Genomic DNA, 72089 nt, shown 5'->3' on the forward strand with positions numbered 1-72089 from the left:
TCCACAGATTTAACATAAGAGCAAAAGAATTTTAATATGACAATCTCATGTCAGAAAACAAAAACAATATAAATTTAATAGAATAAAAATAAAATAGAAATTAATGGCATCAATATTGAATAAGAAATGGAAATAAAATACGTTGGAATTACACTGTTTAGCTATGGAGACTTGAAAAAAGTAGTGAGAGATCAAGTACAAAAAAAAATAGCCTGGCAGGAGGCCTTAGTAACACTATATGGCGAAACAGACACATTAACAGATGAAGTGAAGAATTTGTAAAGTCAGTGTAAGAACAATAATTATGTATGCCTACTGGAAACGGCGGAGATAAAAATTGAGAAGAATTAAAGCAAATACGCTGAAAAATCGAAAGAGAAGCGAAGACAGAAGAAAATGTAACGTACAGTGTATAAACGAATGGACACTAAATAGAAAAAAAGAATAGAATAACTACATAAGCTGAATGGGGAAGATCCGTGTGGTCAAAATAGCAAGAGATAAATTACCAATCGGCAGATGAAGTATTCGTCCACCGCGCAAAATATGGAGAGACCATCTTCCTTATAAATAAATGATGGAGCATTTTCACTTATTGTTAATTATTGTTTTTTTAGTGTTTGTTAGTCGGCCAATGGATAATTTGAATGGATAATCAAGAGTATACTAAGCGTATGTAGTGCAGAAATTGTATGTTAAAACTGTTTTAAAAATATATGACTCATAGGTTACAAACTTATAATTTTGTTGATAGTCTTTGACATTAAAACTATTAAAAGATAGAGTCAGACAGAAAACCACTGACACATGAAGGGGCTACATTAATAGAGTGAAAGAATAATGCGGTTTGCATGTTAAAAGGGCCTAATTAATCTTTTACCGTTAGCAAAACACCGACCACTCGTGCTCTTTTTGCGCCCCAACTGTTCAACTTAGCCGAGCTCATCTATTCCGAATTAATACTTCTCCGCAAGTAACTCCATATCAGATTAACTTCAATTAGAGTTTTAACCGAGTCGCTTCAGTCCGAAATGCAACGTTTTAATTAATGGCGTTAAATATTATACGAATGTTGCATTGTTGGTTTTCGAGCCTCTTCATATGTCGTCCGCGAAGAACGTTTATATAAAACGCGAGTTGCTGGCACTAACGGATATATTACCCATTTGGTGTGGAAGTTAATTGGATTGTTCACAGATATTTCCATCGAATAACTCACGAGCAGAAGATCAAAGCAACATTTTATATAGTGCGAAGTTCATTTTTTTACAGTTAAATTAATACTTTAACTGTTTTTTGGTGTTAGTTTATGAACAGTTAGTAAAATATTTGTTTTTTTATTTTTTATAATTTTACTCGAATCAACTGCTCATGGTTATTGTTTCATTAATTAATAATTAGTGGAAAAAAGGAATTTCTTTTAGATTATTTACAATAATATTTATTACAGTACAGTACAGGTGTTTTTGGTAGCCCTTTCTCATTTTTGACCCCTTGATATTAGTTTCTAATTTAGTTTTTTTTAAATCTTTCTTCTATATATTTCAATATATCTTTATTGTATTGTCTTTTCTCTGATCTTATGATTCTTTTGGTTCGTTTTCTTTGTTTGTTGTATTTTTTCTTTATCTCTGGTGTTTCTTCATGCATCATCTTGAGTCATAATTTATTTCGTTTATCTAGTTCTGTTTAACATTTCTCATCAATTTATATTTCTATTACTAGCTTGTGCTGCTTTGGTTGTACATAGTTTTATTTTCCTGCATTTTTGTCTAATATTTTCATTTTCTGCAATATTATCTAATTCTGTGTCTTATAGGTTCAGTTGCTTTATACTTTTTTTCGCTGGTTTTTAAGAACTTGCATAAACTACTCCATTTGTATTCCGAATATAAAATGAACTGTGTCTGCATCTGGTTCTCTATATGTTCTTTATACATTTTTCCATGCCTTCGTCAATGAGCACCTGATCTATTTGGTTTACAGTTTTCCCATCTGGCGATCTCAACGTTCCATGATTATTTTTTTGTGTTGGAAGTACGATCGTATTTCTTTCTTAATATTATATATATATATATATATATATATATATATATATATATATATATATATATATCTTCTTCTTCTTCTTTTTCTATCTTCTGCCATTCTAGCACATTCTGACAATGGAGCGCCAATGGTAGCAACAATATGGTCCGTGTATCGTGTGGGAGATCTACCTCTATTTCTTTTGCCTTCTACTTTCCCCTGGATGGTAAGTTTTTCAAGACCATTTCTTTAAAGCACATGTCCAGAATAGATATATATATATATATATATATATATATATATATATATATATATATATATATATATATATATATATATATGTTCGGAAAGATTTCCGCGGTTAGTACAATTAAACTTAGAGCTAAGATTAATATTATTATAAAAAATTAATTTAATATTTAATATTAATTTTTATAATAATATTAATCTTAGCTCTAAGTTTAATATATATATATATATATATATATATATATATATATATTATATATATATATATATATATATATATATATATATATATATATATATATATATATATATATGCCGCAAGAGATGTAGATAAAAGTGTACGAATAGAATCAGCGGTAGTGCAAAAGAATATAGGAAAGACCTGTTTTTGTGAAAGTGATATGATAAGTTCTGATAAACAAAAGTTGGTAGTAAATCCTGACCAAACCAGTTTGGTAAGCATTTTTCATATAAATACACAAAGTTTATTAAATAAAATTGATCAACTTAACATTTTTTTAAAAGATAAAACTTACAATATTTTGTGCTTTTCTGAACATTGGCTTAGAGAATCTGAATTAACAACAGTTATAATTGACAGATACTTTTTATCAACTTGTTACTGTAGAAAAATTAGAGAACATGGGGGTGTTGCTATTTTCTGCGATGGCAAAATATCTACACGTCCAGTTTCTTTAAATGATATATCTTGTGAATATGAAGGTGAATTTTGTGCTTTGGAAATTATAGATATAAAAACTATTCTAGTATCAGTGTATAGAACAGGTAACGCAGATTTCCAAATTTTCTTAGGCCTATTTGAAAAATTATTAATATTCTGTTCTAATAATTATGTTCAAACAATTATAATTGGGGATTTCAATATTGATTTCAAAGGCACTTCAAATGAATTAAAATATTTTTCCGATCTAATTTCTTCTTTTGGTTTAACTATGAGGATTGATGAATTTACAAGAATCACTGCTACATCAGCAAGTTGTTTAGATAATATTTTAACAAATATAGATAATGAAATAGTTGGGTGTGGTGTTGTAGACCCATGCCTTGCTGATCATTGTGCTCAATTCCTGAATTTAAAAATAAAATCTGATCAAATTGACAATGATAGGATATTCAGAAGACACATAACATGTAAAGGCACCCAAATGTTAAAACAATCACTAAAATCTGTGGATTGGTCGTTAATAAACAATTCAATAACAGCAACGGAATTAGCTGAGTTCATAATTGACACATATGTAAAATTAACTGAAGTTTGCTTTCCAGTAAAAAAGTCAAGAATTCATTTTGAGGCACCTGTTTCTTGGTTTGACGATGAACTAAGGAAAATGCGAGTAAACATTTCGAAGATAAAAATTACTGCTAACCTTACTAGTGATTACACTCTGTATAATCAATTCAAAAAACACTATCAATTAACAATATCAATAAAGAAAAAACTGGCATATAAGCAGTTTTTCTTAAAATCTGATAATATATCTCGAGATTCTTGGAAAGTCATCAATTATCATAGGAATAAAACTCAAAATAAAAAAGTAACTTCATGTAATATTTCATCAAACGAGTTTAATAATTACTTTACTTCGGTAGCGGGAAATATATTGAACTCGTTAGATGAGACAGATGAAAATGATGCCATGAATTTTTTGGAGGGAATATACTCCCCTTGCCACTCGTTGTTTTTAACACCTGTTAGTGATACTGAAGTTAGGAATACATTATACAGCTTGAAAAACTCAAAATGCACTGATTTTTACTTCTTAAACAAACAATTAGTGATAGAAACTCTGGATATTATTATTGATAAACTGGTCATACTTTATAATCTTTGCCTTAGCGAAGGAATCTTTCCCGATGTATTAAAAGTAACAAAAGTGTTACCGCTACTCAAAAAAGGATCTCCAGAAGAAATTGAAAATTATCGCCCTATTTCTATTATTCCCATTCTTGGTAAAATTTTTGAAAGTATTTTGAATAACCGCTTAATAGAGTACATAGAAAAGTACAAAATACTTCATTGTAATCAATATGGTTTCAGAAAAAAATGCAGCACTACTCAAGCAATTCAGGAAATTGTAAGGGAAGTAGTTGATGGCCTAGAGAGAGGTCACTTCGTGTCTTTAACATTGTGTGACTTATCTAAGGCTTTTGATTGTGTCTCACACACTTTACTTTTAAACAAAATGCACAAATATGGCATAAGGGGAAATGCTCTAAATTTATTTCGATCGTATTTAATAAACAGAAAACAGGCCGTTTTTTTAAATAATAACTACTCCAATTTTCACAATGTTGAACATGGAGTTCCCCAAGGGTCTATATTAGGACCTACATTTTTTCTTCTATATCTCAACGATATATTTCATTATACCCACCCCTTAAGGTGTATATGTTTTGCAGATGATACAACCGTTATTAGTACCGACCAGAATCAATATAATTTAAATAACAAAATAGGAAACGATGTGCTTAAAATTAAAAACTGGTTTACACATAATAAACTAAAACTAAACGAGGATAAAAATCAAAATATAGTTAATATATTTGTGTCTATATAAATATAGACACATTTTTGGATATAGCATCAAATTGTTAGGGATTTTTATGGATGACAACTTAGATTGGGGCATCCATATAGACAACTTAAGTTCTAAACTCGCCAGTACAATATTTGTAATGCGTAACCTGGTTTATTTGGTACCTAAAAGTACCCTTAAAATGTGTTACTTTTCATTGTTTCATAGTCATATACAATATGGAATAGCTGTTTGGGGCAACTCTGGTCATGCCGACAGAATATTTAAATTACAAAAGAAGGTGGTGAGGATACTTGCTGGAGCGGATTTAAGGGATCATTGTAAACCATTATTTTTGAACATGGGTATTATGCCTCTACCTTCGCTTTATATGTATGCAACACTGTTGGAAATTCACGATAATAAAAATAAGTTTACTATAAACTCCCAATTACATGATCATCTAACAAGATCGAGGGATTTAATTAGGTCACAACGATTCAGACTATCAAAGAGCACAAAGAATTCAATTGATATTCACTTGTATAACTATCTGCCTAACGAAATAAAAATTCTGTCTCCACCACTGTTTAAAAATAGGATCAGAAAGCATTTTTTAACATATTGTTTTTACTCAAAGACAGAATACCTCAATACACCTTTATAACGTGTACCCAGTTTGGTCAGAATACTGTCGATTTACTATCTACATATCACATTGTATTATTGCTATTAAAATGTACTAAGTTTTATGTATTAGTTTATTTAGTCATCGATTCGGGAATATTCTTAATTATTTGCACATTTTTGTTACTTCCATATTTCAAAGATTTTTCATGTGACAGTTTAGGTTTGTTTTTTTTTTTGGTTAGAGATTTTTTTATCTTAAATTTTTAATATTAATTCTTCTGCTAATACTTACATATGTATATTACTTTAGCCAATATGGTTAAGTTAATTTTAAGTTTACATTATTATATTTTATTGTATTTTTTATACGGACTTCAAACTTTATGTAAAGTGGTCAATAAACGTTCTATTTATCTATCTATATATATATATATATATATATATATATATATATATATATATATATATATATATATATATATATATATATATATATATGTAGATCATCTGAATAAAAAAAAATGTGTATATAAGTGGGAGTTGTAACCAAATTACGCTTCGTTTATGCAAGTAAAAACAGAGTCTTCATTAGGTAAAATTACAAATTTTTCCCTCACGATCAATATATATTTTGTTTTATAGGTCACGGCAAAAATGTATTTGATAGTAGTGCTTTCAAATTCTCTGCGAAATTTAATAATTAATCTAACCGGTAACCTAAATTTTGTAATAAAATTAATTTATTAAGAGATAAGAGATGTAGGAGAATACTTTAGTTTCAGAAAGACAGAGGGAAATTACTATGAAAAGGTGTTATATTATATACTACTATCATACTATACCTAATAATTGTACGATATTTTTGTCGTGATTTGCGTTTCCAAAAGAAAAATGAAAACACAACTTTTAATCGAGCTATGTTTTTATATTACCAAATTTATTTCCTTTCTTGTTCGTTGTTCTCCGAATGAGTCGCAACTGATAGAAATATGATCGTTTTGCGTGACGCAGTAAATCACTTACATCAACTTTTCCTTAAGTGACAAGAAAAAATGGATAGCTATTGTTTTTTCCAACATTACCATATTCGAAGTTATGCAAATGGCTGTAATCACCGAGAAATTTAATGATTTGTTACGCTTTGTTTTATCGTGAGATACATGCGCCTAATGAACGGGGGCCTTAGTTTATTATTCCCCAAGTAGTATTATACTTAATGACCAACAGTTTTCTTTCTACTTAAATGAAATGAAAAAATCATAATTTCCACTAACGACTACATCAATAACTTTTGACAATTAATATTGTTTGCAAATAGAACAATGTTTTATAAAAAATGTCTAAATTTGCTTCTCGTCAGCCAGTGGTAGCTAAAAAATAGACAGACTAAAAGATTTTTAACCCAATTTAAGGTTTTAGTCTCGCTAAGTACCCCATCTACATATATTGCATAACACAACATGGAAATTACTATCAACCTTGGATAATATCTGTACACATTTAAGTCATATTAGAATTTTTTAAAATGAGCTGTTTAGTGGAATTTAGTTAAGCTAAATAGGTAATAGATTTAGTATAATATCTATTACCTACGCTGCGCTGCGATCGGGAGCTTTTCGCTATTCCTACTCCATTACTAAAGCAACCTTCCAGTGCACAAATAACCTGTCAAGGGATAGTACGTTGTTGAGAATTTTACATTTGTATTTCAGATATTTGTATTCTCCAGCTGATTCTCCAAGGGAAAGTAAATGGTAAGAGAGGACCGGGAAGAAGACGCATTTCCTGGCTTCAAAATTTACGAAAGTGGTATAACACGACTACCACTGAACTGTTCCGCGCTGCAATAAATAAAGTAAAGATAGCCGTGATGATCGCCAACATCCGGAACGGATAGGCACTTTAAGAAGAAGATTTCAGATATACGCGCGACTTTTTAGGTAAGTTTTTATAGCATCTGTTTTTTTTTGTTATAGTTACAATATTCTTATTGTAATATTGATAACATATTACTATTTCATTCATTTTTTGTGTTGAAAACGTTCTACGTTGATATAAGAGGTCTGTATCTCTCATATACACGCGACCATTTTTGGGAATTAGTTCCATTTTGTTTATTTTATTTTAGAAATGGCGGATAAGAAGAAGATTTTCAATCTCAATGATCCCACTGATACAGAAGCTGTTACAAATTTGATGTTTGCTTAGTCGGATGACGATATACGTATGGATGATAGCGATACAGACGAAGAGGAACATGTTTCGGAACGTGATGACGATTCTGAGTCCGAATTGAGTGATGGAAGTAATGCCAAAGACGAAGCTGACAGTTCCAACGAGGCTTATATAGCTCATCTAAAGAAAAATGGAAAACTTTTCAACTCATGGATTTGGCAAAAAAATCCAAACAAAAAAAAGTAAGCGACCACCTCGCAATGTATTATTCCGTCTTCCTGGGGTCATTGGACCAGCTAAGAATCTCACAGACATCGTTGATATTTGGAAGTGCCTCATAACTGATCCTATGATTGAGAGCATCGTGAACTTCACAAATAAGTACATAAGTTCTGTAAGATCTAATTATTGTCGTCCAAGAGATGCCAGGGATACAGACAAACTAGAAATAACAGCCCTTTTGGGCTTGCTTTATTTGGCGGGCATTTACCATGGTAATTGAGTTAACCTTAAAGAACTATGAAGAATGGATAATTTTAAAACAGTGATGAGTTAAAGAAGATTTCTATTTTTAATGAGAGCATTACGTTTTGATGACATAGCTACGAGAGTAGAACGTAAAAGAATGGATCGCTTTTTAATGGAACGTAAAAGAAAGGAATAGTTTCGAGGAGTTTTTGTCTAATGGCCAAAAATGCTACTCGCTTGGGAAAAATGTTACAATTGACGAGAAACTAGAGGCATTTCGTGGAAGATGCTCCTTTCTTCAATACATCCCCAAAAAACCCAATAAATATGGGATCAAAATTTATGCCACGGTTGACGCTCGCATCTTTTACACTTATAACATGGAAATTTATGCAGGGACTCAACTAGATGGCCCATTCTCTATAAGTAACAAACCACGAGACGTGGTAAAAAGGTTGGCAACCATGGGCAACACCTATATTTAATACGGGGAGAACACTGACCACTGACAACTGGTTTTCTGATTTTGATTTGATAAAAGATCTTGATGAGAAAAAAATTGCCTTTGTAGGAACGATGAAAAAAAGTCCCAAATTTCCAATGAATTTAAAGTTACAAAAAAGCGTGAGCCCAATACCAGTATTTTTGGGTTTCGGAAGGGCTTATTTTTAAGTTTTACGAAATCACCTAGGCTATAAAAGAATTATTTACTTGGACTAACGATAATAAGTTTCTTAATTTGGAATCATGCCAGTTCGCTCAAGCATAAAGCCCAGTATAAAATATATGTTATCTCTTAGATTACGCTTTTACCAGAAGCGGAGAAAATGTGACAAATAAACTCTTTTGCTAAAATTTATTCAGTGGGAGATATCTTCGGTTTTAGTTTGAATAATCGAATTTATGTCATAATAGTAAAATGGTGTAGAAAGAAGATTGAGAATAAAAGAGGGAAACTTCCGTGTGATAATGAATATACAGTTTGTTCGCTGTATCTTTGCACATGTATGAAATTATTCACGAACTATGTTTATATTTTATCTCATTTCTACTCACAGAATATAAAATGTTGAAATTAAGCCGCTTGTCCAACATTTAATAATACATCAGACAAAGACCGTAATATAACAATATCCTGTGATAAATTCTCATCATTGCACCTGCTTATTGTCAACTTCACAGCGTTGTGGTGTTTAGAAAAATTAAATTCATATTGTTTAATTTTCCATTACATTTTCGTGCCTTGAGTTTATAAATTTTCTCAAAAAGAGTTGTTATAACGACTAACTATTCACTTAGTGTTGGATTCCTTGATGTAAGTATAAATTTTGCACTTAAATTTTCTTACCTTTAATTTGACGTATCATTTTTGAATCTGGCTAAAACTCTGTCTAACGGATCGATATAAAACATTATTTGTTGTCATAAATATCAAACAAATATTAAACAGAATATTTTTTCAACGTTTTTATTTTTAAAATATGCCTGGAAATACATTAAATTCTCAATCTCAGCAACTCGTGCTGAATTTGTATGAATATTTTGAGTTGGAAAAAAGGAACGGAGGACCCTTATTGGCACATTTGGCTTGTGTTCAAGAGGTATTGTAATGAATTTTATGTTGTTTAATAACTTTCCGATCATGAAATTGTTTTTAATTTAAGAGGCTAGCTGCTGCCTTAAAAATATTACGGCGTACAGTATGTACAATTAAAAAACGAAAAGAAAGCAAACCTGTTCTTTCAAGTTCAGGCAAAAGTAGACGTCGTCGTAAAAACAAGACAACTGATCTGCCTAAAGGAACTAAAATGGCAATACGAAACACTGTGTACAATATGTACCTACAAAGTAAGTATAAGTTGATATTGTACAAAATAAAAACGATCTGGTTTATACCCCAGCCAATAGATGTTTCACATCAAAATTAACACTTCTAAAATAAAGTTTCACTATTATTACTAGTTTTTATTTATTTTTTTTTTTTAGAAAAGCATGTTAGTCTACAAAGTATGATGAAATGTGAATTAGAGGAAGAATGGGAAAAATATCCTTGAGCATTGTAATGAGAGATATAGGATTTAAATATAAAAAGGATGACAATCGAAGATCATTATTCGAACGAACCAATATTGCAGCTTTAAGAGCAAAAATCTTTCGTAAGTACTTTGAAAACCTGGAAAGTGTGCATTCAAGAGAACTTGTTTTTTTGGATGAAACATGAATTTATTCATATTCAACGTTATTATGATTATTGGAAGAAATGCTCTATTTGAAATACTGTAGTCGAGAAAGATGGACCAAAGATAAAACAGCTTAAATTCTTATATTTATTTATTTAGTTATACATCAAAGCATCCAAAAGCAGAAGCCAGTTACTGGAAATAAAACAACTTCCTGGCAAGACACTAGTAGCAAAAGTGTACGTAAACCAGAAGGTTTTGATGGTAAACGTTTCATAATTGTTCACGCTGGTTCTTCTAAAGGATTTGTTTCTAAAGCAAGTTTATTGTTTTGTTTTAAGTCTAAGCATATTGATTACCATGGAGAAATGAACAATGACATTTTTACTAAGTGGATAAGGATACAAGTAATTCCGAATTTAGAAGAACCATCGTTGATTGTAATGGATAATGCTCCAGTTCATAGTGTTCTTTTAGAAAAGCAACCTCCCACTGCTTCAAAGAAAGATGAAATTGTTACCTGGCTGACAACAAATAACATCCAATTTGACCCAAAATTTACAAAACCTGAATTATTACAAGTTGCAAAAATATGTATGTTGATGAGTTACTAAAGAGCATGGTCATGAAGTGTTGAGACTACCTCCTTATCACTGCGAATTTAACGCTATTGAAATAATTTGGGCAAATTGCAAGTCATATTACAATAAGCATATTGGTAGCGACGGCTATTTTGATAGTGCTGTTATAAATATCTGGAAAGAGGCGCTTAATCAATGTAATGGAGACATTTGGGAAGAATGTGTAAGACATACTCATGAAATTATTCAAAAGTGGTGTGTCCGAGAGCAAAATATAGTTGGTCTTGATATTCAACCCATCATAATAAATCCTGGAGATAGCTCAGATTCTGAAAGTGAAGGAAATATATAATTTTGATATTTTGTTTTTTTTTCAATTTATTTTGATAATTTAGTGATTTAGTCATATTTGTGGAAATAGGTTGTAACAAAGTAATTGATCCATTCTTTAGGCTAAAACAATGAAACCTTTTACACATAACTTTCCACACTTTATTTTGGAAACTAGAGAGAATTTCGATACACAAGCAAAAAAAATTGATAAAAACCAGCTAGTATAAAAAATAAATACTAGGTCTCTAGGTATGCGACATAAGGAAAGTCGTAATATTTTAGCCTAGCAGATTGAGCACTAATTTGTAACACCCTTTAAGTTTTCTACAAATTAATGTATTTTCGAAATTTTTCTTTTTCCATTATTTTTATTGTTTTGTTTTGTAAAGTTTGATTTAATTTTTTCTTGTATTAGTAACTTAGTTCGAAAAGCATGCACAAGGGTTTTTTATCTTTTAGGGCATTTTCTTAAGCTTAAGCTCAAAAATTGAATGTTATATGTATACGATGTAAATGTTTAATATTGTATTAGGATGAAAACTTTTTTCTCATCCAGTAACTGGCTTCGGCTGTTGCATCGGCATCTACTATGCTACAAATCAATTCAAAAACTAGAAAACATCGAACTCACTCTAGATCTCTACAAATATTGAGATGAACACCTAGCCAACCAAATCTAAAAGTAAAAACATTAGAATTTTATATTATATATTGTAAAGTAACCAATATCTATTGCTATATAAATTGCTATTCTCGAACCCTATTGCTAAGAATGATGGAAAACGCGATGTTAATCAACTTAATGTTTCTATGAGATATGGCAAACTATTTTTTGTCCAAAATCTCTCTAAATCACTCATTGGTCTGTTCGGCGAATTTAATATAAAAATAGCCACATATAACCACAAAAAACTCTTAACTTGTTTTACACCAGATTAAAAACCCTACAACGTTTACACGTAATTTATTATGACATCCCATGTGAATGTGGCTTAATATATATTGGTCAAACTAGCCAAAGATTAAACGAAAGGTTGGCCCTTCACAAAAGTGATTGGAAATTTAAACCATAATCAACAAGCCTCAGCATTCATGTTAATAGTAAATACCATAGAGTCCTGTGTAATGATTCATTTATCTTAGACCAATCCAATACAGAATTTCAGCTCAAAATCCTTGAGATATGTTATATCTACAATGCCGAAAATTCCATTCTTGGCAAAAAGGATGTTGACAAAATAAGCTCAATTTACACGTTTCTTTTAAAACACAATATTTCGAGAATCAAAAATTGCCGCCCATGTATGTGAGTAATATAGTTTAGATTTTTTAACTACTTTAATATCAAACTATAAAAAATTTAAAAAATATTATTTTATCAATACTATTTTTATAAAATCATTTATTTATTGAACGTATCTGTTATTGTTATCTGTTATTATTGAAGACCAAAGAGATAACACCTTTGAGCTAGAAGAACAGGTAAATGATGGACCAAGAATATTACAGTTAAAGGATGGCAAAGCGGCAGGTTCTGATAACATACAAGCAGAACTACTCAAACTATGGAAAACGAATCAATAGCAATAATTTATTGCCTTCCGAAAAAACCAGGAGCTAAAACATGCGAAGATTACCGTACTATAAGCCTCATGAGTCATCTTCTAAAATTGTTCCTAAAGATAATTCATAAGAGAATCTACAAGCTGTGTGAAAGTCAAATTTCCCCCAACCAGTTCGGGTTCACAAATTATGTTGGTACTAGAAAGGCTTTTTTCTTAGTACAAATCTTATTCCAGAGACACTGATACGTCAACTGCGACGTATACGCATGTCTGGTTGATTACGAGAAAGCGTTTGATCAATTACAGCATGTCTAGATGATGCAAATAGTAAAAGAAGCAAGAACTAACAACCACGATCTGAAAATAATTAGAAATCTTAACTGGAATCAGATAGCAATTCTCAGAGTTGAAGGTGAATACACTGACTATGTGAAAATCATGTGTGAGGTGATACAAGTCTGTATTTTGTCTCCTCTAATCTTCAGTATGTACTCTGAAAGAATATTTATTGAAGCTTTGCACGAAACTGAAAAAGTGAAGCTTTGCACGAACTTTGTTCTTATGAACAAAATTACGTATTACAGTCGACAATATGGACTCAATATAAACGTTAAGAAGACAAAGCTTATGATAATTAGCAAGAAAAGGATAACAAAAGAACAACTCTACGTCAACCAATCCCCTAAAGAAAGAGTGACGCACTACAACTACCTCGGCACCATAATAAATGAAGAATGGACCAACAACCAGGATGTTAGAGCACTCATCGGAAAAGCTAGCATCCACCTTTAATCGGATGGGGGCTTTCTTCAAGAGTCATAACCTCTCTCTTGATACAAAATAAAAATGCTGCGATGCTACGTCTTCTGTGTCCTTTTTGACGGTGTTGAATCGTGGACCTTGAATGAAGATATGTGCAGAAAACTGGAAGCGTTTGAGATGTGGCTATATCAGAGAATACTTAAGATCCTGTAGACTGACCGAGTCACAAATGAGGAGGTCCTCAGAAGAATAAATAAGAACCGAGAGGTACTGACCACCATCAAATCTCGAAAGTTACAATTCTTCGGACATATTATGCGAAATGAATCCAGATATGCTCTTCTTCAAGCCATCCTGCAAGAAAATATTTGAAAAACGAGGTCCAGGAAGAAGAAGAACATCTTGGTTAAAGAACCTCAGTATCTGGTTTAATACAACATCTGAGCTGCTTTTCCGCGGTGCTGCAGATAAGATAAAGATTGCCATGATGATCGCCAACATTCATAATGGATAGGCACATCAAGAAGAAGAATCTTTTATTGTAGTTTGTCTATCTGTAAATCGAATGTATCAACATTGATTTGACGTTGTCACAATATTTTAATTATCCCGCTATTTTGAATATTAAATCCAACTGTTATAATTGACACTGTTCACGTTTTGTGATTGCTTATTACTCCTATTCTTAAAACAACGTGCTGGTGTCAATAATTGTTTGGTTATATTTTTGAATTACTGTTTTAATTCTTCGACCGTAGTGGAGAAGACGAACGAGAAATAGAACATCGAATTGTACAAGCACGAAGAGCTATAGCATGTTTGAACGGAATTCTATGGAGTAAAGAAATATCAAAGAAAAGAAAATGGAACATCTATGAGACAATGGTTAAAACTAGCCTACTTTATGGAGCTGAGACATGGAGAATAACCGAAAAATATAAGAAAAAGGTCGAAGCCACGGAAATGGATGCCATCAGAAGATCGATGAGAATATCAAGAGCCGACAGAATACGGAATGAAGTGATAAAATAACAAATGGGTATAGAGGGCACTATAGTTGAGGATATTGAGAGAAAACAGCTCATATGGTATGGGCATGTGAGCCGAATGGAGGACGAAAGATTGCCTAAAAAAACGATGATGTGGCAACCCCCAGAGAAGAGGAAACGAGGAAGACCACCACAGAGCTGGAACCTGGGAGTTAGGAAAGCGATTAGCGCTCGAAATCTGGACGAAGATCTAACTCAAGACAGAATACAGTGGCGTTTGGGAGTCGGACAACGTCGTAAGACGTTATAAAAAAACCGAATATATATATATTACTGTTTTAATAAAAATATTAAAATAATTTGTGTTGGTAATTCGGATTTTGTTTTACCACCCAAATCACATTGGATTTTTGCTAATATTTGGGTAAGTTTGTACTAGCTTAGTAGGCTTCAATTGTCATAATTTGTTCTAGTTTAAACTCTGATGAAGTCCATAAATATAGACGATGGCTTAGACTTCTCGGTTTAGATTAAAAGGCAATTTAGTTTTATTTGCTTTCTTACTGAAATAAAAGTTTTGATGGCTTCACAAATAATTCTCTATTTTAAAGAGCGAATAAAAGCGATGGTTTTTGCTTTTTCGAAATATATTGTGTGACTTATCTGAATATGATGTTGGCCTAGGGCTGAAGTAGTATCGAAATGTTTTACAGATATAGAATGTTCGTAAATACAGTTGTGAATTCGTCGGTTTGTCTGTCCTATGTATGTTCGTGGGAAACAAGAACAAGGTATCTCGTAGACACTATGGTATTCTTTGGGGATTTGGCCTTTAACGGATCTGACGAGATTGGACAACTTGAAGTGAGTAGTGAAGATGGTTTTAATGTTTAGAGTGTTAAGAGTTCTATCGTTCTACTGATATTCTCAGTGACACATTTGATAAAAAGTAGAAAGATTTTGGGTTGATCAGACGGCAATTTTTTTTTTTTTAAGGAATGGGGTTTAGATGTTTTTAAATGTTCCTATTGATTTGGGTTTTGTGGTAGCCGTTTTGTAAGAGTGTTTGCCTTATTGAATTGATTTCGAATGATTTATGATTTTCGTCGGTAAAACTTATGGAACAAAGGTGTCATCAACGTACCGTAACCAGCAGGTGGGTTTGGGATTTTATGTGGACAGGGCTGTTGTTTAGAAGAGTCCAAGCTGGAAATGGTAATCAATAGAAATGTTAGTAAATAAAGAAACAATGTCAAAACAACTAGTATATGTAAATGTAAAATAGAAATGTTTTTCAGAAGATCAATGAGATGGCCAGAATTTTTGTTTAGGGACTTTTGGTTTCTTCGGAAGGAAGATAAAAAATAGCTTCTTCAGTTTGACAAATAGTTTTTTCAGTTGCGATGGAAAGAGGAGTGACAGAAAAATTGAAGCCTTTTGATAGAGATTTGGTAGCTGAATAGGATATATCAATATCTAAGAAATTGCGTACTACAGTAGAAGGTTGTTGAATCGAAAGGGGCTGTGGATTTTGTCCCATAATAATGGATAGATATTGTGAGAGTGGATATCATTATAGGTTTTGAAAAGTTATAAATTTGTTATGTCTAAGTAATATCGGGTGAAATGAATAGAATTTAACAGAAGCGAAAAACCAGTTGCTCCAAGAATTTTGAAAATGGATAAAGATTTAGTGTGATGTTTAATTTAAAGAGATTTTGGAATGACTTGATGGTCACGACATGATTTAAGGAAAGCAAAGTCACAGTGAAGACGGTATTTGCGTAGACGATTAGAAAAATATTTAGTAAGAATGAAAAATGAAATGTTCGGATAAATTTCCACGGTCAGGTAAATGAAAATTACTTACTTCTCGGGTAGAACTGCGATGAAAATTAAAAACCCATTTTAATTTTTAAACGCGGTTCTTTCCGAGAACTTAGTAATTTCCTTTTACCTTACCGCGGAAATTTATCCGAACATATATGAGTATTTATATACAGGGTGGTCCTTAAGTAATTATACAAAAAGAAACAGTAGATTCTACACTTTAAAATATTACGATTTAAGCTAAATTGCTTTAATAAAATGTTGATATTAAGAAAGATACAGGGTGTTAAAGTGCAAATTAAAAATTTTATTTTTGGCTATAACTTTCATGTTTGTAAACATTTATGCATAAAAATTTACAACTGGGTACTTTTAAATATGAGAAATTATAATTTGATGCACACTTTGATGTAGCGGATAGAGGGCGCCACATATGCCACATATGTGGCATAAATTTGCACTTAACTTTTTTGCTCTTTGAGTGAACTGTATTTGTGATACAAAATATTAAAGATACATTATTTCAACAAAAAAAGGTATACCTGTTAATAACTTTTAAACTCAATAGTTTTCGAGATAATCGCATTTTACAAATCAGCTGCATATTTCTGAGTTAAGGCAATTACCCCAGGCAACGAAGGAAAAATAGACAAAAACATTAATAAATCTAAATTTTGGTATAAAACACCAATTACTAAAGTTAATAGTTAACGAAATATTAAATAAAATAAATATATCAGCAGGATAATTAATAATAGGATATGACAAAAAACAGAATAATAGGATTTTACATCAAACATTTTATATTTTATGTTAAATTAAAGTCGTAATCAAAACATTTTGTTTACAAACCAAATTAAGAAATAGTTAAACTAAATTACTAAACTTTTTGTTAAAGTAAGTGTTCGATATGTCTACCATTTTCATTAATTCATTTGTCAATATATTCCATAAAAATCATCTCATATTAAATAGCATCATTGGTTCTAAAGAAACTGTTGAAGTATTTATTTCTTCCCATATTTGGTTGCAAATGTTTATGGCATTCTTATAGACACGTTGTTTTAATACGCCCCATACACCAAAATCAAGCGGATTAAATTCTGGGCTACGTGGTGGCTATAATGTATAATGGACGAATCTATATCCAAATCTTATAGTATATTATGTCGCAAAGGTTAAATAATGTATTAAACTGTGATGTATCTCATTCATTGGTTACTTATATACACTCATATAAGCTTACGAGTAACTATAATTACATATCGAACAAATGGACTATTATGATAATGATGATAATATTATGAACTAACGAACTAATATTATGCTGAACTAAATTGCCTGTTTGTTTACTATATTTATAACAATATCGGTTATTAGGCCAACGATGATGTTTTTGTAAAAATGCTGAGTCTTTAAGGTAAGATTTGTAGCAAAAGTATTATGAAACAAGATACGTGTGATATTTCATACCTATGCTTTAGTTTCCATTTTTCATAATAAAAATGGGTAAACAACAATTTACGTAATGAATAATAAGTATTATTTTGGGTTTTTTTATAAATTAAATAATTATATCAATATCTCACCACATTGCCAAGGAATATGACTGCCACGTCCAATCCAACGTTCAGAAAAGGTATATTTAACTATGTTCTCAACGCCTTCTCTCTAGAATGTGGTGGTGTACCATCTTACATAAACCATATATTTTGGTTTTTCAGCATTTTACAATAGGGAAAAAGTAATACAACGCCAGTAGGTATAGAAATTTAAGAAGCGATAGAAAAGGGAAATTGTATACATAATGACGGCCAGCGTCTGAATACGGACACGGCACCTAAAGAAGAAGATGAAGAATATTTTCTCCAATAAGACATTTAGCAGCCATAACAAAAATTTTGTAATGTTACATTATCATCTTTGAGTTGTTTTAATAAGAATAAACTATGAATTATGCTTATCTACAGGTATTGAGTGCTTTACCGCACAAATATCACAACTAAGAATTATGAGGCAGCTGACTTATAAAATGCGATTATCTCGAAAACGGTTAAATTTTGAGGTTACTAACAAGTATACCTTTTCTTTGTAAAAATAATGTATGTTTAATACTTTTTAACACAAATAGAGGTAACTTTAAGAGCAAAAAAGTTAAGCACAAATCTATGCCACACCTGTGGCATATGTGGCGCCATCTATCAGTAACATTAATTTATGTATAAAATTATAATTTATCCTACTTAAAAGCGTCCAATTATAAATTTTTGTCCAAAAATATTTACAAACGTAAAAGTTATAGCGAAAAATAGAATTTTAAATTTCCACTTTAACACCCTGTATCTTTCTTAATATCAACATTTTATTAAAGCAAGTTGGCTTAAATCGTAATATTTTAAAGTGCAGAATCTATGGTTTCTGTTTGTACAATTACTTTAGGACCACCCTGTATAAGACACCTGCAGACTTGTTTAAAAAAAATGTTAACGTATATCGTAGTAATAAATAAATAAATAACTATATATCCAACAATAATCCAAATAATCTTTTTTATTAGAGTTTCTTTGTCGTAATGAAATAAATGAAAAACACATAACCGAAGAAACACCACTCTTATAAAACCTCGCCACCTGATTATTTTTCGTTTAACTACTCGTACATACCTGTTTATACCGAGAAAAAGTAACTCCCAGGTAGGTAATAAGTAGGTAATTTGGAGTCGGAGAGCAAATTCCTACAGTTACTACCTTGTAACAAAACATTGCGACGAGGGAATAGAAAATTTCTCTACAGCAAGATTTTACTGATAATCACATTATCGTGTAGAATGGAAACGGGAGTGAAAAAGAGACAGAGAGAAATGTACTGGAGACTTTGTGATACGGACTGAAACTCAGACAATCAAGGCGAATAAAGAGATAAATGCAATTTTTTAAATTTTATTACGGGAAAATGAATGTGCCGTTATTGATTATAATACAGTGTGCTTTGTTATTGTCGTTGTCGTACTCGTACAATTTATCTAGTTACCTTACTCTAGGCACTTTTAGAGTTACATCTCGGTAGGATAATGGAAGTTAAAACTTTAAACGCAACCGTATGTTTTTATTTTAGCACCTATGCAATCAACCAGTTTCGACGGTAAATAGAAAATATTTAATACAGAATTTTAGTTTAAATTAAATAGCAATATTGTGTCTTGTATTACGAAGTATTTTTTGTAAATATTAAACAGCAGAAACAGTTTAGAGACTTTTGACTTGACACATAGGAAAAAGATGATGTACATAGATGAGCAGTTTCTCGGGATGCGTTCGACCTACTTAATTCAGAAGTCCAAGTGGGGGGCGAAAGTTAGCGCCCATATTTGGTTTAGTTACTCAAAACGAAATTTTTAAATAATATGATGTGTTTTGTGGGACCAGAAACCACAAATTATTATAGTGATGATAACTTGGTAACTAGCATGGTTCTGAATAATATTCGTTCTATAAGATATAAAACAGATGAATAATTTTTGTTTCTAGAGGAATTAGGATTTCCCACAACAGTTGCGATTACCTAGCACTGGTTTAAAGTTATCGAGTCATTTTTTGTAGAAAATATACCACAATTGCTAGGTATGATCATCAAAGTTCAGCTCATGGTGGCATCCTAATTCTTTCCACAAATAATCATTTCTCCTATAACAAAATATGATTTTTTATTGAATGAATTCTTTTTTGAGTTTTCATTGGTTTATAACAAGAATCTTAATCTACACATTCTTTGCATTTATACGAGTAGATCACCTGATTCTTCCACGGAACTATTTTTTCAGAACCTGTTAAATTTGTTAGACGACCTGCCCAATAAAAGCAGAAATGAAAGAAAAGAGGTTAGTCTTTGTATGTGGGTATATTTTATTTTATAAAAACCCTTAAAAGGGTAACATTAAAAGTACGAACGTTTTCGGAACAACTGTTCCATCATCAGGTTAAAATACCTAAAATAAGTATAAACCATTTAATTACAGCAAACGTGGTTTAAAATTTTGACTAAGGTTAAAGAAACAATAAAATGGTTATACTTACAGGTTACCATGCCTGAGCCACCAAAATATTTGGGTAAAAACCCTTTAAAATGAAATGTGTTACCAAAGATTGTACATGATGTTGATAATATTATATGATGTTTAATATTTTAATTAGATTTTACTTCAGGTAACATACACCCATGCTTAAGTGAGTTCCAGTGTCCGGAGAGTAAACCTCTTCAAACGGACTTCAGCTGGCAACTGATTGATAAGACACCTATGAACGGTGTCAAAAACAAAATGTCAATGAACCATGAAACAGTGTTAGTTAAACATTATATTACTACAGCCAAAAGATTAAAAAACTTTGATGATGTTAAAATGATAACAGCAATCCAGGTGTTGGGATTTAAAAATTTTTCTATAATTATTTAATATTGAATATAAAAGATGTAAATTACTGGTGTTGTTGAAGGTCATGTTTAAGAGGATGACGTATGCATTAGGCAGCTTATGTTACTCTTTATCGTATGGAGTGTGGCCTAAAAGGTGTAATTTGTGACAAATTAGCTGAAATATATGGAAATGTCCTTTTATGTTGCTTACATCTAGGACAAGGAAACAATGTAAGCAACATAAAAGGACATTTCCATATATTTCAGCTAATTCGTCACAAATTACACCTTTTAGACCACACTCCATACGATAAAGAGTAACATAAGCTGCCTAATGCATACGTCATCCTCTTAAACATGACCTTCAACAACACCAGTAATTTACATCTTTTATATTCAATATTAAATAATTATAGAAAAAATTTTTAATCCCAACACCTGGATTGCTGTTATCATTTTAACATCATCAAAGTTTTTTAATCTTTTGGCTGTAGTAATACTATGTTTAACTAATATTGTTTCATGGTACATTGACATTTTGTTTTTGACACCGTTCATGGGTATCTTCTTATCAATCAGTTACCAACTGAAGTCCGTTTGAAGAGGTTTACTCTCCGGACACTGGAACTCACTTAAGCATGGGTGTATGTTACCTGAAGTAAAATTTAATTAAAATATTAAACATCATATAATATTATTAACATCATGTACAATCTTTGGTAACACATTACATTTTAAAGGGTTTTTACCCAAATATTTTGGTGGCTCAGGCATGGTAACCTGTAAGTATAACCATTTTATTGTTTCTTTAACCTTAGTCAAAATTTTAAACCACGTTTGCTGTAATTAAATGGTTTATACTTATTTTAGGTATTTTAACCTGATGATGGAACAGTTGTTCCGAAAACGTTCGTGCTTTTAATGTTGCCCTTTTAAGGGTTTTTATAAAATAAAATATACCCACATAAAAAGACTAACCTCTTTTGTTATACGTGGTATACAGCCAGCTACAGGAATTATTTTCCTTGTGGATTTTTTTTTTAAAGCAGAAATATTGTGCTACCCAATTATCCTTGGTCAATATATTCAAATCATATGGTTGCACAATGCACATTAATTCCACTACAAGAATTACTGAAACAACATCTATAATTGATTATATTGTCCCAGATTTCTCACTCGTTGATGTACGTTCTACAATTATTAATGCAGGACTCTCTGACCATGAAGCAGTATAAATATACTAAGTTTAATACTCTTAACAAACAGTCCTCGAAAATCCAACGTTTAGGTAGGATTTATTCTGCTCAGAACTTTCGTAGATTCCAAAATTTCTGCTTCACTTCTGGGTGGCACTTTCCCTCTGTGAATGTGGACGTCGTGGACTATAATTTTAGTGATTTTTTAGATAAGCTTGTCTGTATTTTTAATAAGGCATTTCTTTTAATTACAATTAAGTCAAAACATCACAAACCCTGGACTAACAAGGGTATCCGCATATCAGCCAAGAATATGCGTTTACCATTGTACATCAAGAAATTTACTACCAATGTTTTTGTCACTGAATATATCTTCAAGTACAGAGGAATCTATCTAAAACTTATTAAAACAACTAAAAAAATGTACTATGGAAATCGCCTGGAAAGCTCTAAAAATGTTGCAAGGGAAACTTTGTCCATAATAAACGATCTTCAAAGAAAAAACTAAAACAGCTTAAACATTTTTTCTTCCAAACCCAGAAAATCTTAATGATCCCATTTCTCATCTCCCCAATTCACAAAAGGTCTCGAATTCATTCTTTATAAGACCAGTTGATAAATCTGAACGGATCCAAACAATCAGTAGTATCAAAAGCAAATTTTCTTGTAGTACTGATAAACTATCCATAGAAATTTTCATAAATCTCCTAAATAATATGTTGGAAATCCTGATCTCACTAATTAACGATTCCTTTAAAAAAGGTATATTTCCAGACTGCCAATGACAGCCATTATTATTCTTCTTCATAAGGGTGGTGAAAAATCTAATGTCTGCAACTATAGACCTATTGCCTTACTACCGATCCTATCCAAAATTATTGAGAGACTTATAAAAGCCCGACTTACGTCCTTTCTCGTTGAAAACCACATTTTATCACAAAGTCAGTTCGGCTTTTTATCTAATAAATGTACCAGTGATACTATGTTTTGTGTACTAGGTACATGAGGTTTATCAAGCACTAAACAATAATCTTTACACTACCACTGTTTTTTGTGACTATGTCAAAGCTTTTGATTGTGTAAATCACGACATTTTGATAAAAAAAAACTAAATTTCTACGGAATTCGAGGTATTTCTTTAAATTGGTTCCAATCTTACTTGAGGAATAAAAAACAACTAGTTAGAGCAAATGATACTTACTCTACCCACAAAAACATTTTCTGTGGAATACCATAAGGTTCAGTACTGGGTCCTCTACTTTTCCTTGTCTTTATAAGTGACATGACTAACTTGAAAAATCGATGGAAAAATGTTTCTTTTTGCTGATGATACCAGTATTACCTGGAGGAACTCTAATATTGCAACTCTTCGTGCAATTATCACTTCTGATCTACTTAAAATAAAAACCTGGTGCGATTCTAACTCTCTTTTAATGTGGATAAGACAGTAGCATTAACCTATAAAAAAACTCTTCAACCCTTACTTTTTAATAACAGCCAAATTAGTATCGTTGATTCTGTAAAACTTCTTGGTATTTTTATAGACAGTAACCCTAAATGGTCCTTTATATCAATTTGTTAAAGTATGAAACTAGCCTTAGCCTGCTATGCAATAAGATCTGTTTTGAAGGAAAACAATTTAGCATCTTCTAAAATAACATACTTCTCTTTGTTTGAGTCTCATCTTCGATATGGCCTTCCTTTTTGGGCTTCTATTACAGCTTTTCCCTCTTTATATATTCTAGAAACTGTTTGCTTAATTCGTAAACACCTACATGTTTTTCCAGCAAGACCTAATCATGACTACTTCACTAGAAATTCAAGCTTTGATGTGTATTTACCAATCCCGTCCATTGAGTTAGTAAATAAATCCATATTATATTCGAAAAAAACATTATACAACCATCTCCCTTTGCAACTTAAATCTACAAATAGGTAAAAAGAAATAAAATAAGACTTACAATCAATTTAATTTTACTACAAAACAAAGATAAAAATTACAGTAATTATGCCAATATTACATGTCTCTGTTTATTAATATGAAAAAATTTTTGATTAAGCAGACAAAGTAAAAACCCACAAATTGGTATGAGATAATCTTTTAAATTGTAATAAATTATTAAAAAACAAAATACTGCTTACATGTCGGTACAGGAATTATTAGTTAATGATTCGTGAAGCATAGTTCAAACTATCCTGTATTGCTGAAGATGGGTGATCTTCGGTATTTATTCTAACTGTTTGATAATTAGCGGGGAAGTTTCTTGAGGAGAGACTCAACTAATGAAATAGGAATACTATTATAGGAACATAATACCTTATTCCTATTTCATATAGCAAGTAAGACTCCAGCATTTTCAAAAATGCTGGAGTCTTACTTTTTACTAAATCGAAAACTGCAAATTATCATTATTTAGTAGATAAGAAGTCGTTTAAAAAATGAGTCTATCGATTAACAAAACCTGCTTGGACAAAAGATAATAAATTTACCAAAGTTTAGAGATTTAAATTTTGAGAAAAATAATAAAAATTAATTAAAATCCTTTGTAAAAGGTATATATTTAAAAACCCAAATATATGTATGCTCACTTCTGTTACTATTCTGAAAAGCGTCAAGTAGAGTTTTCCTCAAAATTTTCCAAAAAAATTTCCGTAAATGAAAATTTTCGTAATTTTTTGAGGTAAAATCTAATTTGTAGAATCCTTTCGATTTTCTGTCAGTTATACCATGATTTTTTTCCAAAAATTTTCAAACGATTTTTCCGATAAGAAAAAAAAATTAGAAAAACTTTTCTAAAACATTTGATAAAACTCTATGTCATCGTCTGAATCTTTTATAGAATATTTTGTAGTTTTAAAATGATATTATGATAATGTTTTTTTTTTCAAACTAAAGTCATATTTACTTTACAAATTACATTTTTTTCTTAAATATACCTCTGGGCAAATTTTCAGCCATATTATCGATCGTTAATTTTTCCGAAAAAAATGACAACTTCATCCCTGTATAGCCACCCCCTGTACCACGAGGGGCGTCCGCCTGTAAGACAAAGTCTTAACCCAGTTACAATGAATATATTCCAATAGAGAAATGTCATATTACTGATCAGTTCAAAATTTCGGCTCTATCTCTTGGACTATAAGGAAGCGATAAGTGGTTTGACAGCATAATAACTGCTTGTGTAGTCTAGTTTTTTCAGTAATTCTAGGCAACCTATTTGGGTGGAGTTTTGACTTGTTCTTGAAAGAATTCAGAATCCAGCAGCCCGCTGAAGTATTGGATTTTTATAATATAATTATTTGACAACCTTTTGTTGGCCAACCACCTAGAGCGGAGTTGAGCCGAAATACATTGATTTCGTATGTTCCGTTTTAAATTAGTTCAATCTGTATACCTTTTCAAAGGATTTTAATTAATTTTTTTATATATGGTATACAGCCAAATACAGTAACGTAGATTCCTTGTGGTTTATAATAAAAATAATTTTTACTATTATTTTGATTTAAAATCCATGCTTTTACATCGTACAGTAAAGTAATAAATATAACACCTTAACTTGTTATTTGTATTCGTATAGAGAGACATATCGAAAAATGTCAGTAACAGTTAAGTGCACGTTCGACAAAAGTATTTCAAGTGAACTATCGAGTAAAATTTACTGATGAAAACTGATCTGTCCCATTTTCCTATCATGTTGCATCTTACTCAAATATGTGGAGTAATGTCCATGTCAATACCACATAAAACCAGAGCAAAACATGGAACAAAATATTCTCTACTTTTATGGTAATCTTTTCACTCACGCAATTTACTTGTTTGGATATTATATATCGATATAAATTACAGATTTGTTTAGAATGAAATGCGTGACAGACCCGAAAGAGTTTTTTTTTAATAATACCTGTTCGATGTCAAACACGACTTTGTTATTGATTTCATTTCTATGGAACTTTGGTATATGGTTCCTAAATCTTAAAAAAAAATTAATTACATATTATAAAATTTATTTTAATATTAAGGTACAGTTTATTATATTACTCTCTCTTCTCTCTTCTTTCTGCGGTGGATTTTCTTTTGTTCCTTACGTAGTTATTTATATTCTTCCTCTGCTTGTCGGGTTCTGCGCCCCTATTGCATCGATAAATATGTTCTTTTATTTCTTTCTGTTATAATCTGACATTCTTTCTCAAAACAGTCATTCGTGTTCTTGTTCTTCTTTGTTTACCTTACATGGTACTTCTTCATTTGCTTTTGGAAACTTTATTTGGTACTTGTTCATTTTTGGAACTTGTTTCCTTTTTGACGTTTGGAATTCTGGCATTTGTCTCACTTTCGACCAGGTAGAGATTAAAATCTGCTTTTGCTCCTCTCCTTATGCGGATGTTTATTATATTCGATTGGTGTCTTGAATCTACAATAACATTACAATAAAAACTAGGTGTTTACGTTTACATTTATAAATAATGTTCGTTAATAATTACTATGCTAAAATACCTTTTTTTTATTTTCTCCAAAAAAAATCATTGATTGTATATTTGGTTGAATTATTTAAGTAATCATCATCATCACCATACAATCTCTTGTGTCTACTGCTGGACATAGGTCTCTCCCATTTTTCGCCACTCTTTACGGTTCTTGTTGCATTTTCTTGGATATTAGTTTAATGTCGTCCAGCCAGCGTGTTGATGGTCGTCCTCTGCTGCATTTGTCTTCTCTTGGGCGCCAGTCAATTAGTTTTCTGGTCCATCTTGAGTCTTTTAGTCTCGCTATGTGACCTGCTTAATTCCATTTCAGCTGGCTATCCGTTCGACGACATCAGTGATACCTGATTATTCTTATTTTGTATTTTTTGTCACGCCGAGAATCGATCTTTCCATGCGCCTTTGTGCCACTCGCATTTTTAGTGCTGTTGTTTTTGTGAGGGTGAGAGTTTCTGCTCCGTATGTCTTAATATTAAGAACGCATTGGTCGAATGTCTTCCGTTTCATAGCTATCGGGATGTTGCTCTCTAAGATATCTCTTAGTGAACCATGCGTTGCCCATGCAAGTGTTATTCGTCGTTGAAATTCACAGGTCTGACTATACTTGCTAATTCTGATTTCATGATCGAGATATATATATACTTTTCTGTCAATTCTACCACTTGATTTTGGATGGTTAGGTGTTTGTTTGGAACCAAATTTGTCATAAATTTGGTATTACTGATGTTCATTTTTAGACCTATTGATGAAGATACGTTTTCTAATTCTTGTAACATTTGTTGTACTTCACGCAGATCTTCGGTAATAAGTAATATATCGTCGGCAAAACGCAGATGATTGAGCATTTCCCCGTCTATTTTTATTCCTCTATTTTCCCACTTTAGCATTTTAAGGCGTATTCGAGGACTGTTATAAATAATTTAGATGAGAGAGTGTCGCCCTGTCTCACACCTCGCTTTATATGTATTTCTCTGGTGGTATCATGTAGTTTCACACGCATTGTGGCATTTTCGTACGTTTGTACTAACTTTGTAAGCCGCTAGTCTATTCTACTATTGTTTAGAGCAGTTATAATGTTGTCTTGTTCCACAGTATCGAAGGCTTTGTGAAATTCTACGAAGATAAGTACCAGGGATCTGTTATATTCTAGCGACTTTTCTATTAAGGTTTTTACTGTTTGTAGATGATCGTTTGTTTCGAATTTTGGGCGGAAGTCAGCTTGTTCTCGGGGCTGGTAGAAATCCAACCTTTTTTTTCTAGTCTTGTCGTAGTTATTCGGGTAAACATTTTATAGATGTAATAAGCTGATTGGTCTATAGTTTTCTATTCTTCGTTCACAATTTGTTGAGAGCACGAAATATGCCTCAAACTCATAAAACGGTCGTAAATCATAGGCGTTCCTAAGGTGTTTATTCATTAAATAATAATATGTTTTAATACTGCTATATATATAATATTGATAATATTTTAATACTAATATATTTAGCAAAAAAACAATTAAAACTTTCACGACTAATGTTGGTTATTATATTATATTAATAAAAATAAGAATTTAACCATTAACAATTTTGTAAATAAGAATACCTTATCTCTTTGGATATTTCAATACTAATCTTCGCGTTTAATCACTTTACTAGAAAACCTGGAATTCATATCCGAAGGTACTATTCGTTCCAAGATAATTAAGATGGAATTCTCCAGATTTTTAATAATATAATTATATTCGAAACTTAACTTGAAAGGGTGAAGTTATTACGATATATGCAGTGCGTGAGTGATTTTTTATTCCATATACCTACGAACATATACGTACCTTTCGCTTGTGCTCGTTTTGTTGGATTGTTTGTGATGGCTTCATCATCAAGTTTTACACCGGTACTGTTGCGTACAGTCAGTAAGTCTGTCTATTCACCAAGAGAGAAGACTATTGTCCTGAATGTTCACGATGCTCTGGTTTCTCAGAATCCCACAAACATTGTTCGCAACATAGTCGAAAGTTGTGCCAACATGACTGGCGTAGGAGAGTCAACTTTATATAGGTTCCTATCAGAAAGAAAAAAACACGGTATAGCCAAACACAAACGAAAACTTAAAGAGAGGGAAAAAGCCTATTGAAATTGATGAATTTGCCAAAAATGGTATTCGAAGGAAAATTTATGGATTTTTTTTCAAAAAAGAAATACCAAACCTAAACAAAATTTTACAAGAAGTTAGACATGGCCCGGATTTGCCTCATATCGGACGAACTAAATTGTGGCAAGTTTTAAAAGAATTAAATTTCCGGTGGGAGAAATCAGACCGAAAATCACTTTTGATTGACCGGGAGGAGAAGATGATGTTGGAGAAGAAATTATCTAAGATTCATACGAAAATTCCGGGCTGAAGAAAGGCCCATCTTCTACCAGGATGAAACGTGTGTAAACTCAGGTCATACTCTAAAAAAAATTTGGTCAGATAAAAATATATTAAGCTCCAGGCAAGCCTTTATGGAAGGTTGGTCTACTGGTATCTCCCCACCTTCTGGTAAAGACAGTAGATTAATAATTGCTCACATTGGCAGTGAAAAAGGATTTGTTAAGCATGGTTTGTTGGAATTTCATTCCAAAAGCACAAAAGACTATCACGAGGAGATGACAGCTGATGTTTTCGAAGAGTATTTTGAGCAAATGATTGAACACATACCACCAAATTCAATTATAGTATTAGATAATGCACCTTATCATTCACGACTAGTAGAAAGACTTCTAACGAATGCGTGGAAGAAACAGGATATTCTTGACTGGCTGCGGAATAAGTATCTGCCTTACAAAGATGGAATGGTAAAAGCAGAACTTTTAAAAATTGCCCGGCAACAAAAATCTAAGTTCAAGAAATACGTAGTTGACAAAATGGCGGAAAGGCGAAACATCACAGTCTTTAGACTTCCACTCTACCACTGCGAAATAAATCCAATTGAACTCATTTGAGCACAAATGAAAAGTTATGTGCCTAGAAAAAATACTTCATATAAAATACAAGTTGTACGTGAATTGTTATACGAGTCTTTATAACATATTACAAAACAAAACTGGAAAGATGCAGTAAGACATGTAATAAAAGAAGAACAAAAAATGTGGGATCTTGATAACATAATTGATGCGACCGTAGAGATTATTAACCTAATTATTAACCCTCAAGATGACTTGAATTCCGAAGTTGATCCTATTTATTTTGAATTTGAATAGTTTTCTAATCGTAATTATATAAGGTAAGTAATAGTAGTTGTAATCGTAAGGTATTAAAGGGGAAAGGCGCAAAATGTCGCCTGTCAAAATGTTCAATGTGTTTTAAATGTATCCATTTTTTTTCAAATCCTGAGAAAACTAAAAAGCATTTTTGAAAAATTTAAACGCAGAATGAAATATTTTTTAGAAAAAAAAAGGTTTCTTTTGCATGCAATATTTTCAATTAAAAATTATACTATATTTTCTCTTTTATTTTCACCCCTGTTACATAACATATTAAAATAAACACTGTAGAAGTTTTCAGGGACTTTCTGCCCTAAATAATAATGTAATCTTTCATTCTGCGTTTAAATTTTTCAAAAATATTTATTAGTTTTCTCCGGATTCGAAAATAATGGATACGTTTAAAACACATTGGAAATTTTGCCAGGCGACATTTGGCGACTTTTTCCTTAATTAAATAAATGTATCTTTTACAAATGGCAAGAAGCTTTTTATTTTTGAATAAAATAAATAAGTTTTATTAAAAAATACAATTTACATAAGTACAATTTAAAAAATATATTTATTTAGTTCAAATAAATGTTTCAATCATATACTCTATATTGTATTCCTTTAGATATAAGGTGGGTTAGTCGAAAACGTCTTAAACCGTCAGTTTTAGGTTGGTTTTTACTATTATATCGTATTACTTATCCTCTCTGTATTTCAGTTTTCTAATTAAGGTTAAACTTGTAGTGAGCTATCAACAAATTGTGAACCGGGTATAGGTACTGCATTGTTTCATGTTTCCGGTAAGTAATAATAAAGAATTATAATAATATAATATATTCTATAATATATATAATAATATACTATAATATGTTTTTATTATTACTTAAAATATTTAAGTAATAATAAAGACATATTATAGTATATTATTTTTAATGAAAGTATCTTAAGGTTAACCCTGTATAGTTCAGTCGACCTCAAAATCGCAACAGAAACACTATGAGGAGAAAGCAGATTACATAAAAATCGAAACAACCACAAAAACATCAAATTCTTACCAAAAAATCTTAGATGTTCAATGTAGCATAAAACTCAATGCACAAAATGATATAACGTTAAGGAAATGCCAATTCCTATAAATGCGATCGAAGAATAATAACTAATCCAGTATCACAAATCGTTCCATCAGACGATGCGTCTGTTATTCGTAAGTATTGCCGGGCTCTGCCTGTGTTTCGCAAATTCGGGTATCGCTAGGATTATCCAAGATGAAGATAAAGCGTTAGTGATCGCAGATTTGGACGTTGCGGAATCAAAACACGGGCATCACCATGAAGAAGGTGGCGGACACGAACATCACGCTCATCACCACGAGAGTCACGGGGAAAAGGGAGATAAAGGTTATAAAAGTGATCATCACCACGATAAAGGAGAACACGGAAAACATGGCAAACATCACTCGGCCGGACATCACGAAGAAAAAGGGGGTAAATAAATATTCAACAGTTTTATTTAAACACTTCATGAAATAATAGTGATCCTTAAATTAAAAAGTAAATTAAAGGTGTTTTGTACCCCTTTATTCACACTTAAACTGTCAATTGTTAGCTTAGAATCGATTTCACACGTGAACTTTTTTAATTTTTTTAGCGATGTGTCAAATTTATTTTATATTAAACAGTAATTTTTGCTCTTTTTTGGGTTATATCATTATATCAGCAATATTTTTGACGAATTCCCCTTCGATATATAAATTCTTTATCGTTTGTACGTATCTGTATGTATAATTGGGGTTGGTTGTAAAATATTTATTAAGTTGGCTGACAGCAGTTTTTACCAATTTTCGCTTAATTACGTGACGTTTATGGCTTGACATCATTAATGTAAGTTTGGTTATAGACGTGTATTTTTAACAAACTTTCTTAAAAAAATTAAATTCAGATTTCAGATCTTCTTCTTTACCTAGTTATCTTCTTCCATGCCTTGATTTCTTAAATCTTCGCCCACCGTTTTTCTTTAACTTCGTAAATATCTTCCGTATTTTCTTCTTTCTCCTGGTTTACATTACATAGTTTCGTTGGAAAATCTTGTATTGGGTATTTTTTGTACATATCCAAACTAGATTAACTGTTTAACCTTTTCCATCTTTAAATTTTCTGCGGCTCTTTTCCAGAAAACCATCTGTGTAGTTTTCTTACTATTTTTATCCAATAGTACTCCATTTAATAGTGCTATTGATTTGATTTCGAGAATGTTTCTCTCTCTAATGGCTTCGTCTATTGTTCAGTTATAGGTGAGTTTCATTCCTAGGTATTTATTTTCTTTACTATTTTGTAGTTAGTACAAAGACTGTTATACATAGAAAAATGTCTTATCTGGGACATATAGTAAGAATAAGTGGATATAAAATTTGTACAAAGGAAACAAGTTTCTTGGTTAAAAAACATTTTTAAATGAACTTATATATCAAATGTAAGACAATTATTCCATATTGCAGAAGACCAAGAAGCCTTCGGAATAGTGATCGCCAAAGTCGGATAATTCTGATATGGCACGCAAAGAAGAATAAATACTAATTTGTATTGTCATTTCATTATCTTAAATAAGGTTTGTTCATTGTCGTTCTACACATATGTCCTTTGTTTTTTAAACGCTATTGCGTGTTTGGTGAAGAATGTTATCTCTTATGAGCAAATGGCAAATACTAAGTAACGAAACGCAAGTGAAAAATCATACAATACGTTCTATCAAAAGGGCATTACGCTAATAACACTTAAACAACTTAACATATAGTGACGTGCAATATGGCACGTGATTCAATTAGACGAATAGGATACAACGGCGAAGAAAAATCAAACGTGGCGTAATGATAATAGGATCGTAAGCCATAGCATGTTTATGTTTGTTTTTTTCTAGTGATTCCCAAATTTTATATTGTGAAATACTTTCATAAACTTCTTTAAGATCTAAATGCAATAACTGCTTATATAAAGTTTGTTTTCTATTTTATATTTAATCACTTTTCCATATATTTCGCTGATTGAGTCTGTCACAATAATGCCTATGTACATTTGCCAATGCCTTTGTACAATGCCAATTTTACATCTGGTTGGTTCTTTGCTGACTACTATTGTTTTAGTTTTCTGAGATGAGATTGTGATATTAAATTCTTTTGCTCTTATGTTAAATCTGTGGACCAGTCTTTGCAGACTATCTTCATCTTGGGCTATCAATATTGCGTCGTCTGCAATATAATATTGATTTCTTTGATTCCCATTAAGTATCCTCTTCCTTTGTTAACGCTTTTGATAATTTCATCCATGATCCAATTAAAGAGCATGGGACTCAATCAATCATCTTGTCTTATTCCGTTGCCTATTTCTATAGGCTCTGTAAGTTTTCCATATATTCTGACTTCTATTTTGTTGTTTTGGTGGATGTTTTCAATAGTTTTTACAATGTTTAGTGGAGCTTCTCTGTTATACAGAAGATATATTACATATTTAATTCATACTCTGTCAAACGCTTTCTTTAGGTCAATCAGACACAGAAATGCTGGTCTATTATACTCTAGTGATTTCTCATCAGTAATTTGCTTTATAACGAATATTGCATCTGTACACGATCTTCCACTACGAAAACCCAGTTGTTAATCTGCTAAACTTATCCTCTGATTTATTAGAAGAGAAAACTCATTAATGAAAATAACGAGTACAGAAGAGTTCAAAACAAAGATTGAGACAGGCAATAAATGCTATCAACAAATTAAGAAGGGTTCTGTTCTTAGCAAGAACATTAAATTGAACATAAGCAAGAACATAAAAGATAAGACTTCCAAGATCCTAAGTAATCTTCGTATTATTTTATGGGTTGAAGGCTAAATAAATTGAAAGGTTTCAAATTGTAGACCTACAAAAGAATATTATGAATAAGTGGTTGATATAGTCACGAATGTAGAATGAAGGGAAAAAAGACGTTTTCATAAATAATACTAAAGTTAGAAAATTGCAACATCTGGGGCATTTCATGAGGGACCAGCAATAAAACTTGGTGCAAATATTATTACAAGAAAAAATGCAAGGTAAAAGGAGTCGATAAAAAAGACAATTGGAAGACAACCTGGTTAAACAATTTAAGGGCTTGATTTTGCTGCACGTTTGCTGATCTCTTTCGTCCAGTAGTATCGGAAGTGTGAATTGCCATGAATATTGACGAAGAAGTAGAATGGTATGAATGATTTTGTATCATATTGTTACTAGTTTGGATATCACTACGTTTTCTTCACTCTGGTATATGATTGCCCAAGATTCACTTTGTGTACCTTCTTAGGTTAGCATTGCTTACTTTGTCCCAAATATTTGACGATGATTACCCTCTACGATAGCTCCCATCGATCTTCCTTCCAATGAATCTCCTATCGACTTTCTCTTAAGCTTAATCTAACATGATTTTTCCATATCGAATTAGAACTTTATGTATGAAAATAAAAAAAATATACTAGAAACTGAAAATACAAAAACAACAAATTTTTTTTTTAGTATGTAGTAAATATTATAGTAGGAAAGAATAAAGAAAAAGTAATGTAAATAAGAAAAGAAAAATGGCCAAATATGGGATTATATGATTAAATGAACCCTAATATATTTCCTTGTCCCTATATACTTTAATAACTTAAAAGGTTTTATTACCTGTCTTTATGATAATAATATGCCTCTCTCATAATAATATATATTTGTCACCCAGCTTTGCCCTTGTATAGGTAGTTTTACAATTGATTGCCTCAAATAAATAGATAATAATCTCCAATGTTTTTGGTAAATCAATAATCACAATAAAAGAACGACAACTTTTACAAAAGTTTATGAATATCGAAATAGTTCCTTCGTAGTATCAAAAGAAGTTCCTGATACTTTTTATTTTTTTCGATAAACATTTTTACTCTGAATTAAAAAACTTTCATCACCGAAAATATTACATATCTATTATTTGAACGTACTTTTTAGCTAGTTAAAGATTTTTATATCAAAATTACGATAGCTATCATAGTTTACAAGTACCGGTGATTTTTATCTAGTTTATTCGGAATCCTAATTTAAAATTAAGTTTTCATAACTTTTCTCCACAAAACTTTTATTGCTTCATCCAAATACGTCATTAGTTTTTAGACACCGATTGTAGTTTTGACTGAACCACTAGGGTGGACTTCTCTGGCAAAAAAACTAAAGAATCGATTTTTTTAAGTTATTATTACAATCTTATAAGAAATCCATGTTACATTTTTTATTTAGTGTACACATTACACCGTAAAATCAGAGCCAAATATTTCTTTAGTTAGCGTAAGCTAACTTTAAAATAAAATATATCTCTAGATCACGAGAAGTAGCATATTTTTTTAGAACTGTCTCTAGAATTTATTTCGTTTTTACGAGATTACAACTTTTTGTGGGTACTTAACATCACAATTCAGCTTCCTCTCGAAATCTTGGGAGTTATACAGTGCGGTGATGTTCTGAGTTAATTCATCATTTATAAAGAACACTTTATTTTCTTTGTCTCGATTTTCTTTTGGGCATAGTCGCCCTCAAAAAAAAAAGGCAAATGCTATGAAATATAAATGGAGGTAAGATTAAATATACTCTTATTTTTCTTTGTCATTATTTTAGAATTTCTTTTAAGGTACATTTTTTATTGAATTGATAAGCATATCCGTTCAAAATTTACAATGTTTAAACATTTTTTTGGGCCTTAAAAGTTTTTTTAAATAACAGGTAGATATTTTTGACAAAACAACGTAAGTTTATCATGAATAAAAAACAGTTTACATGACTTGGTCTTTATTTCCAATAAATATATTACTAACATTTATAATAAAATCAAAGTATATATCAAAATAACCATTACTAGGGGTATCGATTATGGCGTATCCTCCAATTTTACTAGTACGCGGTTCCCGAGAATAAGGACAATCGAATTGGATGACTAACATAAACATTATATTCAATAACATTATATTTCCAGAGATGAATCCTAAGAACCTGGAAGAAATACTTCTATCAACTGTTAAACAACCAGTCTAGCAGAAATATATCACATATAGAAGTGCATACAGCTAAAATAGAAGACCTATACACTACATACGAAGAAGTAACCCAGACAATTAAAAAACTTAAAAATAATAAGGCACCAGATAATAGGTACCTGCAGAGTTCTTAAAACATGGAGGAAAAGGGTTGTATATATATATATATATACAAGCTAATTCAAGGCATTTGGCGAGAAGAAACAATGCCAGAAACGAATGGAGGCATGTTGTTAAGTCAGTTGCCAAGTTGCCTAAACCCACGAAGGGTTGTAATGCCATGGATTAAGTAAGTAATCAAATTTTGAAAGCTTCGGACACATTATGCAAAATAAATCCAGATATGCCCCCGTACAAGCCACCCTCCAAGGAAAAATATTTGAAACGCGAGGTCCAGGAAGAAAAAGAATATCCTGTATTGCCAAGACGATTGCCAAAGAAGGAGATATTTTGCTTTTAATTGTGGTATAGAATAGAAATATGCTTTATTGTCACTGAAAAAATTGTACAACTACACAAAGCTTGAACAAAAAGACAAAAAATTGGACAAAGCTTACAAAAAGTCAAAAAAAATAACAATAAAAAATTAAAATTTCTTAACATTACATAAATCGTATATACATAATATACATAATATATATGAAAATGCAACTGTGATAGTACAACTAGACGAAAATACAAATCCCATCCCCATTAAGAGAGAAGTGAGACAAGGAGACGTAATATCGCCAAAGCTTTTCAACCTAGCCCTAGAAGACGTCTTCAAAACTACAAATTGGTCAACCTATGGCATTAACGTTAATGGCAAAAAGTTAAACCACCTCAGATTCGCTGACGACATAGTGATTATAGCGAGCACATTCGAGAAACTGCAAATTATTATTTGGGAACTAGCAGCCAGCTCCCAATACGTCGGCCTAAAAATGAATATAAAAAAACAAAAATAATGACAAACACAGATGACCCCAGACGTATAACTACAAATGGCAGTGAGATAGAACAAATCCAGGAATATATCTACCTAGGCCAAATCCTGAGACTTGACAAAGAGAACCAAAGTGCGGAAATTACTAGAAGAGCAAGACTAGCATGGGCAAGATTTGGAAAACTTAGTTGGATACTTAAGAACCACAAAGAAACTTAAATGGAGCTTCGCGAACCACACTGCTAGACAAAAAGACCAACGTTGGAATACTACAATACAACATTGGATACCTTATGAAAGTAAACGACCAAGAGGAAGACCACAGATGAGATGGGTTGATGACATTAAAAGAATAGCCGGAAGAAATTGTAAATAAATTGCTCAGGATAGAGACCGGAGGAAGGAGTTGGGAGAGGCCTATGTTCAAACATGGACGACAGAAGGCTAAGAAGAAGAAGAAGGACTTCCAACACATTTGTTGGAAGATTTAAGAACATTTTTATGGATAGTCCATCAATACTACAGGAAGATTTGCTTTTAATACTACTACTGATTGTTTGGATCAGTTCAGATTTATCAACTGGTCTTATAAAGAATGAATTCGAGACCTTTTTTGAATTGTAAAGATAGGAAATAGGATCGTGCTGTAGCAAAATAGTTGATGTTATATTCTTACTCACATTAAGGCAGTATTTATTTAGATTATCAGGGTTAGGAAGAGAAAATGTTTGAGCTGTGTTAGTTGAGGATCATGTAGGTATTAGATATGCATTGGATATACTCAAACAACAACCAGACTGTCTCTAAATAATAACTATTCAAAAAACTCTCTTAAGAGTGTTTTATGGTTTATTTTGGTTACTGTTATTAATTTAGAAATAAATTATAAGATAGTAAGAGGTTGTAAAAAAAGGTTGTAAAATATACAGGAGAAAAGTAAAAGGGATATCGAACTAAAAGAAAATGGTTGGCATCGGTAATATTCGACTTAGGAAGAGTGGGAGTAGAAAAGTGTAGAAAATATGAAGGAATGGAAGAGAAAACTTTGAAAAATATAACCAATAGAGGTCACAAGAAGCCAATGACCTACATGGTCTGAAGCGCTGAAACAAATTGCCATTTATTACGATTCTCGTAAGATCAATAAAAGAGAACAGAAAGCAAGAAAGAGTAGGTTTTTTTACAAGGTCAAATTTTAGGTAAAATTTTACAAGGTACAATTTCCCAAGTTCTATATTTAACGTTTCGTTTTTTTTTTCTTTAGACTCTCTTTGTCTTTTTTTTTAAAGCTGTTTAAGCTGTTTTACGTTTTCACATCTGAAATCTACTCTCAAATAATCATAAAAGGTGGTGTTTTTTAGAAACCTGGTTTTTAAGAACTTTTTATTGTTCTGAAGTTAGTTTATGGCATCTTAATACAATTTACTACTTAAATAGTAAATTGTATTATAGCTTATTCCAAATTAAAATAGAACATTGTATTATAAAAACTTTATCTGTAAATAATTTTGTGTTATCATTATTTTCTCCTATAGTTACATTCATGTTTAACTGTCTTTGAAGTCACGCACCACCCCTGAGCATTCAACAAAAAGAATTCACGTAGTTTATTTCTTTTATATTTTTTATAAAGTCGAAGCGTAGAGAAGCGTCGTATTTTATAAATAAAACATTATGAGCAGAAACTCCTTTAATAACTTTTTCTAAGGTGGACAAACTACAGTATAATGAAAACAATGCGAATCCGTCTCTAGAGCTATATGAAATTTTTAATAGTTAGCTTTGTAGTACACAACATAAGTTATTTTATATTTTCTATCCATTTTACAAGGACTCTGCGGTATATGCTTAGAAGAAAGACAAAACCTTTTAGGACACTTAAAGACACTTCAATGCTTTTGTGGTTGGAGGGGGATCAAAAACATAATAATAAATTATTTGAAAGGTTATTAGGTGTGAAAGGAAATGATATTACCTAGAAAAAAACGCCATAGCAATGGCGTGGAAAGAATACGCAGAAAGACTTTTTAATGACGAAAGACCAACACAACCAACGCGCAAACTTCCTTCCGAAAACTTATCAGGGCCATCAATAATGCGAAGTGCAATAGAATATGCAGTTAGAACCACAAAGATGCATAAAGCAACAGGCCCAGATGAAATTAATATAGAAGCAATAAAACTACTAGACGAGGAGAATATCGAAATCTTGGTAAAGCTGTCCAATAGAATTTATGATACTGGTTACATTCCGCGAGAATGGCTGCAGTCATCCTTTGTGATGATCCCAAAAACAGCTAATGCCACAAAATGCAATGAACACCGCTTAATCAGTTTAATGAGTCACTTGCTGAAACTCTTCCTTAGGATATTACACTCAAGAATGTACAAGATACTAGAAGAACTTAGCGGGTCAACACAATTCGGTTTTAAGGGAGGACTAGGAACAAGAGAGGCAATTTTATGTTTGAACACTTTAATACAAAACTGTTTAGATCAACGAAAATATGTCTACCTCACCTTCATCGACTACGAGAAGGCATTTGACAATGTTAAACATGATATCATGATGGAACTACTACATAGGGCCAACATTGACCAGAAGGAGATCAGAATTATTCAGAATCTATACTGGAACCAAATGGCAAAGGTGAGGATTGATCAAGACCAATATACGGATGAATTTGAAATCCGGAAAGGTGTCCGCCAAGGCTGCATACTCTCTCCGATGCTTTTTAATTTATGTGTTGAAAATATATTTGCGGAAGCATTAGAAGACACGGAATTAGGCATTAAGGTGAACGGCATACCAATTAGCAACCTACGCTATGCGGACGACACAGTGATTATAACTGATAAATTGGAAGATCAGCAGTTATTACTTGATAGGGTGAATAGCATAGGTAAAAAATATGGCCTCAAAATCAACATTTTGAAAACGAAATATATGGTCATTAGCAGAAACCCTTCAGAAAACCCGATAATATGCATAGGTGACGATCGCATAAAACGCGTGAAAACTTTTAAATACCTTGGCACCACAATCAATGACCAATCGGATCCACAACAAGAGATAAAAACCCGAATACAAATGGCAAGACAAGCTGTTGTGAAATTCAGACCGCTCCTATGTAATCAAAACCTACATTTCGAAATACGCTACAGAATGGTCAAGTGCTACATATGGTCCATCTTGCTTTATGGCATGGAAACGTGGACTTTGAAAAAAACATCTATCAACAAACTTGAAGCATTTGAAATGTGGTCATTAAGAAGAATGATGCGCATACCTTGGGTGGATAGAGTTCGAAACGATGACGTCCTTAAGAGAGCCGGCGTGGAAAGAGAACTCTTTAAATTAATTAAAAAACGCAAGATTGGTTACCTTGGGCACATATTGAGAGAAGCAAAATATGAAATACCACAGTTAATCCTACAAGGGAAGATCGAAGGTAGGAGAGGAGCCGGCCGCAAACAATTATCCCGGTTAAGAAATATTAAAGAATGGACAGGAATACACAATACAGGCGAGCTCTGTCACGCCGCCAAGAACAGAATTCTAGTAATGAGATAGTCGCCTACGCACTTTGGTGTATGGCATGTTAAGAAGAAGAGAAAAAAACTTCATCAATTTATACAAGATATGGAATAGGGTGAGGTTGGTTCGTCATTTACATATAAGTTTGTATAAATTATCCAAGGTTTAATCGTCTATATGATGACCAGCATTATCCAGATACAACAGATTTACTTCAATGTAGGACCTTAGTCAACGACTAAACTATTCATGATAAACATCAAGAAGATGTTTATTAATTTCTCATTAAAATTGTCAATCCTTCAAAAAATTATTGCTACGGATCAAATGATTTTTGACGAATCATTAGCTTAAAATTATGCCATATCTGTTGAATTTACCCAGTTGGTTTATCATTCTAAGATACATTTAATTGTGTCTGCTCCACCATGGTTGTAGAAGACGTTTAACCCTTAGACATTGAGAGATCAAACCAAGAATTTCAAAGATACGATTGATTTTCGCTTAGTACAAATTTTATCAAGGGGACAGTAAGAATAAAGAAAAGTCAGTCGTAGCGTCCCATTTTAAGCCTTGGTCTTAACAATGAAAGGTTCCTCTTTGTCAAACGAACAAGATGTCAAGACATCTGAGCCAAAATCTTGAAGTAGACTGGAATAGTTGCTGGCCCATTTTCCTAGCTTATATCACCCAAAGACATAAGATGCATTGAAAACTTGTACTGGCATCAAACGGCACAGTTAAAAATAGACAATTTTATATCTAAACCCATACATATAAGAAGGAGCGTTCGACAGGGATGTGTGCTTTCCCCTCTTTTATTTAATATTTATTCGGAAGCCATATTTCCAGAGTCTTTGGGGGATGCAAAGATGGGAATCAAAGTGAATGGAGTATTGATCAACAACATACGATATGCTGATGATGGTGTCTTAATTTGTGACAACATAGTCGATCTTCAACAACTTGTCACTATAATCGGAGAATACAGTAATCGAATGGGATTAGAGATTAATACCAAAAAAACCAAATTTATGATCATCTCCAGAAACTTGGATGCACTTGAAAACTCCACCATAACACTGAATACTAAGTCCATTGAAGGAGTGAGTAAATTTAAATACCTGGGATCGTGGCTTTTTGAAGACTGGGCATCGGACAGGGAAGTAAAATGTCCCATTGAGCAAGCTCGACAAGCTTTCGTAAAATTTAAGAAGGTACTGACTTGTTCAGAGTTCGATCTTCAACTGAGACTAAGGTTTACTAAGTGCTACCTGTGGTCAATGCTGCTATATGGCGTAGAGGGCTGGACACTCAAAACGAGCGATATAAACAGATTAGAAGCTTTCGAAATGTGGCTCTATCGCCGTATCCTAAAAATACCATGGACAGCGAAAATCACAAATATAGATGTCCTTAAAAGAATAAACCAAGAACGCCAACTTTTCGAAACCATCAAGAAAAGGAAAACGGCGTATCTAGGTCACATTATGCGGAATGAAAAATACCAGTTCCTCCAACTTATAATCAAGGGGAAAATTTAAGGCAAGAGAGGAATGGGACGCAAGAAAATGTCCTGGCTCCGAAACATAAGGCAATGGACAGGGATTAACGACATACAATCTCTGATACATATTGCAAGAAATAGAGAATTAATGCAAAATGTGATCGCTAACATCCATTAGTGGATTTGCATCTGAGGAAGAAGATATCACCCAACGTGAAATGAGCTGTAAATGCAGAAAGTGTGTAGATGAAAGAGAATAACTTTCTAGCTGATATTTTTTTATTTATTATTTCAAAATAATAAATAAAATCACAAGTCAATAGCTGCAGAAGAATATTTTTTACCTACCTTTACTTACTTTCATCGTTACTCTTGATCAGTACATTTATGCAACAATATGAAGCATAAAAGATTTTGATTATCGATAATGATGCTAGTTGGGTACCCAAATCAAAGGTTGTCGAATCTTGTCTAAGTTTCTTTAGAATAGTAATTCCGAATATGGATTAATTAATATAGTTTCGTTCTACCTCTCTGCTTTTGTAAATGCAAATGAAAACTTGACCCTTCATTTCTATTCTAGTCCGATATTACTTTCAGTAATTTCTTGCGATTAACACAGTCAAACGCTGTTTCGAAGTCAACGAAGCAAAGAAAGAGATATTTTTATTCGTCTTCATACTTTGAGCAAAATACTTGGACTAAAATTTAAACCAATCACTTCAGGAAAGGTACGACACTTTAAATGTCCATGAAAAAGTGAAAGAAATAACAGGTAGACACAGAAAGAGACAAGAAACAACATTAAAAAAATAATAATAACGAGATAATGACAGGTACAGAAAACAAACTGAAGAGACGAAAAAAATACATTCAGACACTTTTTGACGACGTTCTCCACCATCCACCGGTGATCGAATAAATGAAAAAGGTCCAAAAAATAACAAAAGAAGAAGTTCTTTATGCAGTAAAAGCTCAGAAGAACGGAAAAGCCACCGGTCCAGACAATATTAATGTCAAAATACTTTAATTAACTTAATAACTCGACTTAATAATAGCACTATTCAATAGGATATATGACACAGGTAAAATACCGCCAGACTGGCTAAAATGAACATTCGTAACATTACCAACAAAATCCAATGCCTAACACTGCGATGACTATCGAACGTTAAGCATGATGTCTCATGCCCTTAAAACTTTTTTCAGAATCATTCATACACGAATTTACAAGAAGTGCGAGTTTCAGATGAGTGATACTCAATTCGAAATGGATTGGGAACACGAGAAGCTCATAAAACTTATCTTATTAGTGTATATTCAAACAAATCTATTGTACTTTTGCTATACGCATAGAATAAAAGCAATTTCTATTGTGATTTGTCCAATGTCATAAAGTTGTTTTTACAGGAGAATATTATAATTTCCCTCACCTGGTCCGGGACTTTTGTTACTTTTTAATCGTCTAATGTAGATTTTTATTTCGCTTGTTAGAATCACTGGTTTTTCGTTGCTTTTTATTTACATGCAATTTACATACAATATACATTTTATTTGCTAAATTTTACAAAAAGTTTTCACAGCAACTCTCCTATATATTCTAGAAGTGTAGTAAACAAAAAATCCTTGCAATTTTACCTTACAGGACCTCCCTATAAGAAAGTTATTGATCAGCCTGGTTGATGTTGCTTCGTAATATAATTTTATCTCTAAATTAATTTTAGAAGAACGAAGAGAAAATTCTTGACAGGAAAAAGTTTTTAAATAAGAAAAAACTTTTTTTGGTTTCCATTCATATTTATTAAAAATTTATAAAGGATAAGAGCAATAGTTTAGATTTTATAAATCTTCTTAAAAAAGATGTTTAATGGATATTAGACGTTTTGTATGGGTATTTATTAGTATTGATTATTGCTTTAAGAGTATTTATTATTAAAATAATAAAAAGTTTGCCAATGTGAGTCCATAATACTGTTGTATAGGAAGTAGCCAATTCTTAAAATATTAAATACTTTGATAGTGAGATAGATAGTTACCTATCTGTCTCAACTTAAGTAGTAAAACTACCTAAGATTGTGAGAATTGACTACCTCCTATACAACAGGATTTACTAGTACTTTAAGAGTATACAGAAGAACAAATAATATAACATATACCTCTGGTATAAGGATAAGAACACTTTTAAAGTTGTGAAAATCACATTTAAAAGGTGCTTGGTATACCAATGGCTTGAACTTGTTAAAATGAAGAAAATTGAAGAAGCTCTTAACATCACACATAATTATGACCCCCAAAGACAGATATTATATCAAGAGCTAGTAGGAACTAGGAAGAGAGGCAGGCCAAGATCTAGATTTAAAACTCAAGTCGAAGAGGACTTGCGAAAGCTAGGGGTCAGAAATTGGAAAGCCCGGGCGAAAGATAGGGGAGAATGGAAACTAATTCTTGAACATTCCAAGACCGACACAGGGTTGTAGAGCCAAAGATGATGATGATGAGAAGCGAGACGGAAACTAAAGCCGACGAACTACAAAAATTAAATAAAGAAATATCCAAAGCTGTTAGACAAGACACTCGAAAATACAACCAAGAACAAATCGAACATACCGTTGAGAACAATAAAAGTATGAAAGTGTTGAGAAATAAACTAAAACGGGGACAATGCAGATAATAAAGATTAAAGATAGAAATGGTCATTTTACAACCAACAGAGAGAAAACCATTAAAATAGTTAAAGAATTCTACAAATTGCTGAACACAAGCCGACACAAAGCAAATAGCAGAGAAGGTCAAGTACTAGAAATATTAACAAAGAAAAAGGACATTGTTAACCAAGGATCAGAACTAGTACCGGAAATCACAATAGACGAAATGAAACTAGCCCTAAGAAAAGCTAAGAATAGCAAATCTCCAGACGAAGATTGTGTAGTTACTGATGCAATTAAAATCGAAGGCACTTGCTTACTTAAGAAAATAAAAAACCTTTTTAACATGTGCCGTTTGGACAGTAATATACCCGACAAGTGGCACAATGCTGAGGTTGTTCTATTAAACAAAAAAGGAGATCCCAATCAATTAGAAAAAGACCTATATGTCTTCTTAGTAACCTATACAAACTCCTTACAAGAATAGTAAAATAGTAGTCTTGAAAAAAAACTTGATTACTAATAGCCAATAGAGCAAGCGGGATTTCGTAGCGGATTTGGAACAAATAATCACCTACAGAGCAATAAAACGGTAATAGAAAAGACTATCGAATACAATTGACCACTAGTTTTCTGCTTTTTGTAGATTTCCATAAAGCCTTTGACACGGTAGAATTTGACAAAATCCTGGAAGCATTACAAGCATGCCGCATTGACTACCGATCCTCAGATGATTCCAACAGGGTGATAACTTATCACCTAAACTGTTTACCGGAGTACTAGAATATGCTTGTAAAAAACTCAACTGGGAAAAGAAAGGACTGAACATTGACTTTGGGAGATTACCAATTTGAAATTCGCAGACGACATAGTTTTGTTCTGGGACAAACTCAAGGAGATATGTACAACGCTACATGAACTTCAGTTAGTGGGTGCCAAAACTTTGACATTGACAGCTACAACTTCTAAAACGCTGCAAATAGCTCAGAGGAAAATTGAAAGGTCAATGCTGAGTATATCGCTTTGTGACGGAGTTAGAAATAAAGACTTAAGAAGAAGAACAGGAAATACTACTACTATCGGTTTACAGCGTTCTCCGACGCCTTCCGACTCCTAACCGCCATTCTTCTCTATTCAGCCATAGGCCTGGAGGGATTTCTCTTTCCTCTAGTTCTTTTTTAATTCCCTCTCTCCAGCTTTTTCTCGGCCTTCCTCTTTTCCTTCTCCCTTGTGGTGTCCACGTCAAAATCTGTTTTGGAATCCTGTCATCTGGCATTCTCTGTACATGGCCGTACCATGTTAACTGTTTTGTTTTTATGTCATCAACTATTGTATGCTTGACTCCCATCATTTCACGTATTCTCTCATTTGGTATCCGATCTCTTCTTGATTTTCCTGCTGCTCTTCTCCAGAAGTCCATTTCTGTTGCTAGTAACAGTTTCTCTGTTCTTTGTTTCATTTGCCAAACTTCGCTGCCATCTGTGATTACACTTTTAAGTATGGTGTTGTATATGAGTTGTTTGTTCGCTTTAGATATTGTTTGGTACCACAGAATTCCGTTCATCATGGATATGGCTTTTCTACCCTGTATGTTTCTGTCTTTTATAGCAGCATCGAGTGTTCCATCTTGAGTTATCTTCATACCCAGGTACTTGTATTCATCACAGTTTCTAATTTCTACCCCATCGTCTAATATAATGGACTCTTTTGTCCCTCCAATACACATGGAGTATGTGTATTGGAGGGACACAATTCACATCATACACAATTCACACAGGAGAATAGGAAATACCGATGTAATTTCCCGAATTTCCACACTGAAATGGAACCGTACACGTCGCCCGAATCAGTAATGAAAGGTGGACGAAGAGATTGCTTGAGTGGAGGTCGAGGTTCGATAAAAGAAGTAGACAAAGATTCCCTACTTGTTGAACTGACGATGTCAAGAAAATGTCAAGAAATTGAATGAAAAGTGCTTAAGATAGAACACAATGGACAAATATGAGTGAGGTCTATATCCAGCAGTGGACGCAAAGGACTGGGTGATAATGATATATATATATATATATATATATATATATATATATATATATATATATATTTAAGTCGTTTTACTACTCTAGTGGTTAATTATAGATTCTTTGAGACAACAGTAATGATAACTACATATTAATTTAGAATTAATGCTAAAACATAGATTTAAAAGCGTATGTATTTTAAACTGTGAACAACAATTATAACGCACACGCCTTTTAAGGTCACACGACAGTTGCTGCTTTTGCGTCAGCTGACATTTTATCAGATTTTAGAGTACATTGTGGTAATAATAGCATAAGGGAGAAAATTTTTGCATCGATTTTATTACGTTTGTGTTAGAATCATTTATATCTAACAATTTCAAAGTGAAAAATATGTTTTAATGGTTTGCAAGATTATACTACATACATATACACAACTAGTTACATACAAAAAAAATACGTTATATACAAAATTTGACAGACCAAATTGTCCCACTTTTCAAAACAATTTCGAACATAAAATTAATTAAATACAATCCACTTCTAAATTTAAGGATCTCCTTAAAAATAAAGGCTTAAACTTATTAATGAACAACATAATTTTCCGAATAAATTGCAGTGTATGTCAAACAATGGCTTAAGCAACCTGTCATTTATCACAAAAGTGACTGCAACATAAGAAACTCTGTGCATTTGACTTTATTAATGTAAAAATCTTAAAATAAGTTGATAATTATCAAAACCGGCTTTTCCTTGAAATGGTCCACATTAAGAAAACTCCTGAATCTACTAATTATAAGATGAACTCCAACCATTTGTGTAATATCTACTGCAACATAATAAGTATTTAACACATGACGTGACTCTAATCTTTAAAAACCAAACACATTACTCACATAATCATTTAGTAACTCTATCTATAATTTATTCCATTTCTGAATATCAATCTTACATGCTCCTGGTCCTTTTTCATTTCTCTAACATTAATTGTATCTTCACCTTACAATAAATGAGTTTCTCTGAGAGAACATATACAAAATTGGGATATGCGAAGCAGGCGAAGGTGAAAGTTGTAATTGAAAGAATGGCGCAAATGAAATGAAGGTGGTTAGGACAGGTAGCATGACAAAACAACGAAATATGGACGAGAAATATTGTACATTGGAGACCACGCTAGCGCAATCGCAGAGGAGCAAGACCACAAAAACGGTGGATAGATGGGGAGGCCTTTGTCCAAGGCATAATGCAAACAGGCTGAAGAAGAAGAAGAATCGTAAGATATCTAGGTTTCTCAATGTTGTGTAGTGGCAATTACTCACTTTTACGGATTTACGGTACATATTCTTTTTATAATTCCAATAGCTGCAACGCTACGTCCTATCATTGTATTTACGTGTGAATTATTTCTAACAAATGTTCGGTACAGTCGATTTTTCTGTCAAGAAAGGTAGCTGCTGGATTTTTTATTGGCATTCACCATTTACATCTACAAAAATTATCTAAATTAGAGGAAAAGAAACTACATCTAGTTTTTATATTATTTTCTGTGCATTAATTGGGATAGCTGCCATAACGTAAATTAAAGATAGATTTCTTCATTACCCAAGTATAGATTGTATAGCAGAGTTTAAAAAAATCAAATTATGTGTGTCAATTTTTAGGTGATAATGTGAACATCTTTTTTTCAAAGTAAGTAGAAAGTAAAAGATCGCGTGTTATCAATGTCCAGTCATCTAGTTTACTTAGCAGAGCATTAAATTTGGTCGCATTAATCGTTTTTTAAATTTCTTTTTTTAAATTCTTTGCCGACAAATAATACTTGTTAAAAGCAAATGGTAATAACTTGTAAAAATGCAAATATTTTGGAGGTACATGTGATTTTACACTGTTTTGAAACTTTTGACACAGCATCGAATTAAAGTTTAGTCACACAAAATGCTGTGCACTGGATGTACACGTAATGGATGTTGAATCCGGCTACTTACTGATACGAAATAAAATCGGCACTCAGATGAAAAAAAACCGAACGCATCAGCTCTGGCCCAATGAATCTAGAAATAAAAAAATCCAGGACATTTTAAGCATTTTACCTGATTGTCTCTCTAAATCGAAGTCTCTCTAAGTTGAAGTTATATAATACAATCCGTTGAAAATCCGAATTAAAAATTAATGGGCCTTTTGAAAGCTCAAAAAGTTATCATAAAATACCACATGACTTTCAAAACAGATTTTAGGAAGTCGACTTAAAGACAGTCTTTTCCAACTAGGATTTTTAAGGAGGCCATTTTCAAATTCAATAAACGCTGTGAAAAATAAAAGCGTCCTTAATATGTCTCCTGTCAAATTAAACGGCAAATATATGATTTTTTATACAGACACATGTAATAAGAGGCGAATAAATAACATGTTTCCGAAAAAAGATGTAGCAGTCGAAATTTAAACTAACCTTACGTCATACATTCTCTGAGAATGTAAAAAAATCCTAGCCTTTACCTATTGACAGCATAATATTTGTAAAGTATATCAGGTGGCGTAGTTTTTATGTTTTAATTGAGAATGCTATTTATTTTTATTTGTTCAATACACTAAACTTCTGTCGTCCTTTAAGAGTGTAGGCGCAGAATTTCGGGCCAATGCTTTTTAAATGCATTTATTTTTTTTCGAATCCTGAGAAAACTAATAAATATTTTTTAAAAATTTAAACGAAGAATAAAATATTACGTTATTACCGAGGGCCCAAAGTCCCTTAATAAATATACAAGAAGTTTCTTTTAAATGAGATATTTGAAATTAAAAATCACACTTAATTGTCTCTTCTTTTTTACCCCTGTAACTTATTAAAATAAACATTATAGTAGTTTTCAGGAACTTTTGGCCCTCGGCCATAATGTAATCTTTCATTCTGCGTTAAAATTTTTCGAGGTGGGATTTTCAAGGATTCGAAAATAGTGAATGCATTTAAAAAGCATTGGCCCGAAATTTTACGCCTACGCTCTTGAGTTTATAAAGTCTTATAGTAAAGGGATACTTTCTTTACCAAAATCATCCTTTTACTATAGGTCAATGTACTCATTAAATTGTAATTCAAAAAATCTGTTTTACAGTCACAACTTTAGACATAGCTATAGCAGACTTTTTACCTTAGAAAGAAACTAAGCAAATTAGCTTCGAAACTGTTAGAACATATTCGAAAACATTAAACTATAACTTTCTCGAAATTTGATACCCAAACCCCGCCGATAATCTAAGCCATATGTAAGTCTTTTTCTTTTAGGAGAAAGGCTTGGAAGTCTGGCATACAGAATAGCAAAAATGATTTTTTAAACTGTCTAAACTGACAAATTAAATACATAGTTGTAGGGACTATACCTACTTATAAACACTGTCATGAGCAGAGTGTAGTTTACTGATTACGGTTAGGCCATATTAATTATATACACGTGTACCTATTTTCAAAATTAACCAACTAATATGTGAGCACTGTAATACAAACTTAACAATAAAATGTACTACCGTTGAATGCGACAAATTCAAACACAAACGAACTAATTTCAAAAGTGCTTTAAATATGTATCGGTCGTGCTAGGACAAACAGTGAAACATTGACTATTTGAAAGTCTATTTGTAAAATCAATACATTGTATCACTAATAATGGATTTACATAATTTTACCTTTTAATAAAAAAGGCAATCCTAACAATTATATACAGGGTAATCTAAAGTGTCTTAAAAATTATATAAATGATATTTGAAAAAAAAAATATTCTGGGTGGTAAAAAATGCTTAAAATTTGAAAAATGTAATAAAAAGAGTTTTATAAATGTTTTTGTTCATTTCCTGTCTCCGCTAAAAAGGTTGACTATTGTGACAGCGATGTTAACCCCTAACGCTGCTGTCCAGAACAGTAAAATAAAACTAAGAGCAAAACATTTTCGGAGGTTATCTGACAACAGTGCCTAGCAGAGATCTTATCTCTCCCAAAGCTGCACTTGCCAAGTATCTTCCTTGCATAACGAATTTCAGCAAACGTCATTTATTTCCAAATGTAAAGTATATCAGGTGGCGTAGTTTTCATGTTTTAATTGTGAATGCTATTTATTTTTATTTGTTCATATATTCAAGTACTTTCTAGCTAGTTATTTTATCCCTTTAACAACTTTTCAAGATCTTTTGATATGCCAACATTTCAAATATTTGTTCACGGATTGTTTATTTAGTGTCCTCAATTTTCCACCAAGAAAATTAGTGGAGCTAACTCAAATGTGCGTGACGGACTCATATGTACAGCTAAAGATAGGAAACAGAACATTGCTGCTACAGAACATCAGGACTTATACAACGACACCCCTTATCACCGTTGTTATTCAATTTAGCCTTAGAATATGCAATAAGTAAAATTCCATTAGTCCATATTATTAAATCCATAGTTAATTATTTGTCAGTAATGTAATAAACGTCGAACAAGTGGACAAATATGCATACCTGGGAACAATGATTAACTCCACAAATGATTACAATCAGGAGATAAAAATAAGAATAGAAAAGGCTAGAGCAAATTTCAACAAAATGAGAAGAGTTCTATGTACCAGGGATTTAAAACTGGAACTAAGAGTTAGGTTGGCGAGGTGCTATGTTTTTTCGACCTTATTTTATGGAATGGAATCTTGGACCTTGAATGCTACATCAATGAAAAAACTGGAATCATTTGAGCTGTGGGTGTACAGAATAATTCTGAAAATATCATGGACAGAACACGTCACAAACAAAGAGGTTCTGAGAAGGATGAACAAAAAAATGGAAATTTTAAATTCAATAAAAACAAAAAAATTGGAATATCTCGGACATATTACACGTGGAGAGAAATACACCTTGCTTCAACTGATCATGCAGGGAAAGATCCAAGGAAAAAGAAGCATAGGGAGGCGTAGAATGTCATGGCTGCGCAACCTGAGAGAGTGGTACGGATGTACATCAAATGAACTTTTCAGAGCAGCCGTCTCAAAAGTTCGAATAGCTATGATGATTGCCGACCTCCGCCGCGGAGATGGCACTTGAAGAAGAAGAAGAATGTAATAAAATTCATGAACAAGGTTGTTCAAAGTCAAACCATAATTATTATCACTCATGTCATTTAGCATTACTAGTCTTGGTCATTACCTATCTGTATATTTTTATGTGTATGGTCTACCTAAATAATGATTTTTGACTCTGGCTCTATATAATCTGATTTCACTTGTTTCTACTATTTTATTTAGGAAACTGTAGGTATTTTCAATATTAAAAGCAGTGAAAGTGGTTTCACTTGCATCAGTTCCATTATTCTCACATATTTTCTAAAATATTTCTTTCGAATAAACATTGTGCCATGTTGGCGATAATACAAAATTCTGCTGACAACTCTATTAATTCTTATTTTACCTACTACGGAATTATTTATAAAATTATTAAGTTTTTATTAAATTTGTGAAATGTTTTCCAGGTCACCACAAACACCATCACGATGAAGGAGGCCACCATGGGGAACATCATGCCTCTGGTAAAAGTCACAAAGGCGGAAAGTTCGGTGAAAAGAAGGGCCACAAGAAGGGACAAAAGACCACAGGGTACCATCATAAGTCACACAAGGATGATTATCACAAGGAACACAAATTTTACGACGACTACCATAAAGGTAATTCAATATATCTTTATCTCTGTTAACTGTTTAGCCGTTTCTTTTATAATGGTCGTACTTATTGCATTACTTCTTCCATTAACTAGTCCTTGGTACTTCGGTAGATCTGTTTTTTACCTAGAGCTATTATATCAAGGCAATAACGAATCTTTTAAAACCGTAAGTTTTTCTTCATGTACATATTTGTAAACTGAGGGAAGTCGCTCATATCTACGATAAAATTGTTTCCTTTTGTTTTCGTGTTTATTTTATTTTGAAGAATTAAGATTAAAATTCTCCACGTAAGACAATGCGCTCATACTTTAATCCTCAGAGTCCACCTGCTTTCTGAAGCATCGCTTAGATAGCACTTTTCTTCTTTCCATGTTCATCTGGGCAAATTATGTTACACATTGAGGTTAGAATACTACTGGGATTTGTCGATTGATCATGGCATAGGTGCCTGTGGTATGTTCAACAAACAAATCTAAAGTAATCACATTGCTGCAGCTCCTATGTAATATTGTTGGTTCAGCTACAGATATTTTTTGGTAATACCTTAATCACATTTGTTAGTTTGGAATGTTAACAATTTCTGTAGCTTTTTGAACATTATTGTATTAATTATTTTATGAACTTCTTTTATAATAACGATTATATTTAATTATTACTATTTTTATAGGTGGTCATCACGAAAAACATGGAGATTTCCACGGCCATCACGGAGGAAAATCCGGCCACCACAAGAAGGGCGGCTCACACAAAAGTGGTCACCACGACGACCACCACGGCAAGAAAGGTCACTCCGACAAAGGTCATTACGACGAAGACCATAAAGGCCATAAGGGGCATGGAGGGCATGAAAGTCATCACTCTCATCATTCCGACTATGGAAAGAAAGGCGCTCACAAGGGTGGAAAGGAGTACGGATTCGCTAGTGGGCACGGAGGCGGCGGTGGTGGAGGTGGTGGAGGCAAAAAGCATTAATGGACTGATTAGAAAGAACTACCTCCCAATGGATTCCTGTAAAGGGAAGCATTGTGGAAGTATTATCTCTGGTGTTGTTTATTTATGTCTGATTGTTTATTGTTGGACTGAATATAACAAGGATTTATCGTATTTGTTGTGATTTTATTAATAATTGTTACTAAAATTATGTAAATAAAAATGTAAAATACAAAGGTTGTATATTTTACTATTCCTCCTCCTCATTCCTTGGGCCCTTGTGAGGGTGTGGTCACACTTCTGCATTGGCTGTGATTATGTGGCATATGGACGGCTTTATGTAGGGCTTTTCCCACCAGAGTCTTTATTTGGCCTGCTCATCGTGTTAAAGATCTAGTTCTTGATCTTTGGCCTTCTACCTTTCCTTCTACTACCAATAGTTCCATGGTCTCTGTTCTTGGGATCCCCTGTGGCCGAAGTAAATTAGATATTCCCGGTTTACCTTTTTTAATATCCTGTTTTTCATATGAACTCCTTCCAGAATTGACAGGTTGGTTCTATGTTCTGTCCAGGACATGCGTAAAATTCTTCTATAGACCCATATTTCGAAGGCTTTGATCTTACTACTATCAATAGTACTACATAAAAATACTTGATCTCCAAAAAACTTTCAAAAGTTTGATTTATGATGCCTTAATAATAAACACGAAAACGGAAGATATTTAAATTATATGCTAATCCTCTTCTTTTTCTTTCGATACCGTATTAGGTTAACCTAGACTAATGTTATGGCAATTACATTGGAAAATTGTTCAAGGTCCTTAGCTAATCGGAATAGTTGTTCGGAACTGCATATTCCTGTACAATTGCGAATGTTGTAGAGCTATGACATCTGTTTCCATCCAATTCCTCTACGATCCTCGATTTTACCTTGCATAATAATCTAGAGGATTCTGTACCGGTATCCTCTAAGAACATGTCCTACGTATGAAATTTGTCTTATTTTAATAATTTTCAACAACTTCATCAATCAGCCAATCCCGTCCACTGCTGGACATAGGCCTCCCTCAGTTCTTTCCAGTGTTCTCTACACTGGGCCGCTTGTAGCCAGTGTAGCCTTTCAACAACTTAGTAAATGTAAATCATGTTAATCAAAAATGTAAAAAAAATTACAAAGTAAGAAAATTCGCCGTTACAAATAACAAAAACTGGTTAGCCGAATGGATCCAGTAATCCGCAATCATATTTCCAACCACACACACACACATACACAACAACTCAAAAACGGCATTTGCTTTATTAAACATAGCTTCGTTGGTCTGCATCGCTGTCCAGAGTATTTAGAATATTCTTCTATTAAATCACATCTTAAACGACTCTCGGAAATTGATCTTATGAACTTTCAGAGTCCTGATCTCGGTGCCATGTAACCACACTGACCAAATATAGTATTTGATATTTTTTTTTAAGTAATTTTAAGTTTAAAGCTGTAGCTTTAAGCTAATAACTCCCTCAATGTTGTGTTATTCTATGTATAGGAAAGCATTGTCGTGAAGTGTGCGACTAAATATAATAAATTTTCTCTTAAAACAATTTATTTTGACGTGACAACGTCTTAAATTAGGTTGTGGCTCGGAGTCACTCATGAAAAAGTGTAACGCCCGCTCACGTCTGTTACGATGAGTCACCGAACGAGAGAGAGGCCCGCCGGACCGGCGAATGCCTTGCGTCTCTCTCCCACTCAAACATGATCGGTCCGCTGCGCGCGCAGCACTAGAGAATTAGGCGCGTTGAATCGATGCGTGCTTGTGTCTCTGGGAAAAGACGTTTTCACGTAAAATCTTCGCCCGTAAAACCGACTTTACAGGCAACCCTTTTTTTTTCACTCGTTTCTCTTTCTGTTATGCTTACTCAATCCAAGAACCCCTGAAGGATCTGAAAAATATTGCATAAGATACAATTGTCATCAGCGTATCTAAAATTATTAAAAAGGTTACTTCAAAATCTTTATCTTACAAAGCCTGTTTGAAAATTATATTCGAATATATAATAAATAACAGCAGGGATATAATAAGCAGTAAGCAGGAAATAAGCTGGGTCGACAGAGGTAAAAATGAGGAGATCTTTAGACGCCTGAACTAAATAACACAACTGGTCAATATCAATACTTTCGGTGTCAAAAGTGAGGATAATGAATATGGTAGTCAATATGAAATCCAACGGTCGATAACGATCATGGAACTAGAAGAAGAGGTAGAATTCAGCCCTCTCTCTGACGCCTCTTTGAATGTTATGTTTGTCATTTAATTATCCATCAACTCGTAAGACTGCTTTCTGCTCTAATACAAGTTTTTTATGGTATGGTCCAAATTTACAAGTAAATTTGGACCATACCCCTGGAAAAATACTAAATTACCAAAAAACTTCTAAACTTTCTAATCTTCTAATATATCAAAGTGTACCCTCTTTAATGACAGATTACAGTATAGTACAGTAGCGGTTACACAAAGAACGGTACTAGGCTCGGGCTTCAGTCTATTAGAGGTCTCTTGGTCGGGGCTCTTATTACAGCTCAAATATAAAGAATCAGTTAGAAAGTACTAAAGATACAGGGATGAGAAGTTAGAAGATAAAGAGAAGAGAAATTAGAAGATCAAGAGAAGAGATGTTAGAAGATAAGAGCAGGGAAATATTTGGGCATCACCCTATTTTTAGAGGAACAGGGAAACTTTAAGACATATAGAATAAGATAACACTTACCGCCGTTTGATGGAGACAAACCGCTTGCCACAGGAACCAACTCGAAAATGAATTTGAATTCTGATCTTAGACAAGCTACGGATAAAAAAAAGAGTTGGAGTATTGGCCGAAAAGTGTCACGCGAAAATGATATTTAAATGGCAAGGCTAGTGTGGTAATTTTTGTAATCTAACCACTCTCTCTTGACAGAAATTATAATTTCACCGAAAACCAACTCCTCTGCTTTTCTTAGAAGGTAGGCATGGAATGTGACAATAGAAACTGAGTTCTTTGTTACTATGGAAGGGTTTCTATTTAACATAAATGATAGTTAAAAAGAGCAGCAAAAATTTGACGAAATATTTCATTATTAAAAAAAGCATGACAAATCGCTCGTTGCTTTTGGGTTATTTTTAAGGCTTTTAACAAAATATATAGACATAGGCGTCGTGAAAAAAATTTCTTAAGGGGAATCATTTAAAGAAATTTGAAACATGCTTCAAAAGGAATAAACAACTGGTAACATTCATTTAAGGAACAAATATACGCAAAATAATACATATATCTATGTCATATTGTCGACAAGAAAAACAAGATTATTAAATAAGCAGACAAGGAAGAGTGAGACCGGCAGCCTTCGACAAACTTTCATACTGAAAGATGAAAAATGCTTCAAAGACTTAAAACTAAAATGTGCAGTTCTTGTATCCTTTATGTTATTACATATTAGGTTCAGTCCTAAACATTTCTTCTTCTTGTAGTGCCTATTAGTGTCGGATGTTAGCGTCCATCATGGCAATCTGTATTTTGCAAAATGCTGCTCTGAAAACATTTATGGTTGTTGTGTTGAACCATGTACGTAGATTTTTCAGCCAGCAAATCATTAGCCTTTCTAGTCCTCGTTTTCGTTCTACTTTTCCTTGAAGAATTAATTGCAGCAACCCATATCTTTCGCTGTTTCTCATGATGTGAGAAACTCTTTTCCTTTTTGCATTATTAATAAAACGTCCTAGTTAGTAATGTGTTCGGTATAGGATATCTTCAGGGTTCAACGATAAAGCCAAATTTCGAAAGCCTTAACATTTACTAAACTAAATACGGAAAAGATAATAAAGACTCCGAGGGACAAAGCAATTAAGTAATTTGGAAAACAATAATAAAAGACACTATTGAACAGACAGCCAAATTAAAATGGAAATACATGACTAACGAACATCTCGAATAAAATAGAAAATTGTAACAAAAAACAAGAAGACCACCATATTCATTTGGTTGACGATATCAAACTTGAAAGGACTCATACGTAGTACATTTCAATGGGACGAACGAAGGATATCTATATTCGACAAAATTAATAGAGGATTAAAAACGTTAATTTTTGTAGATTAAAGTCAACAAAGAACAACTGTTCTGATTATTTTCTAGTTTAGCCTTGAATTTCGATCCGCATGATATATGAAACAGTTTTATCACGTACCTCCATAAATATTATTAATCACTAGTCTCATTTACACATATCTGTGTCACAATTCTTCCTAGAAATTGATATAAACAAATGTAGGTACACAGAAATATTGCTCTTTACTCTCATTATACCATAATCGAATTGAGATAAGAATGCTTTATGTGTACATTCCCGTTATTTTAATTGTAGTCGATAAAACCGTCAGAAACAATAAAACAATGTTTATTCGTAACAACAGGCACATCTCGTGTAATATTTAGTGTTAAATCAAATATTAAATTATCTAAACTTTTGAATTTTTTGTTTTAATAAAGGGGATATTTTGTTTAAATATTAAATTTGTATGGGATTAGGTTACAATTGATTGTAATGAAAATTATATTTTATAATGGTTATTTGAAGTTTCACTTTCCACTACAGGAATTAGTTTTAAAAATTGATGGCTGGCCTTGATCTTGTAGGCAAATATAGTCCATTCAACCAACTTACACCTCTAAACGACTAACGGAATTCGCAGAAAACCTTTCGTTGTAGTAGAGATAGTGCAAGCACTCCTGATCACGGCGCAGTAGACGAAATTTGGTTTAGTCCCCACTTCCATGCGAAACGCATTGGAGTATGCACTGTATATTCCACTTACATAGAACCTTTCTGCCTTTACGTGAATTTGACTTCACCTTAGCGCAGCTTTATGGTCAGGAGTGTTTGAACTATCTTTAAATGGCACGGTAAACTGCACTGCTATGGTGTTCTCCATAATGTTTAAAGGCGGGTACACATATGCGAGCAGAACGTTTGTGAACGCTATATTCGTTAATTTGTACGACGGGACGAACCGCTTGCGAGCTGTTCGTTCGTTGCTCGTCAGGAACCACAGCCTGTCGGTTTTTGGGACGAACACAAAGAATGTTCGCAGAACTATAAATTGTGTCTATAAATTGTTTCTGCTAAGTGTGCGATGAGATCATTCGGTTAAACAAAATTGCTGAACGAGCGCGGCTTATTCAAAAGTAACGAGAGAAATTAATAACAGATAATCTAAACAAAATACCGAAATGTTTAGAATAACGAAGTAAATTAATTCTCGGTTTGTTATTAGATACTTAGGGTATTGGATAGCCTGAACATAAACATATTTTCAACGAACTCTTCGCGAACAGCTCACGAGCAGTTCGCAAACAGTTCGGCTCGCATATGTGTACCCACCTTAACTTCTTCTTCTTCAGTGCCTTATCCGGTCCGGATGTTGGCGATCATCAAGGCTATCATGGTTTTGTCGACTGCTCTGCGAAACAGCTCCGCTGAGGTCATCCCAAACCATTGTCGGGGATTTTTCAACCACGAGATACGACGGCGTCCCGGTCCTCTTCTGCCAAATACTTTACCCTGCATAACAAGTTGAAGAATTCGATATTTTTCCCACCTTAACACTTTGCTAAATTTTAGGTATAAAATAAATATATGTGTCATTAACAAGTTGTTCATATTTTTGCATATTTTGTTACATTTTTTTTAATAAGTAGTATTCTTGCATAATGTTATTTGCCGTAAATTTCTTTCACCTACTTGTTTAATAATTTTTTTTTCTGAAGGAAATACGTGCTTAGGATAATTTATATTCAAAGTAGATATACAAAGTACTAAAATATCACTTTTAATTTTTGTTAAAAAATACTTCAGAGTAAACTAGAACATTTTGTCAATTTAAATTGTGGTGGTTAGATTGACCATAAATATGTCTGTTAGAGTGTACCGTTTTTGAGACGTCTGCGATTACGGGTTAAAGTTAGGGTTTTGGTAAATATATTTAACTTTTTATTTTTAATTGAAAATACTTGTACTAAAAATAAAATAATTGTGGGAAACATTTTAATTTGTTTATGTACGGTTTAAAACCAGGTCTAAACTTTTTATGAACTGATCTATTTCGAGCTGCTGTAAATAGAATAAGATGGGTCAATGTGGTCGCCAACACCTCTGGAAGATAGCCACATTTAGAAAAAGAATACCTAATAATCATTAGGCTAATTTGCTTATTGTGTTTAGGATCTTTGTAAGTAGTTATATTATATTTTACTTCTCAAGCACAACAATTAGAAAGTTTCTGTCAAACTGATCTATTCTAAACAGTATATTGTAATTCAAACGTGTAGTTTCAAGTGACCATCATGGCTAGACGTAAGTTGGATATTGATGAATTAATTGCAAATGTGCATAAATACTTTACTATGCAAAGAGACAATGGTGGACCTTTAAGGTCATTATTATGTATAAATTAACGCATTTCTGATGCACTTGGGATAAGTGAAAGTAAGTTAAAAACTCCAATGAAGACTGTCAGAGATTCTCAAGAAAAATCTGACTGTGACTAAGTATCACGAAGACAAGAAAACAACAAATATTCTAGAAGCATTGATTTACCTAATGGAGAAAAATTTGAAATTGGCAATATTTTGTATCGAATGCATGAACACAATCTACTACTGTTTATGTCAGTTTAGATACTGGCCAAAATAAGAGAAAGACAAGTTTCTGAAATTAAGAGGACTAGCCTTTAGAAAGTGTTGAGAGATTTAGGATTTAAATTTAAAAAAGAAAATAATAGGTTACTTTTATGCGAAAGGAGTAGTGTGGTTCACAAAAGAATTAAATTTTTGAGAGAATATACTAGACTTAAATCTGAAAATGGAACATTCGTATACTTAGATGAGACATGGATATTTGGAAAGGGTGAAATTAAAAGAATCTGGCAAGATGACAGCATAAAATCAATAAAACACACAGATAGCTAAGGCAAAAGACACATAATTCTTTATGCAGGAGGGAAAAAAGTCTTTATAGAAAACGCAGATTTGATTTTTTCTTCAAAATCAAAATCTGCTGATTACCATGAAAAGATGAATGCAGATATGTTTGTTAAATGGCTTAAGGAAAAACTGTTTATAGTGTGAGTGAACCATCAGTTATTGTTTTAGATAATGCATCTTATAATTTGGATATTAAAAAAAAAACAACCAAAATAGTAGTGGAAAGTACCGAGCATGAAAAATTGGTTAGTTAAAAATAATATAAATAATATCAATTTTCCGAAATACGCCTTAAATCAGAGTTACCGCCGTATCAGTGCCGGTTTAATCCCATCGAACACATCGGGGGTATAATTATGTAAAACGTACTATGATAATCACTTTGGATGCAGTGGATAAAGTGACGATGCAGTTAAGGAAATGTGACAAGAAGCTCTTAAAACTGCAACTCCAGAAATATGAGCCAAAACTGTAAATAAATGTGAAAACTTATTAGAAGAGTGGTGGATCCGGGAAAATAAAATTAGTGAAACTAATCCAATGATTATAGATTTACATAATGATAGCGGTAGTGAATTTAGTGACGATGATTTATAAATTTAAATAATCAGTAAGTTCACTATTTTAATGTTATTACAAAATAATTGTAGAGCAGGTTAACCATTATATTTATAAATTCATTATTAGCCAAATAAACAATAATATTTAAAATTCCACTTTAATTTTTGCTCCTCATTTTATACAAATTAACTCTAACTGATAATATATGCAAAAATATTCTTACAAAGTAATTAAAAAGATTATGGAGAACTCCAGTGCAGTTTACCGTGCCTTTTACTACAACGAAAGGTTTTCTGCGAATTCTATTAATCGTTTAGAGGTGTAAGTTGGTTCTGTAGCCTTGCTTTTAGATGAAAATTCTGAGGGTAATGTTTGTATTCTCAGAATGATATCAAATTCTGATTGCTTGGTGTGTTTCTCTATTTTGTGTTCATGTGTGCTGTGTTTATGTATTATATGTGTATGTATTTTGTGTTGTATATGTATTATGTATAATTATTGTAGATATTGTGTCTCTGGTTTTCTATTTATCCGCTAATATTATTACGAGTATATTTTTGCTGCTGATTTTTACCAGTCTGCTACATTTTACTGATGTGTTTGCTAAAATTGTTTTTTTTTATATAAGTAAGATGAAAGCTGATCCTGATTTCTATTTTTTTTTTTTTTTGAGGGACTTCAATCTATTATAGCATTAAATAAAAACGATCTTATGAATGTACCTAAAAGTATCATTGTTAAATTTAGAAATCAGTACAGGAAATCCATCAGACTTGCAAAAATAAATGCAAATTTATTTAATAAATAATTTTTTTTTGTGAACTAACACACCATCCATATTCAATATAATGTTTTTTTCCCATCTGGAATCAGGACTTTTATTGAGTAGTTTCCGGGGACTAAAAGTTGACGTGGTTGTCATCATGGAATATAAATATCACCCACAATACAACTAACGTTAAATAACTATTTTACAAATGATACCAAACACCTGACTGTAAGTACCGATTGTACATAAATATCAAAACCCACTGAGTTTTGGATCAAATTAGGACTTTCTCATTTTTGTACCTGCCTGTACCTATCGATTTTGTACCTTTCATGGTAACCTGGATTAACTTAAATTTCTTAGAAAATTAGTGGTGTCTTCTTAGGTACTTTTATGCAGGTACCTCGGTGTTCAATAAAGTTTATTGTGGGGTAAGTACCATAAATATTTTATTAGTTGTTTTGTTTTTATGTATAAAATAGTTTATATGTAACAGACTAAGTTTTATACCCTTAACATTTGTAAATATCTAAATTGGTGAGTGGTATATTATTTTTCAAAAGTCAAGTAAAATACTGGGCGTTCCATTTAAAACAACCAATGTGTTTTAGATTTACCCTGTATCTGACTTATGAATATTACCAAAATTATTCATTTTTATATGTTTTAAATAATATTAAAAAATTACTAAGGTTTAATAGAATTTTCCATTTTCCATAAGATATGCTACGCCTATGGTTTATAGAGGATAATGATACACGTTAGAGGATTCGTGCTATGATTCTTATGAGGACAGAGTATAAAAGTTGTTTAAAATTTTTACCTCTTTTAAACGTTTATTAAAAAATAACTGCACCAAAACACTTTTTGAACACAGCTTATTTTTAATAATTCAACCGATTCTTTTTTACATGTTTGATAAAATGTAATGCTTTTATTTTAGAGAAGAAAATTCTAAAAATTACCCATTTGCACTTACATTATTATTAAGTAAAAATATACCAATCGATAAACCGAGAATTACACCTGTGTATACCTTTTAGTAGAATAGTAGAAAAAGAGCTGAATCTCAAAACAACACAAAATCTAAGGCAAAATTTAGGAGAACTTTCAGAACCGTGCGAAATACGGGAGTTAAACAAGAAGATGCACTATCACCATTGTTATTTAACAATGCGTTAAACAAAGTTATGGAAGAATGGCAAAATAAACTAGGTGAAGAAAACCACGGGGAAACAAATACACTCGAAAACTATCACTTAAACTATCTTTCACATATATTACCTAGCGTTTGGAGATGATTTATCAACACTTACTTTACTATACTTTTTCGTGTCCAAGCGTGATCATTTTAAGTGTTTTGCCCAGAATCGAACACAGTTTATTGTCCATCGTCTATTGATTGCATTGGAGCAGGTGGTCCATGTCCTTTCGTCGGCCGCACGTACCTACATAAGGTGTCATTTTCATCGAGATATAGTTTTTCTAGTGGCGTTGGTTTTAGGCACCCTGTTGCTACTCGGCATTCATACTCGCTCGTGGAAAAGCTGAGCGCCTTGATTGTAGTTCGGAGGGCGTTTGGCTGAGCGCCCCATTTAGAGTAGCGAAGTTTGCGAAGTACGTTGTTATAGGATGCTACCTTCAGAGCGGTCCTTTGACAGTTTGCTTAATAGGTCAGTATTATGTCCAGCTTCACTCCGAAGTATATTGGATGCTCTGCGTGTTCCAGTTGGTGTCCGTTCCATCTGATCTTCAGCTTTCTTTTTGCCTGTCTCGATCTTAGGTGTATATAGTAGACTTGGGTATTAGTGGAGTTAGGATTTAACGAGTTCCTATCATAGTAAATTGTAAGATGACGAAGTTCTTCATTGAGTATGGTTTCGACCCCTTCTAAGGTTCCCTCTTATACGGACAAAGTATGGTCGTCAGTATACATTAACGAAATTCGTGTACCCCCCAACAATAAATTATTGTCAGCAGGACCTGGTCTTTCGGCACCCTCCCCGTAGTACCTGCGGTAGGTATGCACCAGTCCGAAAGGTGAACGCCGGTGATGGCTCGACCTCGCACGGTTGACAGGTAGCTCTACCTCAAGAAGTCTCTCTTGGTGGGTTCATGCCATAATCCCACGCCCTTAATTGGGAAAGGGTGTATCGGGGACGGAGCACGCTCAACCTCACCTTCCTCGTTACCCTTCCTTAAAAACCTCAATAATACAATTGAGATCTTATAAGAAAAAAAGGGAAAAAGTGGGAAAAAAGGCACTTACAAATATTTTTCGAAAAAACCTAAATTATTGGCTATAGCATCGATACGAATAAATTGAAAACAAAATATGGAGAAATTAACCATTTGTGAGGTATTTTAAATAACTTGGGAAATTCATTAAACCTACGGAGAAAGAAGGGACATCACAAAATTGCCGACTGCGAAAGACCTAGAAATTACAAAGAAACCATATATAACAAGAAATTACTTTCAAAGAATACTAAAATCCGCTACTACAATAAGGTTATCAAATCGTCCTTCGCATATGCAAGATACTGCCCCTTAATAAAAATTATGAACTGAAAAACATAAAAAAATAAAAAGAAAAATAATCAGAGAAATCATAGGAGCTACATAAACAGAAGATATATATAGACTACACTGCAATCTAACAAAACAATTGAAAAATCTCGAACATGAGATTTTATTGATTTTATTTGAACTGAATGACAGGTTTGATTCCATTTTCCATCCCCAAAATGGCTAGACTTTGTGTTGATGAACAGATGTGCTCTACAAAAACGAAACACCATTTGCGCCAGTACATGCCAAATAAGTCGCACAAATGGGGCGTGTTTGTTCTATGTAATCCACAGGTTTTGCCTATCGTTTTGAAATTTACAATGGTGTGGGAGATATTGTAGTCTTGCCTGGTACACCAGAATTACGAGCAACATCAAATGTTGGGGTTCGTTTATCACAAACGATTCCTAATTCGTGTATCACATTGTCTATTTTGACAACTTCTCTACTGATTTCTCTTTTGGTATATTTACGTGAAAGAGAAATTTATAGTTTAGGCAAAGTATGAGCTGATTAAATTTTTCGTAGTTTTTATTATTCAAAATGATACATGTTTTAATTTTTTATTTGTAGCTAATTGTATACCAGCGTGTAAACGGCCGACTTATAGTGAAGTAAATAAAAAAAGTAGAGGGTTTTCCATAGAATGCATGACCTCAAGTTATGGGATCGACGCTTGGCATCGACATATGTTGGCATTAAACCTTTTATAAGAACCAATCCAAAACAACGGAAAGCAAAAGTACCTCGCTATAACAGAAGGCAAAGGAAACATATCAAAGTTGATTGTCCACAAATCATACGTGAATATATTGCTCACATGGGTGGAGTCGATTTGCTGAATGGCCTTATGGGTGGATATCACATTCTAGCTAAAAGCAGAAATATTATGATTCGGATATTCTATTATTTTGTCGACATGGCCGCCACAAACGCATTCATAATAGATAAACGTATATGTGCCTAAAGGGCAAATAATTTCAGTGACTGTTGCGAAGAGTAGATGCTCCTATCTCTTTCAGAATTTCGTAAAGAGACAGCATCTGGCCTTGTTTCTTTCAAAAAAAAAAAACGAAATGTAGGTCGACCACCATCAGCTCGAAACGGTGAACGTGGATCTTCTAGTAAAATTAGTGCGTCTGGTGTTGAAAAATAACGATTCATCAAGTTGCTGATGTACGTTTTGATGGTGAAAACAATTTTCTAGTCTAGGTAAATAGAAAAGGCGAGAAGAGGTGTAAGCTGTGTAAAAATTCTGATAAGCAGCTTGTCTGTTTCAAATGTGACCTTCACTTATGCCATACGGTCGATAAAAATTATTTTTGGGATTACTACCATCGAAAATAGCATGTTTTATACTCATTTTTCTCAATAAAACTTGTTTTATAATAAACATCTACCAAAGTTATTTTTTACGCATAACCCGACAAGACTGTCTGTAGACGGTCTTTACTATTTTTCACCTAGCACTCATTCTAGACAAGATTTTTAGCAGAGAATTTAAAAATTAATTACTTTTGCCTATATTTACTTGAAAAAAAAAAATATCAACTTCAACAGATAATTTTACAGTCTTGCCTGTTAGAGGGTTAAGGAGGAACAATTCACCAATAATATAAATATATATATACCAAGAAAATTTGGATGAATTTACATAAATTTTCTTATTCTGCCATAAAGAATCAAGAACAATGTTTAAAATATATTACTGTCTTGATAATTTTCTATTTCTCTGTTCTATAAATTTACTGAAAGTACATACACATTTATATGAAAGTCGTTCACAATGGTAGGCATAGATTAAACTAAATTGAAGTGTAATGAAAAATTTACGATTTGCAAAATTTACACAAAAGATTGCAGGATTGAAATGCAAAACTGATCTGCAATGTTATATTTGGCAATAAAACCCGACGTATCAGTTTCGGTATTAAATTAAGAATAAACCATTGTGTCAACGAACTTATTTTATTGTCGTTGTTCTCTTGTTACTTTATTTAAAATACTTTCAGTTTTACAACTATTATGTAAACTAATTCCAACCGTTACGGAATGTTGGGTACAAATTGGTTAGAAAGAGCATTTATGCGAAGAGAGGCGAGACAACATAAATGTTAATAACCAGAGGTTATTTAGAAGTTATGAATATGCATATATCTAATGTTGAATGGTGCGTTTAAATATAAATTGGATTGGCTGTTTCATCTATCTTAACTGTAATTTTCTAGTTTGCTATGCTAGACAATTTGACGGTTTCATTTTTTATTCCTAAATGAGTTCTACTAAAATCATTTCAGGATAGCGCTTTATAATATATGGCATAAGGGGTTATGCCTCTATTAAATTTTTGAAGTAATTACTATTTTAATGGAAATAAGCCACAATTGAAGTTTAAAATTAGTTTATTGACGTTAAAATTTCCATTTTGTTCTCAAAATACAACCATTATTGAATTTTATGAACGATTTCCGAAATGGAAAAAACGTCACTAAACTTATTTTAAACTTCAATTGTGGCTTATTTCCATTAAAATAGTAATTATTTTAAGATGCCACAAAAAATAGCTTCAGAACAATATATTTGTGAAGTCTGAACTTCTTTATGATAGTATAATGTGTTTCACGGGCCGAAAATACTATTTAGCATGACTCGAAAAATTAAGACAAGTGCAGTAACCTTGTGGTATACCATTCTTCTTCTTATTCTTCCTTCTTGTATGTAGGCTTGCTTGTTTCTTTTTCAATATTAGCCTCCTAAATTGTTTAAATTATCGCACCACCTTTTTCTTAGTCTGTCAACACTTCTTCGTCCATTTGGTGAGTTATCTCGTGCTCGCTTCTCTCCCTATCCAACAGACTTTTCCCTGATATTCGTCGGAGTATTTTCATACTTCTTCTTCAACATCTCCGTAAATAGCTTTATCTATTACCAGATATATAAACATTGCTTCCTGCTTTATTATTTTCCCATCAATTTCGATGTTACGTAGTGTTAATTTAGATGTCATAAATTTGGTTTTCTCTGTTGATATTATCTTATTGTATTTCTTGGCTGTAGTATTGAAAATATGTGTTAATCTTTGGAGCCTGTGAAAGATATGTGTTAATCTTCTGTCTCAGCGATTAATGCGGCGTCGTCTGCATAACATAATATTTGGATTTGTTTGTTCCCCATTCTGTAACCATGACATTTACGTGCTGGTTGTATTATTTCGTCCATTATTATATTAAAAAGAAGTAGGCTTAACGAGTCACCCTGTCTGACTCGGCTTTGTACTGGTATAAACTGTACTAGTTTTTTATTTATCTTTGCCTGTATTAGATTATGTAGGTAGATGTTTTCGAGGTTTGTATAATATTGATTGGTATGTTTCTTTTATACAGTAGCTGTAAGACGGCTTTCGGATGCGATCGAAAGCCTTTGTCAGATCTATAAAACATAGATATGCTAGTTTATTGTACTCGATGGCCTTCTCAGTGATTTGTCTTAGTACAAATACCACGTCTACGCAGGATCTTCCGGATCTGAATCCTTGTTGTTCATTTGATAAAGTTGTTAATTTCTTGATTTTGTTGGTTTGGACTTTTGTGGTGAGCTTAAGTGTGGTGTTCAGTAGATTTATACCTCTATAATTGTTAAGGTCTTCTTTATGTCCTTTCTTGAACATTGATATCATTAACCTGATTGTATTTAGCTAAAACCATGTTTGATTATTTAGTTTTTAACATGACTATTGTTTTTAAGAAGGTAGTTCTTAATAATAATTTAGTTTTAAATATTAGAAATATGTTAGATATGGTAATTAAAAGAAATTTGACACGTCATGTTTGACACTACCATCAATTATCTGTAATTGTACTCTTGACAATTTAATTAAAGAATTTTTGAAAGAATTACCGTTTGATATTCCTTTCGTAAAGCTGTTTGTTTTGCAAGGAAAAAGGCAGTTAAGATTTGATTTCACGTATAGTGCGTCTGTATATCCGCTTATACGTATTTCACCCTAAAAGGGATCATCAGAGACGGCTATTCATGTCTTTTTCCTTTTATTCCGGTATACTCTTTATGAGTACTAGAAACCAATTCGCGAAGGATTTTTGCTTAGTTGAGGAGATATGTTGTGGAGTGCAAATTTAGATTCCCCATGTCTGTAATGGCACAAATGACCATTTGCACACCATAAAGATCTTAATTGAAAAATGCATCGAGTACAACATACCACTGGTTCTTGCATTTGTCGATTACGAGAAGGCTTTTGATACTGTAGAGTTTGAAACCGTACTGGAAGCCCTAAATCAAAGCCGAATAGATTACAGGTACACGTCACTAATAAAAAACATCTACGAGAACGCTACATCAAGTATACGACTACACGAAGACACAGAAAAATTCAGCTTAGGTCGAGGAGTAAGACAAGGAGACAATATTTCACCAAAATTGTTCACGGCAGCTCTAGAGTCAATATTTAAGAACACCCAATGGCAAGATATGGGCATCAATATAGATGGAGAAAGATTAAATCATCTGAGGTTTGCAGATGATGTCGTATTAATCGCAGATAACTTACAGGATACGGTTTCTATGCTACATTCGCTTAAAAGTCTGTCTGAAAGAGCAGGATTAAAGATAAACTTTGAGAAAACTAAACTTAGGACAAATCTCGTAATGAGTGGAAATATAACTATCGACAATAATACCATACAACAAACAGACACTTACAAATATCTGGGACACGAGATCAAAATAAACAGAGACAATCAAACAAATGAAATACAGAGGCGAATAGGCCTGACATGGGCAGCATTTGGCATACTAAGCCATATTCTAAAAAGTTCAATTCCCATGTGTCTCAAGCGAAAAGTTTATAACCAATGTGTTTTGCCTGTACAAACTTATGGAGCAGAGACTTTAACACTCACGCAGAAATCTGCGAATAAACTAAGAGTTACACAACGAGCCATGGAACGTGCAATGCTGAATGTGAGCCTCCGAGACCACATAACAAACCGACAAATCAGGCAAAGATCAGGAGTTCAAGACGTCATCGAAAGAACCACGAGACTTAAGTGGAACTGGGCAGGACACTTAGCCAGAACACAAGATGGACGATGGACAAGAGAATTATGGAATGGAGGCCCAGAAATTATAAAAGAAGCCGAGGACAACCACCGACTAGATGGACCGACGACATAAAAAGAGTAGCGGGAAACTGGCTACAAGCGGCCCAGTGTAGAGAACACTGGAAAGAACTGAGGGAGGCCTATGTCCAGCAGTGGACGAGATTGGCTGATTGATGATGTCTGTAATAACATCTTTATGAACGTCTGTTTTGCCTTACAATTCTTAGAAGGCACAGATTAAAGCATAAGTCTAAATTTGGTTTCGAAAAATTAGTTTGCGGATTTATTGTCAGATGTCACTATTTGCGTAATTCTACTCTTATTTAACAACACATTTTATCGTCAAATCTTTCTAACTCTCATGGGGAGTCCGATAAGTAATATATTGGCACTCATTGTTTAAGATCATCTAATATTTTTAATAGTTTCTTATACAAATTTGTCGATGACCTTTTCCGTGCGGTACCAAACATTAACACCATCTTAAATACGTTTAACTATTTTAATGACAAAATACAATTTACTGTTGAAAGAGAAACTAACAATAGTGTACCATTCTAGGACACTAAAGTAATCCGCATGGAAGACAATCATATAATACTAGATTAGTACCAAAAACCTACTGCATCAGGCAGATTTTTAAACTTTTTTTCTAACCACCCAAAAAACCAGACATACAGTACAGTTCTTGCTATGAAAAATAGAATAATCAATATAATATGCAACGACCAGATTCTAAGTAATAGTCAGAGCAAATTACTTGAGATATTTATTAACAACGGTTATCCGAAGACACTCCTTAAACACATTTTACATATAAAAGATTGCCGTTCGTTGATAATCTAACAAATAAGATTACAGCCCTTTTCAAACCGTGCAATAACATCAGAATTGGTAGATACAGCGGTATTAGTAACAAAAGTCTATTTTCTCGTATCAAAGATAAGACACCAGTAATTTATACTACCAATACAATCTATAAAATACCCTGTTTAGGTTGCGAAGGTTGCTATATTGGAAGCCAATGGCTAAAAGTAACGTATTACCCAGCACAAAACTGACTGCCATAAACACATGCGCTGTTGCCGAAAACTCCATCAACACAGATCACAAATTTGACTATACCAATGTTGAAATCCAACAAATGGCAACTAATTATAAAAACAGGCTGTTTCTGGAAATGTGTTATACTACTAACACAAAAAGTGTAATAAATTACAAAGCAGATACAAATCAGCTAAGCAGCATCTACAGCAATAATCTGCAATTGATTTAAGTCAAAATTAATTTACGGTATACATGCTACCTTATTTTATATATAGAAATTTAAAGAAACTCATCTATTCCGCTATACACTTTTTATTGTTTTATGTGTATTGTAACTTATTTTAAAAATTGTCAGTCTAATTGTGAAAGTGTAAAACAAATGTTTGTCTTGTCTTTTTTTTTGTAAACAGTTCTACCTCTGTAAGTAAATATTTATGTAATCTTATCTTAATGTTGCTTATCTCCATGTTTTAATAAATTCGTAGTGCACTACTGATGAACCCAACAATCAGTTGGAGAAATATTAAGTGACTAGACAATAGAATTGTTTTAAACCCAGACCGACGGAACCTGACACATACCAAAGAAAATAATTTTATACATAATATATTGTTATGGATCAGTTTATCGATCAGAAATAGAATAAAGAGTTTTTTTATTATTTTAATATACCGCGGGCAGATAAGTTAAAATACAACCCTGTACTTATTTGTAATAGTTAGAATAAGAGAAAACATTGTTCCGTGACGGGACCCTGACGAGTTTTTCCGTGAAAGACTGAGTGAATAGTGAAAGGACAATGGAACCCGTATAATTATAGATTTAAGAATAAACTTGTAATTGTATTTTGCGGTGGGCATTTTTCGAAAGTAAATAAGAATTAGATTTAGATATGAGATAACAAGAATTTGAAAACTTATTTCTGTTTAAAAAGGCAAAATTGTTAATGGTTTCTGAAAAGTAATTTGAGTGAAAGTAGTTTATTTATTTTCAATATCATGTTGGAAATTTTCTAAATCGAAAATAAGTGGGAAAGATGAATGCTTATGATTGGTTAAAAAGGAATGGTGGGAATGAGAGAGTTGAGAAGGTTGTCTGGGAGAGATTGAAAAATTAATATGTTACCGGCAGACCAGAAGAGAAGACGTGTTTTCGTGTAGTCAATCTGAGTACCAGTGTTTTCGTTTGTTAGTGAAAAAGGTGGAAGCTGAGAGCAGATCAAAATCGAGAAGATTAATACCTCTTTTGAGTCTGCATAGTCCACGAAATATAATTGAGAAAGAAAGGAGAATTTGTGAATAAAGATTACCGGTCAAAAGAGGCTTGGGCTTGTGTTTTCGGAGGAGTAGTTTGCTGGTATGCGGTTTGGATCGATGCTGAGAACGGGAAAGATTTGATGGTAGCCGGACATAATCAATCAAGGAAGGAACTGTGGTTTGATCGAGAGGAGACATTATTGGTGTAAAAAAATATAAAGGTCAGTCAAATTATTTGAATGAAAGAAAACTTTAAGATATTCTAAAGATAAAATCAAATATAAGCATACGAACTAAGATTCCAAGTTTCAAAGAGTTATTTTTTTTGTGAATAAGTTATATTTTTATATGGTCATTTTTTTTTAGTAGATATTATTATAAAACAGTAAAATTGATAGTTTGTAATTAAAATTAAATTTAGAGTATAGGAGTTTGTTGGGAAAGATAATTGCCCACAAAAGTTATTTATTAATATTCATCGTATGGCTTATTGAAAATAAATAATAATTTGTGTGCACATTTACATTGTTTTAATGTTAGTTCCGTTTCCTATTCTATCCCGATTATGAGCAACTACGAGATACTGAACCCACTAGAAGAGATATATAAAGTAAACTGATTAAAGTAAAATTAAAAAGGCACCCTGAAAATTTTTAATAGTAATTGATTTGTATGACTCTGCATAAATTAGTGAATTAATTAATTAAATAATTGGATTAATTAAATTAGTGTTAATTAATAATAAAACATCATAAAGCAGATCACAACAATATATATATATATATATATATATATATATATATATATATAT

At 32.6% G+C, this 72089-nt stretch overlaps 1 protein-coding gene across 1 annotated transcript; it reads left to right on the forward strand.

Moving 5' to 3' along the window:
• The first annotated feature begins 30794 nt into the window (after positions 1 to 30794).
• Positions 30795 to 53173, forward strand: LOC140436281 (uncharacterized). Its single transcript, XM_072524987.1, has 3 exons — positions 30795 to 31120; positions 51825 to 52016; positions 52681 to 53173. The coding sequence occupies exons 1-3, from the start codon at positions 30826 to 30828 to the stop codon at positions 52983 to 52985; spliced, it is 792 nt and encodes a 263-aa protein (XP_072381088.1). The 5' UTR covers positions 30795 to 30825; the 3' UTR covers positions 52986 to 53173.
• The last annotated feature ends 18916 nt before the right edge of the window (positions 53174 to 72089 follow it).

This window comes from Diabrotica undecimpunctata, chromosome 3 (assembly GCF_040954645.1).
Source record: "Diabrotica undecimpunctata isolate CICGRU chromosome 3, icDiaUnde3, whole genome shotgun sequence".
NCBI lineage: Eukaryota > Metazoa > Arthropoda > Insecta > Coleoptera > Chrysomelidae > Diabrotica > Diabrotica undecimpunctata.

What these genes read in the sequence shown, in the direction of transcription:
- LOC140436281 (XM_072524987.1), top strand. Translation starts at nt 30,826, where the DNA reads ATGCGTCTGTTATTCGTAAGTATTGCCGGGCTCTGCCTGTGTTTCGCA. An exon ending in ACATCACGAAGAAAAAGGGG is followed by an intron (nt 31,121 to 51,824) that starts GTAAATAAATAT and finishes AATGTTTTCCAG; the next exon opens with GTCACCACAAACACCATCAC. An exon ending in TTACGACGACTACCATAAAG is followed by an intron (nt 52,017 to 52,680) that starts GTAATTCAATAT and finishes CTATTTTTATAG; the next exon opens with GTGGTCATCACGAAAAACAT.